Source organism: Protopterus annectens, chromosome 14.part0 (genome assembly GCF_019279795.1).
Source record: "Protopterus annectens isolate FY-2018-M chromosome 14.part0, PAN1.0, whole genome shotgun sequence".
Taxonomy (NCBI): Eukaryota; Metazoa; Chordata; order Ceratodontiformes; family Protopteridae; genus Protopterus; species Protopterus annectens.
Window position 1 is genome coordinate 647,849,766 of NC_056748.1, and position 72,089 is coordinate 647,921,854.

A 72,089-nucleotide genomic window follows, 5' to 3' on the forward strand; every position below is an offset into this window, starting at 1 on the left:
GTCTAGCAATTATTTTTTGAATACATTTTCAAGTATTTTGGAAAAGTGTGATAAGATTACTATAGGTCTAAAGTTAATAATGTCTGTTGAATTTCCTCCTTTGTGCACAGAGATATGATAAGATTACTATAGGTCTAAAGTTAATAATGTCTGTTGAATTTCCTCCTTTGTGCACAGAGATAATGTGTGAATTTTTCCAGAGAGAGGGAATGTGGATTTCATGAATTGACCTATTTATAAGGACTGAGACAGAATAGGCAATGCTATTCACTGCTATTTTGAGGTACTCACTTGGAAGGTCATCAGCTGAAGCAGAGCATGGTTTGAGTTTTTTAAGAGTAGTTTTATATAAGATGTGAGCACAGGTTTGAAGGTGAAAGTGGATATGGTGTTACATGGCTGTTGGGCAGAGTTGGAATTAGATTGTGGGAAATCCTTGGTTACAGTTGCTATACTATTTATGAAATAAGAGTTGAATTGTATTGCAGTTTTCAATGGTGAGTTATTGGGAGAAGGGTTAGGATTGAATTTATGACCGAGATGTAAGATTTCTTTAATGGCTGCCCAGAAATTTTTAGGACTCTGTTCACTATTATTTTCAAAGTTATTATAGTATAGTTTTGTTGTCTTCATTTATTTGCTTTTTAGTATGATTGCAAAGCATTCTGAAGTTTTCAAGATTTTGTGAGGTTTTATATTTTTGCCATTCATTCCATACTTCTTTCTCTGTCTTACATTAGCATTCTACTCTTTTTGGATAGTCAAATTGCATTATTTGTTTTTAGTCTTTTCCTTCTAGAAGGTGCAAGGCTATTTAGAATATTCAGGAAATTTGTACCAAATTCATTTACAGCATTATCTAAGAGGATGATTTTTAGGAAGTTCCAGTTAATAGATGATAGGGTAGTAATGAACATTTCCGGGTTAAACTTGGAAAGGTCGTGTGTTGTTTTATAAACATGCTGTTTAATTGGATGTGGGAGATGTCAGGTCTGTTTTTTTTATTTCTCCAAGTCTTTTTTGTGTTTCTAATACCATGATGGGAATAGACCCCATTCCTAAGTCAAAGTATGATTAAAGTTTATGAAATTAGAATTTTTTATGTTAGCTAGAAGTGCTTTTCGTAGCACCCGTAATGTGTCCAGAAATGACTCCTTCTGTAATTCATATGGAGTTACATGTATCTGGAATATATCTAAGTATGACTGTAAATTCATTTTTATAAGACCTATTCCTCCTAATACTATTGGAACTGTTTGGGTATCCTTATTCCACATTGCCCTCATTTCTGCCTACAAATCCTGATATTTTATGACTTTGTGTCTCTCTGTGCATAAGACACTGTAGTCATGAGGTGTAGCAATTTCAATGATCAGTGCTACTTTTGCCTTCTCTTCATGGCTATTATATCTGGTTTTCTTACATCTATTTTTGAACTGTCAGTAATGGATGATCCCATGTGATATAAACTTCATCATTTACTATAATGCTTTGTGGCTCATGTTTCCAGTGTTTCTGAGCTACTTCAATATTATAATGTTTGCACAACCCCGATGCAACAGTCTTGCCACATTATTAGGCCTTTCAGTATACAGTCCTTCTGCCATTAGATTATATAGATTTGGAGATGATCATGGAGACAGTCAGATATTGTACCTCTGGTGGTATATTTGCTAGCAACTAATAGGGAATTTATTGTTTTGTTGTAATGTGCGGGGCTATTAATTAGTTGTATGAAATCATGCAAGTTCATGCTAGATGTAGAGGAGTTAGTGTTTATGTCCAAACAATTGACATTTGCATAACCTAGTAGTATGTTATCAAGTAGAGTTGTTATGCATACGCAGTGTAGGATATCCTGTAGTATAGCTGTATTGTTGCCAGGTGGGATGTAAAAGAAAATAATACATATTTGTTTATAAGTGTTTATTTTCAGGACAGTAATAAGAAGCTCTGCTGAACTGAATTTTGATACTGGTTTATTATAAGGAGAAATGTGGTAGCTGTTGGGAAATATTAAAGCAATAACACCACATTTCCTGTTTATATGGTCATTACGGATGGTATTATAGCCAGGAGGTATAATTTCAGAGCCAGTTTTGTTGGGATTAAGCCAAGTTTTAGTTACAGGGAGAATATCAGGTTTATGTCGGATAATCCAGGCATGTAGTTCAGCAGCTTTATTTCTTATGCTTCTAACATTTATGTCCACAAAAATTAGATTACCAGGGTTGGAGGTTGACCATTGCGGGGTCAGAGTAGTGAGTGGAAGACAATTGTCCTGATGTGCATCATGACTGATGAGGGCAGGATTAGGGTGAATGTCTCCTCCTAGAAGTATTTTAATATATTGGGGAATTACTGACACTTGTTTTTTGGGGCAGTAGTTTCTACTTTTTGGTTTGAGTTGAAATGGAGTTAAGTCAGTCTACATTTGGAGTACAGTTGAGGGGCATCATTAAATAGGTTGGGTATGATGTATGTAGAGTATAGTGAGGAGGTACAAATAGGTGCTTGGAACAGTGTTGGAGAGATGTTGAGAGCTATTATGCAGTCATGACAGGATGAGAGATGGCCCAGTAAGAGATGAAGAAGAATAGAGGAGAAGCTGAGGTATATCGTAATTAAGTAATGGGATCTGTATTTTCTTGATGGCAGGTAGTGAGATAGTAGGGATCAAGAAGCTGCAGGGCAGTAGGATATTTAGCAGTGATGGAGTCTGAAAGTTAATGTTAGGAGCAGAGTATAACTGAAGGAAGAGTTAGGTTGTCCTGGTAGCTTCTATGGAATGTAAGGAGAAGGAACAGAGGAGCTTAGAAGGCTAGAGTATAAGGATATAGTTTAAACAGGAAGTAGTGAGGGCTTATTTGGGAAAAGTAGAAGATACATTATAGAATAGATAGGTACTGTTGGGGAGGGGTGTAAATATGAATGAATACAGTGCAAAACAATCTGGGTTAGAGAAAAATAGTTGGGATTGGTGCTAAAAGGTTACATGGAAGTTGGGAATTAGGTAAAAAGAAACAGGAGTGTTTATATGATAGTACGTTTGTCTGGATAGTTAGGTAATAAGAGTCACAAGTGTAATGCGTATGTGGGAAGTATAGTAGTAGAGTAAGAGGGGGTGGTTGGGAATTGAGGGTAGAGTTAAGAAATATCACAAATAACTGCATCAAAAGTCAATTACTGCTTAGTAGCAAAATGACATTTTTCCACAAAGTTATTATGTACCACTGTTTACAGTAATATTAATGGCAGTGTCTTTGGGTTTATCAGGACAAGAAGCTAATTCCAGTATTGTTTTAGCATACCTTAAAATATATATCTTTGTATTATGCTGTTTTAATTCTGATAGGAATTCCACTTCCAAGTGGTATATAATCAGGCAATTACTGATAATTGCAACCACAACACAAAAAAAAAACAAGCACAAAGAGATTATTGCAGAAAAACACCAGGCCAGATATCCAAAACTTATTTTATTCTCTAGCACTTTAGCTCAACAGTCTTCAAGAAGTAAAACAGTACATACAAACTGCACCATAAATACTCTTACACATGCTCATTATTCAGTTAACAATTAAATAATTAATTACTCACTCTGTCACTTTAAATTAAATTAAAAACCTCCAATTACATTCAGCATTGGAGGTTTTAATTTAATGTGACAGAGTAAGTGGTTAATTGTTTGTTTAATTGAATAATGAGTATGTGAGAGCATTTATGGTGCAGTTTTTTATGTACTGTTTTATTCCTTGAAGGCTGTTGAGCTGAAGGGCTAGAGGATAAAATCATTTTTGGATATCTGGCCTCTTGGTTTTTCTGCAATTACTGATAATTGCTAGATTCACAACTCTTCAACCAGCCAACAGATTCTGAATGGACTGATGTGTAAAGAATGCCAGTAATTTCACATTTAATGGTAGCTGGTAATCTAGGCTATGACAAGCTAATGATATTGATGCCTGTCAGATATTTGGCTACAGCACAAGTCCTGAAATTTTTATAGCTATTTAGCACTGGTACAGAGCAAGCCGTGCAACTAGTTTGTTTGTTGCATTTGTGATACACACTTTTTGCAGGTGTTACATATTCATCTTGAATAACCAATGCTTAGTGATCCCATAGTGAAGATGTTGTTTAGTAAAGATAGCTATTCTAGCTGCATAAAGATAACTGCTGGTTCAGCTGGTTGATCACATTCGCAGTGAAATGTATTGATACCATTATGGGTATTTTCGAAGTGCTTAGATCACAACGGTTTACACAGAAATGAATCAGTGAGAGATTATGTACTGAGATGCCAATGTCATTAATAAAATTGTAAGAGGAGAGTAGAATATAAAGTGGTAAAGCCCAAGACTGCAAACGAAACTTGTCATAGAGATGCTAAAAGGAAAACAGTTTTCTTTTTTCAAGATTCATTTGCACCAAGGTCTCTGTTGATCCTCACAACACTTTCTGCTTACAGATGCTCAGTTGTAGATGATTCCTCAAGGAAGAGATGCTTCCATGTACATATTGTAAACTAGAACATTTGTTTACTTTCTTAAAAGCCTGATTTGTACATGATAATGTATGTTGATTCATTGGTGTGCTGGGGAGAAGAGACCAGATTATAGCTAAATGTGTCTCCAGATAAAAAAAGACAGAGTTTACCTGCCCAGTATGGTAGACAATCTAGTACTGATAGCTCATACTGTAAGGAAAATGCTTCCCAGATCACTTAGTACCAAAACTCAATGCTTTACTAATGAGTATAATACAACGTTAGCAAGTCTCCTCTGTTTCCCATCCCAACAGACATGTGAAATGTTTTAATTAACTTCTTCAAACCCACGTTGTTGGAAGAACTGGATAGGTTTGCCACAGCATAGAATACCTTGGGGGAGAAACCCATTTTAATAATATTAACCCTACTCAAGAGATGGAAGTGAAGTATTTTTAAAATATGTAACACAAACACCAGTGGAATAAAACAATGCCAGGAGTTATAAAAAAACATTTATTCACCCATAAAATTAAAAAGGTAAGCACTTTTACATCTGCTTCACCAGACTTTTTACTTCTCTTTTTTATTTTTAAAATATGGCAGTTTACATGAAGATGCTGCCAGGCAGGGTATTGATAGCTAATGCCTTAAAGATGAAAAATCAACGACCTAAATCACAAAAACTATGCAGATCATTTCAAAGGTCCCGGGTCTATATTATAATAGTGAAATTCCCTTTAAGCGAACACGAAAACACCAACACGTATTGTGTGAAACACAAATATGCCGTATGTACTAAACCTCGAAAAATACAAAAAGTCGAATCCCCATAGTCGGCCAACTCCACCTCCCACTACATACTGCCTACCCAAACAAAATAAATAAACCACATACATACACTAACCAAAACCCTACTTCTAACCCTAAAGTAAAGCACCAAAACCCTATGTCTAACCCTACACTAAACCTTACATACATTACTATCTATGCACTTACCTTAACCCACACCCTAACCCTAAGGTCCGTAACTATTGCACACTTACCCTACAGTGATATACCAAAACAAAACAAATAATCCACACACATACATTTAACAAAACCCTAATTCTAACCCTACACTAAACCTTACATACATTACTATCTATGCACTTACCTTAACCCGCACCCTAACCCTAAGGTCCATAACTATCGCACACTTACCTTACAGAGCTGTACCGCAGATGGGCCAACCATGACACTTTGACTTTTTGAATTTCTCGGTTTAGTACGTTCGACATAATCAGGGTTCGCGCAATATGTGTTTCGCGTTTGCTTAAAAGGATTTTCGCTATTATAATATAGACCCAAATGTCCCCACCACCACCACCACCACAACCAGTATTACACAGGCTACTAAGAGGCAACCTCTGCCTCACATATGCTGCTTCAACAGACCCTATCCTGTAAGAATTCGCAAATCCAGTGGTAGCATGGACAAACACTTAAGCAATCTCGAGCTCTTTTGCAATATAAATGGAACATGTTGGAGCGATAGATGTACCACAGAGAATACTTCTTTGAACCCATCTTCCACTCCAGATAAAATGAACACTTACCCTACAAAATACATTTATTAAAATGTAATTTGGATGAATGAGTAGGAAACTACAAATTCACCCTGATGTAGCATCCATGTCCATCATGGATAGGGGCCACACTTCTTGTCATCCTCAGAAACCAATAGCCTTGTTAAATACCCATGAACCTTTTAGTACCTTCTATAAATAGTCTTATGAAATAAAATCAAGAGCCTTTTCAAAATGGCCATACTTCTGTGATTTCCATATTTAGAATAAATAAACTATTTTGGTGCATTATGCATGGGGTTTTGTCCTCCTACAGATATTAAAATAGAAATTAGCTTCATTTGGCATATTTTGTAATTCAGATGACTTATTTTATAGCTACACATTTTATGTATATTGCATTATAGGATATATTCCCTAAAGTGTATGTCCTGTTGATCTGTTGTTAGGATGTAATTAAAGACTATTCCTATTCTTGTCCATTTTCAAGATTATTGCAATTTGCAGCTTTTGCACTGCAGTAAGCCAACATGTTATAGAAGTTAAATATAGCTGCTACTTAAGGTCAAAGTCATGTAAGGAAGTATATTTCAGTCTGCATATACATTTGGTATGGTTGTTTCAAGATTTCTCTTTTTAAGGAATGTGCAATTGGACAGATGTGATATAACCAGTTAAAATAATGCATCTATAACTAAGATGTTGTTCCCAGGCACAAAACAAAGATGGAATGCCCCCCCCTATGGCATGGAAGCTGTATACATCCATGCCCACCAAAACAATGCATTTAAATCCACTGCACACCTGAGTCAATAGCAACACAATGGTGTTTTCTCAACATATAAAGTATACACAGCAGTCAAACAAAAGCCATCTTGTTCTTTGTTTAATGGAAAACAACAGAAACAATGACAGGGACAGCAAACAAAGTGATGTGTGCAAGCTATCACATCACAAATCAGCAGTATGTAATTAATTCAATTTAAATTACTTCAAGTTGTTTATTGACCAGAAAATAAGAGTGTACTCTATTCCCAAAAGTCTTCTGCTGTTAACATGAATAAGCAAAATATTGGTGTAGTTCCTGACACTATGGTTGAGACAGCATTTATAAGAGATAGCTTACCATCCATGTTACACTGCTGCATTTACAAATGCAAACTTATTTTCATACATTTGAATGCTACTGACCATATGATAAATGCATTTGCCACAATTTAAAAAAAAAAGCAAAAAAAAATCACTGGGCCATTTCTCATCTGGACTCAAGATTTCTAGATATTTTCTGATGTATATTATATTACGTCCCCTGAATTCTTCAAGTCAGTAATGAAGAAAAGAATCCCAACCTAGAAACTGAACATCAAGCCAGCAAAAGTCAGCAACTGTCAGAAAATATTTTTGCCATGTGTGCATGGCTCTTCTTGCATCTAAACTGCAAAGTGCTTGTAACAAAACTGTTAATTTTCAGGCCTTGACTATTTGTCTGAAACCATAAGTACTGGTAGTAAATGAAGCATAATTGCAGCTCTATAGTAGAAACACCAGTCCCGGTTAAAATATCTGGACTGATAAGAAGGCAGGAGGTATTAGCTATATTTGTGCACCATTCCTTCTCAGTTTTTGTTATAGGTGTGCAGCTACCAACTTCCTTGCTAATGAACCACATGGAGTACATTCTGCCTATGTATATAAGCTGAAAACCTCACTGTGTGACATGTGCACCTAAAACTGAACAAGGCAGTAAGTTTGCTAGGAAACATGCTTGCAGAGTTTGAGAGATGCTGCAACAGGGAACTGGTGTGCCTTGGACACTTTGGTATATATTGGCAAAAGTTTTAATACCGGTAATCGTACCTCTCAACTGTACAGATTTTTGTAGAATGCCTAGATTTTTGCCTTATATTTTTGGTCTGTTTTTCATAAAATTGTGTTTTTTCTGACAAATCATTGGCTAATCATTAAAGATTGAAGTCAGAAAATAATGACAGACATTTATTTTTGGTCTGTTTTTCATAAAATTGTGTTTTTTCTGACAAATCATTGGCTAATCATTAAAGATTGAAGTCAGAAAATAATGACAGACATTTGTCCTTCAGACTTCATACCCTTCAGAAAATTCATGCTAACACAAAACCTGTTATTCTGTCAACTTTCTAAGTTTGTAAGAGCAATACTTAAAAAGTGTCCCTATTTTGGGGCCTTTAACCCCCAATTATTTATGGCTTTGTCCATATTTCTTACTCTAAGAGGTTGAGAGGTATGCCCGGTATAGCATAGATAACTGAATGACTCAGTGTTACCCTGTCTATTATCACATCCCCAAAAACATGACAGTAACAAAAATATGCAGGAACTATCAGACTAGATAGTTACCAAGAACTCTGGTATAATTTTAGATTTTATGGCATCCTAAAAATAACCAACATTATCATCTGCCTGCTTTTGTTGTATGGAAGTTAAACCACATAGGCCATAAAGACTTCTCAAAAATGATCAGATGTCAAAATAAAAGATCTCTTTATCTGGTAGAGAAGGACAGAAAAGTTTATTAGTAGACTGCATTATACCAAAGAGCCAACTCAATAATTCAGTTAAGCTTTTTAGCAGCATATCCCTTAATAGGTTAAACTGGTATGGTTCTGTTTGCATGGTTCAATAATCTAAAAGCACTAATTAAAGAAAGCGAAAGATTACAGAGTACTTGCCAAGCAGATGGTCTGCATAATGATAATAATCTCTGGCAATGTCGAACGAATAAATGCCGCATGGAAATAAGACGGGTAGACAACATTACTAATTTGCCCTGCAAAGATATGCACAAACAAAGCAGTGAAATTATGCAATTGCCAGTAAAATGATAGGTAGTAAACATCATGTCAGTAACAACTATTTCTTAGTTGGTACATACTTTGATATTAATTGATACATAACTCTTGTTTGTGAAATTGTACGTTATTTGTAAGCAGCACTAACAAGATGAGTATTTTCAACATTTATCTCAGTAACCCTGCTAAAGTAAAAAAAATGCTCTTAGAAACAAAACTCCACAGTGCCACTTCTATGAATGAATTTCCAGCAGCCTAAAGCAGACGGCCAAGTCTTTTCACCACACATACACTGGCACTTACAGGAGGATGTGGCACAGATCAGTGGAAAAGAATAAGCCAGCCTGATTTTCAAACACAGCCCTTTAAAACATTATGGTTTAAATGATTACATGTTGTTGTTCTGTTACTAATTAACCAGATTATATTGTGATGAATGTGCAATATTACTCCAAGCAGTACCTCATACTTGTGACTAGCAGCGGTACCAAAGATGCTATTGCTTGTGAAGAATAAAGTTTGTTCCTATCTGAAGAGTAGTGTGGATATTACCCTGTGCCAAGTCTTGCCCTATGTACAGCTTGAAGACAGATGGCACAGCTGCTCTTTGCTACCTCCTAGAATTGACAAAGCCCTCTGATCAGAACTACGTGGCAATGTCTTGAAGACTGGCATATCCACAAAAATATCTAGACAAATCTCAAACAGGAAAAATAATAAAGCTGTCATGCCAGCTACTTAGAATTCATGAAGTTTAACTTCAAAGTCAAACAGGATTTTATGACACATAATAAAAATCTCTATAATAAAAAGTAGTAAACTACTGCACCCCAGTTATTTAGATTCCATGAAGTTTAACTCTGTGACATCCAAAAGGATTTTATGGCAACTCTAATTAAGACGTTGCAAATGTCCATTATCTCCCCATGCTCTGCCTCAGTCAATGCACTCTGGCTGAATTCTTTAATTTTATTGTGACTGTAAAGAAATACATCTTCAGTTGTAGTTCAACTTTCTTTCAGGAATCTATAATATTCTGTTATACATATCAAAATGCAGGTGTAATGAGATTTTTACAGTTCAAGTGAAGAGCAAGCCACACAAATTTCATTTTTAGAGTCAAATCTAACAGGTGTTCTTTTTAATTTTGTATTTCTGCAGCCATGTGACAAAGAGAACAACAGAAAATGAATGGATCAGTACTCCATTAGAAGTATTGCTCTTCACAAAAGCAAAAAAATATTTATATACTTCCTGAAAGGGGAGGGGCTATGCTGTTTTATAACACAGCCTATTGACAGGAAACCCTCCCGAGACTATTAAAAAAGTTACACTTTGCCTAAATTGTTACCGGGATTAATAGATTGGGTTTTATTTCACAGTTCTCTGTAATTTGCAGCACCTAAAAGTAGAAATGTTGTATGTGTTAATATTCAGCATATACCATTTGCAGTGTTTGATGAAAGTCATGTATATGATCCCACTAACTTAGCAGTGCTACTTTCATATACATGAAAAAGTACAGTCTGTAAGTGTGAAAGAACAGTGCAGGTTATAAAATAGGTCAGCAAAAATCTAGAACCTTTTGGGAAGAAAACATTGTGTAGACATATATTGTTTTTATATTTTAAGTCTGATAATTGAAGTCAAACTGTCACCACAACTGTGTTGTGAATTTTCATGGCAGATGCAGAGATGTTAATGAAAATATGAACATTAATGCAGGAATGAAATAGATAACTTGGCAAACGGTAGTAAAATAGGAACTCTACTACTTTTAACTCTGACTGACATTTGCTAAGAAGGAAGTGGCTGAAAGCTATTATCCTCTGAGGGCTGTTCAATGACCCATATAAAATGAATTAAGTTCCTAATGAACAGGTGTTTGCATCAGAAATGTACTGATGCATGCAGAATAAGATGTATGTTTGTTGGCAGCATTATACAGATGCCCAAGGATTTAATGCTCAACAGCTCTGCACTATCCACTCAGGTAAACAGTAATCTCTTAATGGAAAGGTGGTACGGCAAAGGAAGAATAACTGCATTAGAAGTCCCTCTGCTCTACCTGCCAAATGAATAATAGATGAAATAGCTCAAACTGGTATGACTGCAGTTACATCTTTGCACATTTAATTCACAAACTGAGCAAGTAGCTTAGAAAAAGAACAAATGAACAACTACATCAAGAAAATGTCTGCGTGGATAGTCCTCCTGAAGGAAAGCCTCAATGTCATTAAATAAGAAAAGCATAAAACATATGAGAGTCTTTCTAAATTAAGACCAAAGCATAGCCTCCTAAAATTGTAAGCATTATACAGCATTATTGCTAACCAGCTGTCTGTATAAACATTCTACTCCCACTGACTAATTTTAACAAACCTCACTTTCACTATAATTGCATTGCTTTTGGAAGAACAGTTTCTTCATTTGGTTGTGGATTTTACATACAAGCAAGCTGCTAATAGAGTAACATTCACAACCCACTGTGCTTGCTTACATATGTGTCCAATAACTGGTAAGAACTAGAGCACAGCCTTCTACAGAATTCCTGATTTTCCCCAATTCAGGGTTTGGGGGGTTAACTAGACTAAATGTGTTAAGTTACTCCATTTCTATACATCCATCCCATCAGTCTTGAAGATCCTTACGTGTCCTGATGCACCTCAGAATCTTACACAGTACACTTCTGAGTATGATCACAGTCTTGAATTTATTAAACTAATCCACATTTACCTCCGATCTGTAGCCAAGTTAGAACTCCAACCTTTGAAGGTCCTTTCATTCTTTACCTTGATTCCCATTATAATGTCCAATATCCTCTGTCATATCTGTTTTTCCACTACTAATCTCCCACATGGACATACACTCTTTGCACAGTAACGTAAATTTGAACTAATACTTTGTTTCTTATAAACATAAGACTTCTTCCATTGCCCTGCTCTGGACTGTTACTATTGGTATTGTATATTTCTACAGTATTGGTTACAAGTAGTCATTAAATTCCAGAATTCACACAACCAGCTACTATACAATGGCTACAATATCTTACACTTTCCACCAAATTATATAATATTGCTGTCCTGTACACTTACCCCCCCCCCCGACATTTCTCAATGCCTTTTTCTTTTCTTTTTTTATTTAGTTATAACTGTCACCCATATTTTATCCAACAAAACTTTGATTAAATAATGTACACATGGATGTTGTCCACATCCCATGATCCAGGATCCTACTTTTTTTACTGTTGAAAGAAGACTGATACATATTTATTCATCCATGAGAGATCTCTGAGTATACAAAAATGATTTCCTTGCCATTGCTACCAGTTTCAGTATCTCAGATGTATTACTTGGCATTATTCACCGATATAGCTAGTCTGCCTTTCTGTAGGAAGGAAAAAGTGACCACTAAAGGGCCAGTGGGATGAGTTGTTATCTGCTAAGGGAAAGCTCAGCATTTCTTTGCTTTCATTCTTTTGAATCTCTTTCTGTTTACACATAGCATAGTACTCCTGTCTGTTTCTCTTCCTCTCTCTGTCTCTCAGAATGCTCTAGCATTGGTTCTGGTAGGGGTTTGGGTCAAGAGGTGCTTACAGTACTTTTAAGCAGCTTCAGACAAAGAATGTGCCTCAGAAAGCATCCCCCTTTAAGAGCTGATTGAATCTTTCATTAGCTTTGTCTGTGAATGTTGTCCATTGTAAAGATATACAGTTTTGTTGTGACTTTCCATACACGAGTACTAATTTTGTTGAAATTGATATGCTATTAGAAAATATGTAAGTAACACAAAAGCTCACACACAAGTAGACACATTTTCCTGCGCTTTTTATTTAATATTTTTCCTTTTATAAATGTTTGATGCTGGAGTGATTCTCATTTTATGGTGATGAGTGAACACTAGATTTACATTTCTTGCTATAGATGCTGTATCTTGGTGACTTAGTACAATATATGATAGGTTTTTCACTAGTTTTCTTATTTTCTGCTGTGTTTACATCTGCTACTTCACTGTTATCCACAAAAAAATGCTACTGTATTATCTTTCAGCATCATTCTGATATTTTACAATAAATCATGAGTGACTGTGTCGCGGTTTGATAATTTTTATTGTTTTATGTCACACGGTGCCATTCAGACTACTGCTACCATTGCAATGTACAAGTGCTGATAAGAGTTAAGTGACACAGCAGCTACATCATTGTAGTTGGTTGGTAGTATGTGCTGCTACCACACAAAATAAATTAAACTTCAGTTCAGCAGCTGACCGTTGTCTGTCTCTGTGTACAGCTATTGTACAGTTCTTTATAAAGTGTATATTATTGATACCTGTCATATAGTATGATGACAGTTTGTACTTTCATTACGGATGAATCCACATTTGTTGGCCTGTGCTGCTGTGAATGCAGTTTGACTCAGGGCAAATGTTAATCATAAGGGCCCCACTATCTGTTTATAAGCTGTGATACACAGATTAAAGAAAGTAATTCTACAAAGGCTCTAGCATTCATGCTCTTGCTGGTCATAGAATACTGTTGTGCTACTATTTTACTGCAACTCAGTGCTATAAAAAAGCTATTCTGTACTCGAGCACCAAGTATAGCACCTTGTCCATATCATCATATCATCATAAATTTTTCTTAGAAAGGTATGACTAGTAGCCATCCATACCGCTGCCCAGCCATTTTTGAAAGTGAATTGTCATGGTCTGGCACTTGACAACAACAAGCTGAGCAGGGTAGATCAGACATCTGTTTCCTAGCAACACTCTCCAACTGCTCCTCCTGTGGAGCCCTTAGACATAGCTAAGTAAGGTGAGGGATACAACTCCTCTCATGTATGCCGTGCCATTAATGATCTATGCCTGGTAGTCTTCCCGTGGAAAGCACAAAGAGAGCATGTGCCCTCCCCAAGGTGTCCTTTAAGTGAGCTATGCCTTGTAGTCCTCCTGTAGGAAACAGAGGGCTGTGCCAGCTATGCCAGCCCCAGGGCATCCCCTAAGTGAGCTATGCCTTGTAGTCCTCCTGTAGGAAACACTTAGAGAGCATATGTCAGCCCCAAGGCATACCCTAAGTGAGGTATGCATGGTACACTACATGTAGAAAACAGGGACCATGTGCCAGCCATAAGGCATTATCTAAGAGAGCTATGCATGGTACTCCTTCTGTAGGAAACAGAGAGCATATGCCTGCCCCAGGGCACCATCTAATTAACTTATGATTTGTTAGTCACCCTGTTGGAAGCACTAAGGAGGCACATCTATGTCCTGTTAGTGAGCTACTCTGTGAAAAGCACTTAAGGTCAGATCCGCAATGTGCCCTAAACATCTCAACACTCTACACTGAACTCCTACTGGATGGCGATGATCCTCATTCTGTTCTGCAGTGTGTTACCATCTTCCCAGTGAAACAACCTATTTTCAGTCACTTGTATCCATGATCCCATGTTTTCAGCTATTACCCAAAGCTTGTGACAATAGCTGAAAGGGTAGACAAAGACTGAGTGGTTATTTTACAGTTTCATCCTTTGAACCAGCTTTCACTCCACCACCACAGTCTGGTACAATGACTCCCGCATTACTCTTACTCTACCTACCTACCTACTGCTCAGCTTCCTGATCCTGTCAGTCTTTACTGTGAACAAGATGCCAGGACACTTAAACTCTTTCATTTCTGTCTTTTCTGCTCTTGTCTACCATCATGCCCTGAGAATGACACTTCAAAAATCCATGTCAATTCTGACCCACCATAAAATATACAACTGTACACTCTATATTCCTTGCCACCTCAGTGTAATTATTGTAATGTACTGCCAATACTATGATAAAATGCGTGTAATATAGCCATTGCCATGGACAGGAATGCACATCCCTTTAATGCAAATTAATAAAGTGTCTGTCCTATATGTAGCCATTGCTGGTATACAATCCCTAGCAATATGGTCAGGCATTGTTTTGTGCCTATAGATCACACAGTCACAATATCCTCTGAGCCAGGTATTAGCAGCAGTTCAACACAGTGTTCAGTTATGACATCAAGCATGCATTGCCTTTGTGATCAAAATATGCTATCCATTGGCGAGCTTGCATTACCAACACCCAAGCATGATTTACTACTAAAATAAGCATTACTCTCTCGCAGTTCTCAGTGCACAGTAACAAAAACTAGATCATTCATAATTAGTGCTCTGTTTGTATTTGTTAAATGGAATTGTCTGACTTAGCCATAACACATAGCATAGTCCAGGGAGAGAGTTGCTCCAAGACAATCACCTCAGAGAACATTCAGTTTAAGTATAATAGAATAAACTTCCAAATATATAATTCTGTCATATGAGAAAGTAGAGATAAATGCATATAGGGACTAATATTCAACCCAATCAATTGTATCATGATAATGAATCATAGAGAAGTATTGCAAGTATTAGATAAGGCTGACAATACTACATTGTGATTGGATATGGTAATAAAGAAACCGAGAAACTAAAAAAAATATTAAACTCACACATTCAGATTATATTGTTTACTTGGTGCACTTAAATCAGCTAATCTGTGATTATTATGCACAGACATAACACTGCAAGATATTAGGCTTACAGTGTGTCAGATGCTCTGTAAGAAAAAACGTACTTTTCAATTTACTTGTCTCATACCTGTGAAGCAACTTATCCAGGCATGTATTGATCTAAAACAAACTGTTCACAGACATGCTTCAGACGGGACCAAAATCCAGCACATTCATAATTAATTCAAAGCATTAGGACAGGCTAACACCCGAGTAACAGAAAGACAGACTTAGTGTAATCCAAGCAGGCCAGCAGACTGACTGTCTGTACTCCAAAGATGAAGTTACACAGAATGCATACAATACAGAGGCCTTGATAAAGTTTTCTATATGGGGAAGGGAATACCATATCTGAGCTGTATATTAATGCTGATTTAGCAGCTGCTGAATAAGGCAGAGATCAAACATAATGCATCTGGCCATACTCAATGAATATGCAAGACTTTGGCATCATTTCCACTAAGAAAGCTCTTCTGATATAGTTCAAAGGATATCAAGGAGATATAAGGAGGGATGGCATTTTGATGTAGATTTGTAGAGCTGCACAGTGTATAAATAAATCACTACTTTTTCTCTGAAGGACTGATATCAAGTTCATCTGTTATGGTGGTGTTTTGGGAAGGCAGAGTTTCGGATATCAGTGGGTAAGATTTTAGCATCACATATCAGCTATGTAGATTTGCGTGAAAGTGGATTATTCATGCCAAAATCAGATTATCTGCTTAATGGAGCATTAGCGATTGAGAGTTACAGTGAATATGCCAATATGCATTCATCTTATATTAGAGGCAATAATGTAATTCCAAATTCACAATGCATCTGCGCGCTAGAAATACAATTGCCTAAGTAATGTTGACCATGCATTCCCTTAGTTGTATGAATAACTGAAATAGAAACAGAACCTGTTGTGTGTCTGCTATCAGGCATCAGCAGCTATACACAATATATGTATTTGTGCATTGTTTTTTTCCCTGTACAGTGCAAAGTTTGATTTACCCTTTCTGCACTGTCTGAGAACTTCCTTGTTTTGCCATCTGACATGAACAGGTCATGCTGGAGAGATAGATACATTTTCCAGAGACTGCCACTTCTCTGGAACAAGCTTCCAATTCACGTGAAATAGAGTACCTTCCTCACCCTCTTCAAATGCAACCCAGATCAATAGATGGGTGACAGCAAATTCACTTCTAGGGTGGGCTCCTGTCCCTCTTGGACAAAGGAAGTCATTATTAACTACCATAGACATTTACCTCTGTGAACTTCACTCACCTAACCACTAACAATTGTAACAACTCAGGATAAATATGGTTAGGCTTGTAAGGGCTCTAGGGCCATTAGGCTAGTAACCAGCTATGAATCTGATTAATGTACTAGTTTGGTGGGGAGGTGATATCCATTTAGAGTATATCAGAGTCTGTTCTGGTGCTCTCTTACAGCACTGCCATTGATTGCTGTTCTCAAAAGAAAGTGAACTGCCAAAATAAAAGTGGAGTAGAAGGGGTGAGGATAGGGTAGACAATGGACTTCTGATATCTATATTCATTTTTAGTGGGGGATGTCAATGGCAGGCTTCACTTTTACAGGAATTTTCTGATTTTGGAAAGCATTTTATTAGCTGCTTGACTACTTTGCTTTTGCCAAGCTGTGCTCTACTTTCCACTCATTGACTGGTGCTGTAGCAAAAGGGCTCTGAACAAGACAAAGAAAAGATTACTTGAGCAATATCATCAGTGTTTGCAGTCTGAGTACTATCATCAGTGTTTCTGGAGTGAGCATTGTAATTAGTGTTTGCAGTGTGACTGATGTCATCAGTGTCTGAAGAGTGAGCACTGTGCATCAGTGTCTGCAGTACTAGTGCTGTTCATCAGTGCTTGTGGTGCCAACTTTATCATCAGTGTCTGCAGCATGACAGCTATTCATCAGTGTTTGCAGTGTGAGTGCTGTTATCAGTGTTGATGGTGTGAGCTGTGTCATCAGTGTCTGTGGCATGAGTGCTGTTCAACAATGTCTGTGAAGTGAGTGTTATTCATCAGTGTTTGTGGTGAGTATTCTCATTGGTGTTTGCAGTGTGAGTGCTGTCATCAATGTTTGTGCATGAGCTTTGTCATTTGTGTTTGTGGCATGAACACCATCATCAGTGATAATGGTGGGAGTACTGTCATCAATGTTTACTGTCAGAGCACTGTCATCAATGTTTACAGTGGGAGCACTGTAGTTAGTGCTTGTGGTGTGAGCTCTGTCATCAATGATTGTGGTGTAAGAATTATAATCAGTATCTGCCATGTGAACACTATCAGTGTTTGCAGTGTGACCTCTGTCATCAGTGTTTGTGGTGTGACCTCTGTCATCAGCTGTGGGAATACTGTCATCAGTGTATACTGTGTCAGCGCTGTCATCAGTGTTTACAGTGGGAGTGCTGTCATCAGTGTTTGTGGTGTAAGAACTATCAGTATCTGCCATGTGAACACTGTCATTGGTGTTTGTGGATTGAGTGTTGTCATCTGTGTGTGCAGTGTGATCACTGTCATCAGTGTTTGCAGTGTGAGTGCTGTCATCAGTATTTACAGTGGGTATGCTGTCATCAGTGGTTATGGTGAGAATGTTGTCATAAGTGTTTGTGGTGTGAGCTCTGTTATCAGTGTCTGCAGAGTGAGCATTGTTCATCAGTGTTTGCAGTGTGAGTGCTGTCATGAGTGTTTGTGGTGTGAGCACTGTCATCAATGATTGTGGTGTAAAAACTATAATCAGTATCTGCTGTATGAACACTGTTATCAGTGTTTGCAGTGTGATCTCTGTTGTCAGTGTTTTCACAGTGACATCTGTCATCGGTATCTGCTGTGGGAACACTGTCTTCAGTCTTTACTGTGTTAGCGCTGTCATTAGTGTTTACAATGGGAGTGCTGTCATCAGTGTTTACAGTGGGAGTGCTGTCATCAGTGTTTCTGGTGTAAGAACTATCAGTATCTGCCATGTGAGCATTGTCATTGGTGTTTGCGGATTGAGTGTTGTCATCTGTGTGAGCAGTGTGAGCTATGTCAATGATGTTTGTAGTGTGAGTGCTCTCATTCGTATTTACAGTGGGTGTGCTATCATCAGTGTTTATGGTGAGAATGTTGTTATAAGTGTTTGTGGTGTGAGCTCTGTCATCAGTGTCTGCAGAGTAAGCATTGTTCGTCAGTGTTTGCGGTGTGACCGCTGTCATCAGTGATTGCGGTGTAAGAACTATCATCAGTATTTGCCATGTGAACATTGCCATCAGTGTTTGCAATGTGAGCTCTGTCACCGGTGTTTGTGGTGTGAGTGCTGCCATCAATGTTTGCAGTGTGAGAGTTGTCATCACTGCTTGCAGCATGAGTGCTGTCATCAGTGTTTGCGGGGTGAGCTCTGTCATCAGTGTCTGCAGAGTGAGCACTGTTCATCAGTGTTTGTGGTGTGAATGCTGTCATGAGTGTTTGCAGTGTTAGCTGTCTCACCAGTGTTTGTGGTCTGAGCACTGCCATCTGTGTTTGCAGTGTGAGCATTATTCATCAGTGCCATTGCATGAGTGCTGTTCATCAGTGTATGCGGTGTGAGCCCTGTCATCAGGGTTTGCAGTGTGAGCTCTGTCATCAATGTCGGTGGTATGAGTGCTGTTCATTAGTGTCTGTGGCATGAGTGCTGTTCATCACTGTCTGTTGCGTGAGCACTGTTCATCAGTGTTTATAGTGTGAGTGCTGTCATCGGTGTTTGCAGTGTGAGTGCTCTCATCGGTGTTTGAGATGCGAGTATTGTTATTGGTGTTTGTGGTGTGATTACTCTCATCTGCGTTTGTGGCATGAGATCTGTCATTGGTGTTTGTGGCATGAGCATTGTCATCAGTGATTATGGTGAAGGTGCTGTCGTGACTGATTACAGTGTGAACACTGTCAGTGTTTGCAGTGTGAGCTCTGTCATCAGTGTTTTTATGTATGAGCACTGTCATTAGTCCTTGTGGTGTAAGAACTGCCATCAGCATCTGCCATGTGAATACTGTGATCAGTGTTTGCTGTGTGAGCTCTGTTATCAATGTCTGCAGAGTGAGCACTATTCATCAGTGTCTATGGAGTAAGCTGTGTTGTCAGTGTCTGCTGAATGAGCACTGTTCATTAGTGTTTGCGATGTGAGCACTGTCATCAGTGATTATGGTGTAAGAACTGTCACCAATATCTGCCATGAGAACACTTTCATCAGTGTTTGCAGTGTGAGTGCTGTCATCAGTGTTTGTGGTGCGAGCCCTGTCAGTGTTTGCAGTGTGAACTGTGGCATCAATGTTTGCGGAGTGAGCACTGTCACCAGTGTTTGCGGAGTGAGCATTCTTCATCAGTGTTAGGTGTGAGTTCTGTCATCAGTGATTCTGGTGTAAGAACTGTCATCAGTATCTACCATGTGAATACTGTCATCGGTGTTTGCAGTGTGAGCTCTATTATCAGTGTTTGCGAAGTGAGCACTGTCATCAGTGTGTGTGTAGTGTGAACTCTGTCATCAGTGTCTGACATGTGAGCGCTGTTAGGAGTGCTTGTGGTGTGCACCTGTAGGTGTTGGAGAACAGATAGTTGTGTTCTGTGTTTATGAAGTTCATGAGCTTTGCTAGATGCATTATATTACAAGATGTATTGTTTAGATGATCAAACACCTAAACATTGAACTTGTAATATCGAACCTAAAAACAGCGAATGGCACAGGGAAAGACATCCATTGGCCACGAAAATAAAAAAAATAACTACACTCAAACTAAACTCTGCCCCCCACACACCTAAACATTCAAACTTGTAATATAGACCCTTATAAGGAGATATGCATTTATATCCAATATGGCATGGAAGAAGGTACATCTAAAATAAGCATGTTTCAATACGGACCAAGTACTTCAATGTATATAGCTAATACCCTTAGTAGGCCATGCTTCCCAGAGTGAAAAGAAGATTTGGTAGAGAAAAGTTTGAAAGCTCTGTGCATTATTTCACTACTGTATACTATCAATTGAGAAGCTAGATGTGCTAAAAATAATGCAATTTCTGTTGGATGCAGTTATGAATAGTTATGAATAGGTCACCAGCCAATACTGCTAGTTCATTATAATATATTTATTTATTTATGTTAGAATTTGATAACTGGGTAGGTGAGATTCTCCATAAACTCTTTTCAGTCATGACCTGGGAAATAATAATAATGACAATACTTAAAACCAGTACTATGAATGAAGTTTAAACTCAAGTAAAAAATACAGAAATGCAATTCAGGAAGTAACTACATTAGAAAAGAGGTATGGAAGAATTAAAAATTAAAAGAAGAAATTCACAATACATAAAACTATTAAGATTTAACCATTTCACATTTCAGAATTTCCATGCACAAAATATACAAATATATATACGCATTATATTGTAGTATGAAGGAATACATGCTGCTACTAGCTGCACTTGCAATTAGCCAGTGTTTCTAAAGCAGGTGCATTTAGCTTCTTTAAACAGGTGTTGGTTGAGATGTGTTTTTTTTAATGTGTTTGGAGTTTCTAGGTTTTTTTATGTCTGTACTTAACTGTAGGTAAATATACTTTTCCTACCATGATGAGCTTTCAAATGCATGAGGCTTAATGTTAAGAGGTGGCACAGAGTTATCTTTGCCGCTCAGATATACTGCATTGTGCCATACGAAATCCAATGCTGGACTTCAAACTAATCACCCTAAGATGCCTGACCAGAATGGGCAGATGGCTCAGAGATGTGAAATCTGCAATATGTCTAGAAATCAGAAAAAAAAGAGAAATGATACTACATGAAATATCAGATCTTCCGAGGATAGCAGTAGCAGTGTATGTATTTCAATATATATATGTCACTGTTTTCTATGTTTTGATTGTAATTCATAATTCCCAGAAGTAGCACACACAGGTATGTGACACTACAAGTCATAACATTATTGTGATAGTGAAATAAGTCTTCGCTGGACCTACCAGCTATGGTAATATCAGACAGTGATAATAAATATATAGCAAAGCCAAGCTCAAACAATTACATTAATAAATATATACTATAGATTATTAAATGCATATTTAAGATTGCTTCATTATATAGTTATTTAATTTTCTGTCAGTCTTGTACTTATGCAGAACTGTGGACAAGCAGAATGTGTGGTCAAAATAAAAACATATGACAGCTCTGAAATTTCATATTACTATCTTTCAGTTATGGTATAACAATATGTATGGCAAAGTCTGTACTAACACTGCATAGTCAAACTATGGAACTCTAACCCAAATTCAATCAAAACTATATCTAGCTTCCACGTATTTAAGTCCTCTCAAAGAATGTCTTAGTACCTCATGGCACTCAGGGCTATGCTCATACACCTCACTTAAGTCCTCTCAAAAAATGTCTTACTAACTCATCGCACTCAGGGCAATGCCTATACACCTCACCTGTATCAACAAATCTTTCACATTCATAGCAACTGCTCATCATAACTATCTTTATTTTTCAATATCGGGTCTATCTTAAAATCGCAAAGAGGAGCTACATCAAACGATGATTCAGCGACTTATAAAGATCGAAGTCTGAAAATAGTGAAGGCTCAGGCCAGCGATTTTTTTCCCAGGGAAAAAAAATCTCTTGGCCTGAGCCGTAGCATTGCCCTTTACCCCACAGACTTGGTATATTTAGTTAGGGGGGTGTGGGGGCCATAGCCCCCATGTTGGGTCGTGTGGTCGAAGCCCCCCACTTAGTTATGTTTTAAATAGTGTGTGCGTGTGTTTGGTACTAGCAATTTCTTTCCCAGGGAAAGAAATCGCTATTTTGACCATTCGTGGTTTAGTGCATTCGGTCTTTATGTGTCGCTGAAGAGGTGTTTGATGTAACACCTCTTCATGATTTTAATATAGACCCTTCAAAACCTGCCTTCTCCCCATTCATGGGAGTGGGGAGGCTTATATCTTTTTTATAACCTTTTTTATTTCATAGCATAATAGACTATACTTCTAATACTTTTATATATACTGATTGTCATATTTAATTGACATTTTTATTACATCACTGATATCTCTTCATGCTTTATTGTACCCTATGATCTCCATTGTCAAATTGTATGTATATATGCTTTTTCTTCTTAAATTACATCTATACTACTGTTTTTTCATGTTATCTAACTAGCTGGAGCTTTTATCCCCAGGCTTCTGCTGAAAATGGGTACTTATAACCTATCTGGACTTTACCGGTAAACAAATTCAGTAAACAAATAAAATATACCTCTCAACTCTCCAGATGTTTGCAGAATGTCCAGATTTTAACCTCATAATTTTGGTCTCTTCCTCATAACATTTGTGGTTTTCTAACAACTCATTGAGGACTGAAGTCACTAAATAAGGACATACATTTGAGTTTCAGACTTCTTATCCTTCAAAAAAATGCATGCTAATATAAAAACTGTTATCCTAGCAGCTTTCTTAGTTTGTAAGCATAATATTTAAAATCTGTTCCTGATTTTGGGCCTTTGTCCCCAGATTATTTTGCCTTTGTCCAGATTTCTCACACTTAGAGGTTGAGATGTATGATGGAATATAAAAATATGTTTGTAATCTATAGGTTTATTAGTCCCACCAAATAAAAATGATACAATTGAGCTACTGAAAGGGAGGCACTGTAGGCAGAATTTTTAATATTAACTCCTCCAAGTCTTTCTAATACCATGATGGACCCCATTCCTAAGTCAAAGTACAACTGAAGTTCATAAAATTAGTGTTATTTCAATCTTTGATGTCAGCCAAAAGTGCTCTTCGCAGCACCCGCAATAATGACTGCTTCTGCAATTCGTATGGGGTTACATGGATTGATGACATATCTAAATACAATTGTAGATTCTTTTTTATTAAATGGATCGGTAACATATATAAATACAATTGTAGATGCCCTTTTATAAGGGTCTATATTAGAACACTGAACATTCAAAATGTCGAGTGTTCTAATATCGAACCCTAGCAATCGAAAATACAAAACATAGAACATTCGGAACAGCAACTTTTTTCCCTAGGGAAAAAATTTGCTGTTCCAAAACACATACACACAACACAAGCACACCATACAAACAGCAATCCACACACATGCACCTAAACTCTCACACCTAACCCTACACTAAACTATACATACACCATTAACTATCCACTTACCTTAACCCAAACCCTAACCCTAAGGTCTGTCACTATCACACAGCCCCCTCACCCGCGCCCTGACCATAACTCACCTACCCTGCCCTAACCCTCACATCCACACAATCGCACACTTACCTGACCCACACCCTAACCTTAACTCACCTAACTCGCCCTAACCCACATGTCCACACAATCGTACACTTACCTGAACCCGACCTGTAACTTTCCAACAGAGTGCTGAAAATACCAAAGCAACATAAACGGACAACCGAATTCTTTCCCTAGGAAAAATTTTGGTTTTCTGTTTCTTCGATATTTTCAGCGTTCGCTGAAAACGGGTCGATATTATAACACTCGACGTTTCAAATGTTCAGTGTTCTAATATAGACCCTTTTATAGGTTCATAGGTTCATACTAGGCTATCTGCCCTAGGGCATTTATAAGCCTAGCCAGAATGTGTTTGGCTTTCGCCACCCATTTTAAATTTATTTTGCTGTGCCCTTTTTCAAGGTTAGTATACTGTGCCTCTGTCTAACAGTGACACAGAAGTGATACCCGGGGTAAACCTACGATCTCCCATCCACTCATCAGGATTCCTCTTGAAGAGAGTCAATGAGGGACTCTGCCTAACCTGGACTGGGATTTTATTCCAGAGTGAAGGGAGCCTCTGGGTTATGAATCTGTCCCTCCAGCATGTCCTATTTATTTCAGTGCTGAGGTTCAAGTCTCTTGAGCGCGTAGCTCGATGGGATTTGGATTTTCTGAGGTGCAGCATGTCCATTAATTCCGGGTTGGACATGGCTTTATACGTCAGGCATAGATCACCTCTGAACAGGCGGTATGCCACTGAGTAGAGCTGGAGTTTCTTTAACCGGGCAGTATATGGCATCTGTTTGAGCCCTTTGATCCTCTTAGTGAGGTTCTTTTGGGGTCTTTCCAGTTGCTGCAGGTGTCTGGTAAGGTACATCCCAAAAGGGGCATTGTACTCAATTATGGGCCTGATGAGGGATGAGTAAAGAGGCACGATGACCTCCCCTGATCTAGATGTGAATCCCTTCATGATTAGGTGGGCTATATAAAATGTTTTTCTAACCACTTTGGCCACGTGGTTGTCAAATGAGAGATTGCTATCAACTTGGATCCCCAGGTCCCTAATTACTTCTTCTGTACTTAATGGATTACCACCTATGTGGTAATTTGTGGGCACTTTGTTTTTGCCAAAGGGGATGATTATACACTTTTTGGCATTTAGCTTGAGGCCATGGCTCTGGCCCCAGTTGTCTGTTTCTCTGAGGCCCTTTTGGAGGATGCTTGTGTCGGCTGGAGAGTCGATTATGGCGCCCAGTTTGCAGTCATCTGCGAACTTGGTCAGCCACAGTCCTTCCGTGTTGGCCTGTACCGCCATGAAATATATACCCATAAGACCCATTGCTCCTATTACTATTGGAACTGTCTGAGTATCTTTCTTCCACATTGTTGTCATTTTTGCCTACAGATCCTGATATTTTATGACTTTGTGTCTCTCTGTATGCAAGACACTGTAGTCACTGGGTGTAGCAATTTCAATGATCAATGCTACTTTTGTCTTCTTTTCTTGGACCACTATATCCGGCTTTCTAGCATCTATCTTTTGAACTGTTGGGAATGGGTAATCCCTTTGTGATATAAACTTCATCATTTTCCATGATGCTTTGTGGCTCATGTTTCCAGTGCTTTTCAGCCACTTCAATATCACAATGTGTGCACAAACCCCAGTGCAACAGTCCTGCCACATTATTATGCCTTCCAGTATACCGTCATAGGTTCATAGGTGTGTACTAGGCTAATGGCCCTGGAGCCTATATAAGCCAAGCCCAAGAAAATTCCCTGGCATCATGCCACCCAAAGTTAGTTCCCAGTGCCCCTATCAAGCAAAGCCACTGAAGTGATCCCTGGGGTGAACTTCCTATTGCCCATCCACTCGTCAAGATTTCTCTTAAAGAGGGCCAGTGAAGTGCTCTGCTTGACGTGAATGGAAAGTTTGTTCCAGAGTATGGGAAGTTTCTGGTTTAGGATCTGTTTCTGTTTATTGTGGTAATGAGGTTTAGGTTCCTGGAGCACGTAGCATGGAGGGATTTGGATCTCTTTAGGTGTAGCATATCTAGCAGCTCTGAGTCAGATGTGGCTTTGTAGGTCAAGCACAGATCGCCTCTAAGTAGGCGATAAGAGACAGAGTATAGCTGGAATTTTTTGAGTCTGTCCATATAGGGCATGTGTCTAAGGTCTAAGATCCTCTTAGGGAGATATTTTTGTGACCTTTCCAGTTGTTGTAGGTGTCTAGTGAGATACACACCAAATAGGGCATTGTAGTCTATAACAGGTCTAATGAGGGATGAGTAGAGAGGGATTATGACCTCTTTCTTCCTGGATGAGAAACCTTTTGTAATGAGATGTGCCACATAGAAGGACTTTGACTACAGTAGCAACGTGGATATCAAAGGAGAGGTTGCTGTCAACCTGTGTCCCCAGGTCTCTTATCACACCTTCAGATTTTAGAGGACTACCGCCTATGTGGTAGTTCATGGGCACCAAATTTTTCCCAAAGGGAATGACAGTGCACTTTTTGGCATTGAGCTTAAGGCCATGGTCCTGGCACCAGTCACTGGTGTCAGTGAGGCCTTTTTGTAGAATGTCTACATCAGTTGGTGAATCAATAATGGCTCTCAGTTTGAAATCATCTGCAAACTTGGTCAGCCAGAGTCCCTTTGTGTTGGCATGAACTTCAGAGAAGAATATGCCAAACAGGAGAGGACCTAGGACCGATCCCTGTGGGACACCACTTGTAACTGGTCGGTAGTCAGATTTGGAGTCCGCTACTTTCACAGAGTGGGTTCTGTCAGTGAGCCAGATGGCAACCCATCTTATGACAAAGGGATTTATGCCTAGTTTAGTGAGTTTATTTATGACTCCTGAGTGAGGGATGGTGTTGAAGGCCTTGGAAAGATCTAGGTAGGCTGTGTGAACTACCTTGCCCTCATCCACAGCTCTTTTGACAGACTATCAGGTTGAGCAGGCATGATCTAACTTCACAAACTCAAATTGTGTGGAGTCAAGAGTTTGGAGATTCCCTATGTCCTTATTTATAAGGTCTATAATGATCTGATCCATAGCCTTACATATCAGACTCGTCAGGCTAACGGGGTGGTAGTTCACAGGGTCTGTAGTTGCTCCCCCTTTGTGGAGAAGGATGACCATAGCAGTGTGCCATTTGGTGGGAACAAAGCCTGAAATGAGGCTGTGATTGAACAGGGTACTCAGGTGTAGTGCCAGTTCCCTTTGTAATTCATGTAGAACACAGCCAGGGATATTATCAGGTCCCATGGAAGCTGTATTCTTGGCTTTGGAAAGTGCAGTTTTTACCTGTATAGCCATGATAATAGGGACTTGGCATTCCTCAGGTATTGTGATAGGCCCTTTAGGGGGGTGAAAGGGGGGGGTAAAGTTCACGCTGAACCTGTCGGCCAGTATGTTGGTAATATCAGTCCTTATGCTTTTAGTATGTCACAACCAGCAACAAGTTCTGCGACTGTTTCCAGTTTGGTTTTACAAAACCTACAGTTGTCTGTTTCTCCCACATGTTCAATGGACTTTGTAAACCAGGGTGTACGTAGCCCACTATCTTGGGCTGCCAACATTAACCTTTCATCTCCTGGTTTAAATTTGCCTCTCTTTAATCATTCCTGCATTCATTCCTGATCAACATGAGGTTCTTCCAGAAGTTTTCTATACTTGCAACTATATTTATGCTTTTTTCCACATTTCTTACCTTCTCATCTGGCGCTTCACCTTATATTCTTTCTTTTGTTTTTTGGCACATTCAGTTTCTGCCTGATTTTTATCTACTTCTGGTTTGATCTCTATTACTACTTGATGTTGATATGCTTCTGCTAAAATAAGCAGAGAAGTCATCTTAGATTTATTCTCCTCTTGTTTCAAAACTTTCACAACATTTGGGTCTTGTGAGGTCAGCAGATGTGTGGAGTCCCACAATTGCAGATCTATACATGTAATCATTTTCAAGGAGGCACATCCCTCCTTTGGAAAGAGGAATATATAGTCTTGGTATACACTGATTTTTTATAAATCATTTGGTGAGCATGAAGCATTCTTCTTGTTTTCCTATCTAATCTATCCAACATGTTTTGGGGCCAATCAATCACTCCAAAACTGTAAGTAAGGACAGGAAGAGCAAATTGGTTTGGATTTTGTTCCTAGATGTCAACGCTGTTTTCAGAATTAATTTAAGTCCTCTAAAGTATTCCTTACTAAGTTTTATTCATATTTGTTCATGTTTTATTGTTGATCCTTCATCAATTCCAAAATATTTATGCACTCCCTCTTGCTCAAGTTCTTTTATATCACATTCTTGTCCCAAACTGATGTTTTCCTGCTGCTGCAGTTTTTCTGCTTTAAAGGTTGCTTTTGCACACTTATCAAGACCAAATGACAATCTTATATCATCTGAAAAAGTTTTGACAACCTGCAGTTGTGCTTTCAGTTTCTCATCTGATGAGCTATATAGCTTTAAATCATCGACAAAGAGAAGATGAGGTCTTTACACTTTGTTGTTTTTTAGGAGCCAAATTGTAGCCATGGACTAAGCTGTTAAGTAAACAGCTTAATGGGTTAATGGCAAGGCAGAATAGCAACGGTGACAGAAAGCCACCCTAGAATATCCCCGTTTTAATTTTTATCCCTGGGATAATAATCTGTCCTTTATCATGGCTTAATTGCAAAGTGGTCTGCCACTGTTTCATGGTCGCTGTAATGTAGTCGATCAGTGTAGGGTGTATCTTATACATTTATAAACACTCTTATCCATGAACGTGGGATATTATCAAATGCTTTTTTATAGTCAATCCATGCCATACTTAAATTCTTCCCCTTTTTGCAGTTCTCCAATACTTTATTTAACAACAAATTATCCTTTGTTCCACATCACTTTTTTTATTGCCCTTTTTGTTCTACTGCCATAATTGAGTTTTCTTCTAAATGACTATAAACTCTGTCAGCATCAGTTTCCATGTATAGTTTATATGTCGCTGGAAGGCAAGTTATTGGTCTATAATTTTTAGGGTAGCGTGCAGGTTCATTCTCAAGTAGGAGCATTGTTTTACCTGTTGTTAGTTAGGTCGGTTCAGGGTGTGCATATAAATAGTTCTTACTCATGGCTAAATCTTCATCAAAGGTGTTAATACTTTTAACCAAAAATTCGGTACTGCATCCGGGCCTGGGTTTTTTTATTTATTTATTTTACATTTGTTAACTGGGAAAGTCCAACTGGACACAGATCCATTTTCAGCGGAGGCCTGGGGAGAAAAGCTCCAAGAACATTACATACAAGAAAATTTTACATACATACACAGCTCTAGACATTTAATAAACACATAGCAATGTCCAACTTTCAATACCATAATGTGCAGTTTTACAATTTATTAAGAAAAATAAAGAACATAGGTTAATAATATTAGGCATTAAGAAGTATTTTTTTATAGTAATGGTTAATTACTATAATATAATGGTTAATTAATTGGGGTTTTCCAATTAGAGGCTTTTCTTAACTTTATTTCAATCTCTCTGGCTGTTACTTCATCCCATTTCATATCCTGCACCATTAAACTTCTTATTCTTTTTTTTTTTTTTTTTACTTTTTCTATCCATTTAGCATCTTTGATATGTTCCACAGGATCTTCATAGATAGATACTTCTCCCTCCAAAATGTATCTATTTCCTCTTTTCTTGATGGTCTTTCAATTCCTTTTACCTTTTTTCCCAATTCTCTATAAAACTTTTTGGGTCATCAATAAATTGCTTATTTTGTACTTTTCCTTTATATTTATCCGTGTATCTTCTAAGTTTTTCCACCTCTGGTGAAATTGTTAGTTTATTTGCAGTAGTGCATGATAGATCCTAGTCTGTTGTAATACTGTGCATTGCTTTTATTACAATAAAACTTTAAAGATTAATCTTAAGAATAAGTAAGAGAATGTGTGAAGAAATTGCTCTTAAAGTCCATTAAAGTAATGTACTTGCCACAGTGGTTTGTTAAGCCAAACAACAGAGATCATACTATGAGAAAGAAATAGAAAGAATCGATTAAGAAATCTGATATGGAAGAAGTTCAGACATCTAACCATCAGTATTCCCAGGTCGTATCTCAAACTCTGAGTTAAATAAATTAACACCACATTTTCAATGTGAAAATGTTTTCCCAAAGTCATTTCAAGATTTGGACAGTCAGAAAGCTGTCCAGCATGATCCTAATGCTAGTGTGGATGTTCAGCTAGTTACAACTCCAAACAATGTCATAGATTAAGATCAACACACTGTGAAAGAGTATTATAGGTATGAAATTATATAATATGGGTACTGTATACACACACACACACACACACGTGTGTGTGTGTGTGTGTGTGTGTGTGTGTGTGTGTGTGTGTGTGTGTGTGTGTGTGTATATATATATATATATATATATATATATATATATATATATATATATATATATATATATATATATATATATATATATATATATATATATATATATATATATAATATGATTTATCTTTGGTTGGTTGACAAACATGAACATCAACATCTGAAAGGTAAACCACACTACTTCAACAATGGAAAAGTTAATGACCTACTACACGTGCTGAGAAGGAGCTTCAGAACATGCAAACATAATAAAAAAAAACACAAAAAACTATTTTTGCAGGGGCATATTAAATATACTAATTCTGAGATCACACAATCTCTGGGGAAGGGGAATATTACCTTACCCAGAGATTGCTGATCTCGTAGACCTGTCAACTATCTGCAGAGTCAACTAAATGCAGTTGATTATACTGATGTTGACCAAATTTCCTGTCAACCAACTTAACCAATACATACACACACACACACACACACACACACACACATATATATATATATATATATATATATATATATATATATGTGTGTGCGTGTGTGTGTGTATATATATATATATATATATATATATATATATATATATATATATATATATATATATGTAGACACATGCACAAACACACAGAATCTATGTAAATATTGAAGCAAGTATTTTCTATAAACAGTGCATTACTGTTTCAGCTCTTATTGTACTGTTGTAACTTGTGGATCATATAACACAGTACAGGTGTACATTTTTTGATCTGTGTAGTTATACCTGTCAGCCTCTGAGTATTAAAAATAACAACACTAGCCCTTAAAAATCCTACAGAGGTTCAGAAAAATGATAGATAATCTTCATATAGCCTTAGTTATTTATTTAATAAGATATGTTCCCAGAACCAAGTCTGACTTTATGTGCAAATCCATAAATCCATCAGGAAAAAGGTTAAATCTGAGGGTTAAAAATCATAGTGCTATAAATAAATCATAGCAGGTTAGAGGTATGTGTGGATTTAATTGTAACTTGTAAACATTATTGCATCTTTCTTTTAAAAAAAAGGTATATATAGCTTATTTGATCTTATGTATTAACTATAGTGATGGTACTATAGCTAAACTTTAGGGTGATGCAGCAGTACTTGGATCTGTGCGCCACATGATGACATCATCAGTACAGGCCTGTGAAGACTGTTGAATGTAAATCATGTCTAATAGTGCTTCATCAGATCTTCTAAACTATTGTAGGTTTTAATGTGTACGTATACCACAGTCTTTACTAGACTGGGCAAATGTGAGGGTTTTGAAAATGTGTCTTATCAGCTAAGGGAAAAGACAAAAGTTTGCCAATGGCAGAGTAATAGTATTGTGCAACTTGAACAGTGATAGGAAACTACTCTGCTCAGTTTGTTGAGCTACAGTAATGCTCATGGTGAGATGCAGGAACAGAAAGTATCAGCTCCAGTTAACTAATATGAAGCTCATTTTAAGTAAATATTGCTGATGTTTTGGTTCCTGATTTTAGGAATTCTTGTTAATCATAGTTGCTTACTAAAAATATCAGATTCATATGACTGTAATGCATCAGGGTATGTGGTGTTTATGCTGTCAATGGTTAATTCTTATTCCTAGTATTAAAGTCAGAATATCCAATCGCTATGCCCAAAAGTCTTGATACAGTATTAATATAAATGACAAAAGGACACTGATGGTTGAGCTGACTAAAGCTTGCATCAGTGCAGATGATGCTGGTATTGGCATGTGTACACCTTTACAAGATGGGCTGCACTGCGCTAATGTAGCACAAAGGCTTGTCATTGTGAGTGGATCTAAGCAGGATTAGTTGCCATGATTTGTAGAACAGGTGTTTATCAGTGCTAAATACTGGCACAAGTGTGAATAGACATCTGTGTGAATGTCCCATCACTGGAGCCAAACAGGCTTATCAGTGCTGAATACTATTACAGGTACAAATTGGCATCTGTGGGACTGGCTCCAATGATGAGGCACAAGGTCTTGTCAGTGTGAATGGACATTTGTGAGACTGGCTGCCAAATGTTAGTGCTGAACATTAGCACATGTGTGCATGGAACTTCTCAGGACTGGCTGTTATGAAATGCTACAGTGGTTTGCTGCAGTACTGCTTTGTAAATGAAATTGGCCATCTTTGTCATATCGACTTTTTGAAATACATGACTGTGGCCAAATATAAGGCTGTGTGATGTAGTGTGGCAAAGATTTTATCTACTGCAATCAAAAATTCATTGTTAGAAGACTAAAGTTTGTTTTATCAAGCAAACAATTTATATGCACCCAAATCCCATACAAAGCCTCTGCTATATAATAAAATGATGCAAGAATGTGACAGAAGCCTTGTTGCGGTAATTATATTATTCCTGCTGAATTACAATTTAAGTTCCTTGATATTTAATATGATGAAAAACTAAAACTGAGACAAAAGCATATATGTTTATATGACCCAAATTTTTTTTCTCTGCTTGACACAATGAATGAGAACTTCCTGTTGTCATTATTTGTATGACCATTCTAACAACTGTTAATACCTCCTTGTGGAATTAGCTAGGAATAATCTTGTTTCACTCAATCACCATTCAGTTACTCAAAATTAAAGATTTAAATCATGTAAGGTTGCAAGCTTAAAACAAAATCAATCTCAGTGTTGCAAGAAAAAAAAAATTCTCATTTCACATATCAGTGGTTATAGAAAGACGTATGTGTAGTTAGCTTCCATGTCAACTGTTTTATTTTTTCCCATTGAAAGGATGGTCCAGTCACCCCATTTCCTCTTCGGGAGTGGTGGGGGTTTTCTAAAAGTGCCTGATAGGTTTTGTAACAAATAAAGAAGAATATTGTTTCTAGATTTGGTAAGAGGATTCACCAGTGTTTTGGTTATTATTTAGTTGCCAGATTATAACCATTTTACTGTCTTGTTTTGTTTTTCTTTCCTTGTGTAAGGCTATAACTTTTCTATTCCATCTATGTTATTCATGTTTCATAACTTTTATTTAGTTTATTCTTTGTTAATTTAAGTATATTTTTTCTGTGAAAAAATACAACTGGTGGGAAAAAAACTAATGCAGAGCAATTGCTTAAGCAATGACACCAAAAAGCATTGCATATCATATCAAATGCAATGTAATCTGAACATTTTTACATTTACATCCATTGCATTTGTGTAGCAACAGAAGACAATGGGCTTGTCTAGTCTGCTTTTGTAAGTGCCTTAATATTTCACTTTCTTCCTTGTCCTTTTTGACCTGTCCCATGCCCTCTTTAATATGTCTACAGATTTATTCCACACCACCCATTTTGGTAATCTCTTCCATATCTCAACAGTCCTCTCTATCATAAAGTACTTTTAGAGATCCCTTAAGTAGCTAAAGCTTACAATCTGCTGCATATACTTCCCCCTTCCACCTCTGGCCTTCCTATTCAGAATGATCACTTCACATCTCCCCTAATGGCTCACGATTGTAAGTCCAAGACAGAATGAGCTTTAAACCTCACGACTGAACTATGTACCTGTTGTGTGTGTGTGTGTGTGTGTGTGTGTGTGTGTGTGTGTGTGTGTGTGTGTGTGTCTGTATGGGCACTCCAGGTGAAATTCATGTGCAAGTGTCTACAAGAACACAGCTAAGCTCTTTGCTAGCTCTACATTTATTTATTTATTTATTTATTTATTATTTATTGACATTTGTTGACCAGGAAAGTCCACTGGGTCAGAGACCCATTTTCAGTGAAGGCCCGGGGAGAAAAGCTCCACAAGAAATAAAATACAGAAATAACATTACATATGGGTGTTTAGAGAGATCATTAAGCACATGCACAGAGGTTAAATACAATGTTTCAAAAAGATGTCAAATACAATACAATACAAAAAAAGCAAAATTAAAGAACAGTATTGCAAAGTTCAAAGCACAATACAATAAATACAAATTAGATACAGTAATACAAGAGTTAAAAATTTGTGTTAGTAGAGGAGAGTGTTTCAATGTTTAAATGGAGTGGAGATTTGATGAGTATGGTGTAGTGTCTGAGGTGGTTTGGTCGTGGTTAGGCAGGAACAGATAGGAATACTGAGATAGTGGTCTTTTGGTGCAATTTTAAAAATGTAATGATAAAACTGATATGTTAGACAGGTGTGAGCTGTACATAGTAGAGGTTTCAGTTCAATGTCATTGTACCTGACTACAAGAAATGGCTCTGCCAGGAGTTGCACTAATATGTCCATACCCATGGACAGATGCACTGCTGCTGCCTGAATGTGACTGATGTGAGCAGAGCTCATACAGCAGATAAGTATGCCCAGGACCAAGACCCCATGGCCTGCCTCATCTGTGTATGGGCACCGCAACCAGTGGACCATGATCAGGCACGGCCATGTCAGATAACATTAGATGATGTGCCTGACCTACACCCATGTGGATGCCATCCTTCTCCCAGCAGACAATTTATCACAAGCACCACCCTTACAATGTGTCCTTCATCTGATCCATTGACTTGGCAACATGGTGGAGGCAGTCATGCATGTCAGTCTGTGCCACATCTATAACCCTATGCATTTCTTCAGAGGCCCTACTGGAATATGTCTACACCTCCATGATGGCCCTAAACATATATCAAGTGGCATGGAAAGACACACCTGGATCAGATAGAGGTTAGACAGAAGGTCTCCTCCAAGCACCCTCCTGTGTAGCACCTTTCCCACACTTTGGCTACAGCCAGCATCAACAGGCACTGAAACTACAGTAACCACACTACCCTGACTGAATGTCTCACCCTTCACCTGTCCAAATGGGTTGGCGAAGGCCTACTGGCTGTATTCAAAGGACTTACAGGGGAAGGCTGAATGTCAACTTTGGTATCAGATACAACCTCTGCACCCCTTGACTGTGCCTCTATTTGGCCATCATCATCGCAGTCTGTCGATACCTTTGACATCAGGTGGTAAGAGTCCTACACTACCACTGTCAGGATCACCTGTGATAATAAGCAACAAACACAGGAAAGAAAATAATAGCTAGATTTCTAAAGTTCAGTATATGCTAACAAACTAACAGTGGTGCCACTATTACAGACAGTACAGCTATATACTAACACCCACATCACACATATGGCTAAAATAAATATTTCTATGAACTGCTCATCAGTACTGAAATAAAAATGTTTGACTTACCATGTGCAGATGGCACCACAGTTCCTAGGGAGGATAGTCCTGGAAAAAGTTAAGCAAAAGGTAAGGACAACATTATCACAATTAACACTAACACAAGGGTTAAAAATGTTTTGGCCATTTATATGTCCATTAGCAATACAATTAACAGAAACTTGGATGACACGTCCACCCAACGCCCATGTGTAATGAACCAGAATGTGCTGTTAACTATATAAATCTTTATAACTACCCCCCCAAAGAAATTGGTAAACAAACTTAAGTATTGCTGTCAATATTTTACTATACAAGAAAAATTTCACAATTGACATAGTTAAGCCTACATGAAAGCTCCTTTTGGGACATATTTGTCCTCCCTGAAACAGCAGCACCAATATGAATCACATACTATTGTGCACTTTCCACTGAGATCTATGGATCCCTGATAGTGGACAATTTGGTGTCAATGGTGGCTATGTACCAGGCCCCCCCGGTGGCCATCTGTCCATGGGCCACTACAGCTGCCCTCCTCCAGGTTGATGAAATCATGCCAGTGGCCTTATGATGCAGATGATCATATGTCTTGTTGCAGCTCCCAACAGCATTGACATTTTCTGCTATCTGCTGCCTAATTTGCATTCTTCCAGACATATCCCTATGGCCTCTCTCAAGCAGAAAGCCACCATGTTGTATAATGCCTGGATAATGACATCATTCTCAGGGTCACTGAATGGGGGTTTGTGGGAACTGAGACACTTGGGTGCCATAGTCCTGGGCGACATAAAACACAAAAGAAGGATAATACACATCATACCTCTCAACTGTCCAGATTTTCACAGAATGTCCAGATTTTTGTCTCTTATTTTTGATCAGTTCCTCATAAAATGTGTGGCTTTCTGGAAAATTATTGAGGATTGAAGTCACTAAATAATACTAAATAATGACAGACAGCTTGAGTTTCAGACTTCATATCCTTCAGAAAATATATAATTATGCCAAATCTATCAGTTTGTCAACTTTCTAAGTTTATAGGAGCAGTATTTAAAACCTGTCCCTATCTTTGGGGCTTTGTACCCCCATTTTTCCTTGCCTTGTCCATTTTTTTGTGATGTGAGGTTAAAAGGTATGATATACACAAATATTACATAAATAAAAGTCATGTTTAGATATAACACATAAGGAAGTAGTTTTTCAATATTCCCCACTGAAGAAAAAACATTGAAATATATTTAAATATAAAAAAGGATTTATGTGGTTTTAACATATAACAGTCACGCACAAAGCAAGGTTTGGATCCAAAACAAGGAGAGTAACAACAGCAAAGCAAACTTCTGTACAAACAATTTTCTATGTGCCAACACAGACATGGAATTTGGCTCCCCATCCCCAAAACAAAAAGTAAATCACATTTTGCTACCAAACAAAGGAATTAGAGCTTTCAGTGAATTGTTATACGTGCTATAAAAGAAACTGTCCATCAAACGTGTGCACATTTACTACAGAACATTCATTTTGATGCAATTGGCAGTCATTGTATCTGTGGCCAGCACTCCTCTAGAGGTGTCTCTGGGCCATCCTAGAAGGCTAATACCCCTTTGTCATTGACAATATAGGACATTTACATTTCACTGAAATAACAACAGAAGAGTTTAAAGAGAAACAGTTGTAACATTAACACTTGTGATGAAAGTTAATAAGGCTGTGCATCTGAGAAAGTACATGTCCTGACCAAAATGCCTATACCATCAGTAAACTTCTAATAAGTGCATACAAATAAAAGTAGCATTTGTTAATGCATGTATAAAAATATTTTTCTAAGTGATAGCTGAGTATTTCCAGTATATAATCAAAAAATGCAATCATACCTTATCAAGATCAATGGTCTTCTGTGCAGACAAATCCAAAGTAATAGCAAATCTTCTTCTGTGTTATCCATATAAACAAGTCTCCTCACCTTCAGGTTCTCTAGCTGCACAGTTACCTTATTATAGTGTAAATTCAGGGCTATGAGTACAGTGAAGATGCAAATAATGTGTGAACTCATTAGAATTGCTGAATCTGAAATTCTTGGCTCTGTGAAGCAGACATGAACACAGTGCAGGCACTCATTCAATGTTTGTTGCTAATGGATTGCAACTGTGAATGATTACGGGTAGGGAGAAGAAAAACACAATAGCAATTCAGACTCCCTTACTTCCAGTGGGTGTTTCAGTCAGGTTATATTTACAAAGTGTAGAAGTAATTGTATCAGTGTTTTAAATGCAAGTAAGCAGCATACATTTCAGTTTCTGTTCAGTAACATCTAACCTTCCCTGCATTTACTGAAAACTATATATTATTGCCATTTAATATTCTCTGACATTTTAAGGACAATGATACAAAAAGCCTTACAAACTGCATGTCTCAGATTACTGCTCAGATAAAAGAATGAACACCATACAGAGATAAAACAGAGCTGCATTTCTGCAAACAATAGTCAGACATGATTGCAAGATCACTCATTGCACTAAATCGGAAATTAATACATGTACAAACAAATTAGAAGTGTAAAAGTGCCATATGTCCTGTTGATATTGTGGATGATTTCAGAACAGCTTGCATGCACAGTGATTTTCATTCTCTGCTACAAAGCTGTTTCTGTAGCAAACAGGGATAAGACACCCTTACACTGTGTTTTGAAGGTTCATTGGTGTGAGAGTTCAAATCCAGACTTGTGTAAAAATATTTAATGTATTAACATCTATAAAATAAACAACATTACAAACTATATTTCTTTTCTTTTTTTATTAATGCCAGTATTTGTGCTGTGTGCGGCTTCATGCAAACATAGGAAACAGATAAATACAATAAATGTCATGTAATGTACTTCTTTGATAACCAATACATCAACTACACCTGTGAATCACCTGTGTGTGTAACACATCTGCTAAACACATTGATCCACACAGCATATAATATCTGTACATCTGGGTTCAAGTCCCACTTTTGTCTTTTAAGGATGAAACCTAATAAAAACTGCTCACAAGGCTAAAACAAGTTTAGCTTTGCTTGTCTTATTTTCACAATGCTTATCATCATGCAAATCTGCACTAATGGCCCACACAGGAAGCAGATAAAACACCTGCAGGCAGGAAGCAGATCTTCTAAATTTTAAAAGAATATGTTGTTGCTCAACCCCACTAAGCAACATTGCACGGCAGTTAGCAAGCTTCCCTAACACCTGCAGGCCTAGAACACCTGCAGAGAGGAAGCAGACAGTAGACAATTTCAAAATGGATACACTGTATTAAGTGTGTTGTTCATTATGCAAACATGCAAAGTGGAGTTGCATGGTGGTGAATACACAGACGTTAATAAAGAATAGGGAAATATCCAACTGTTATTTAACTATTCCTATAGCAGCAGGTGTAAGTATAGATCTGTAATACAGATGGTTCTGGTTTCTAATACAGGAAGTTCAACATATTTTTACTTTTGTTACAGTTCTTTTTACATTACTGAATAGGAAAATATCAAACTGTTTTTTTACTATTCCTGTGGCAACAGGTGTAAGTGTATGGCTACAATACAGATGGTCCCAGGTTCTATTACAGGAAATTCCAGACATTTTTACTATTGCTTCATTTCATTTTATATTAAATATCACTTATAAAAATTTAAACATAACTATAAATAGCAATGACTATGTATAGCAGTGCAGCTCATATGAGTTATACATATGAGGGATAAGACACCATTACTGTGTTTTGAAGGTTCAAATGTAAGACTGAGGGTATACTGTAAACTATGTTTCTGTAAGTATAATTGTGTTATCTGGACTTGAATGGCCTTCACACTTCAATGAGACACATACACACAATTGTATAAACAAGGACCTTGTCAGGTCATACACATATATGGTTAACATGTCAATCTGTCATGTGTATTTACAAATAATTCATGACTATGTCTGAGATGGGCTACTTCTGTGGCAAATATAGAAAATCACCACTGTGGGAGAAAAGTTTTGTCTCGTGTATTTTCTATATAGTTGTAACAAAGTAAGCATGCATATCCTAACTGTAAAAGCAAGCATGCATGCTTTAGTCTGTAGCGCAAACCAACTGTAGGAGTCAAGTGTAAGACTGTAGTCAGACATTGTGGGTTCAAATACCTAGAATGTAGTCAGACATTGTGGATTCAAATATCACAAGTAACATGTATAAATTAGCGCAATCCTTTAGAAATATTTGCATATATTAATTTCTACACAAGTGACATAAATACCATGCTTTTAACTTAATCTGTATAACTGGACCAAGCCTATGTGTAATATCTGCACTTGCCAGGATTACTTTGAGCAGTCTTTAATTATAGTTTGTAGATGTTAAGAAGTATACCTAAATGTAAAATTTCATAAAAAATAACTGTTACTAATGCATTGGATGTGACATATGATGGTACTAATTTTCTCTCACTCCAACCCTTATCTCTTTTTTCTATGTGTCACCAAAATGTTTCTCTGTTATCTGTTTGTAACAAATTACAAAATGATTTACAGCACAGGGAGGCAGGCCCACCCCAATGGCTCAGCCTGCCCTGGTGCACCCCTTTGGTACTGATGCTCAGCACATATGGGAACCAACCTGGCAGTACAGCCTCTGCTGTCCCTACACTACCTCTCACCTCAGGTAGAACTACCCTGGCAGCTGGTGCTGTGGTACCCTCTGTGAGTACTGGTGGATGTGGGGATTTTATCACCCACCAAAGATGCCAGAGTTGGTGTGTAGGGTCATGCACAGCACCACTGGTGTATTCCTATGCAGGATGGAGAGCCTGGTCTCCCTCAAGGTCCTTAAGAAGAGGAGATGTCAAGCACTCCAGCAGCCAATGGAGTAAGGGCATGGTAATGACAGTCCTGTGGGTGAGGACTAGTTTCTTACTGTCCCCATGTTTGATGGGCATGGGCTTCTGCTGTCCCACTCTCTAACCCAAATCATGGCACCCTCAACTTTTCATGTCCATCACCATCCCTGTGTCTTGTCTTATTTGTCCTGTTTGTTTGCATCTGCTTCCTCACCTACCCTACTTACCTGACCCAAAAATACCAGTGTCCCTCACCCAACATTCCTCTGTAAAAGTAAAAAAATGTCCACCTGTCCCACAAAAAAAGTGTCTCATACATTGCTCTCCACTTTGCTCATGTGTCTTCTTCAGACATTTGATTTGATCCAATTGGCTATACAACATGATTGCATTGTTTTCACACCTCTTTGTTGAGGTGACAGTCCAAATTCAGCTAATATTCTGTACATATGTTGATTTTACACTGTTGAAGAAGTGGATAGCTATGGATCTTTCCTACCTCCGTCCTGTGCATTCCTAGATTGCTTTCCCTTTTCTTCTTTCCCCTGCTTGCCCCAATTTTACCACTTTCCTATCTACCCCATTTTAAGACCTTTAATCTTGTCAAAAAATAGAATCACACTAAACACACATATGTAACAAAAAAGCAATGGAGTCCTTCACATTTTGGCCTCTATGTTTGTGTAGAGTTTGGCATTGTGCACCAATGCCAAGTGATGGTAAACAACTCTTCTTTGGGGTGGTTACCTCTGTGCAATGCTGCTTAAACATGCTGCACTAAGGTACCACACAATAACACACAGTGAACATAATATAAAGAATATTCTTTGTTGCATTATCAGTACTTATTTATAACTATTCCATACACCTGGATTTGAACCCTATATCATCTGGGCTCCACAACAAAAGTGTCAATGCATTTACACCTGCTGCCAAAGAGTCAGCTAAGCAGCAGGTGTGTTTATACACTCAGTACTCAGAATTCTCAGAATTTTATCAGTGAGGCTCACTTTGGCTTGTTGCTTAACTATGTGCAAACAAGGAAAGCAATATATATGTGCATCTCGCATGCACAAACACTTTCCTATTGATAGCACAAACCAGCTGCTCAGCAGTGAGCTATGCAAAGTGGACAATAGCATGTATTACTTTTGTTTACTGTCCATTTAGTCCTCTTGCTATGAAAGTGCATGTGAAACCACAAACAAAAGGAAGTCACTGTTTAAGAAAATAATACATATTTACAATGCAGCCATCTGTCACCCCTCCCCCCATGCACCACAAACTTGGTCTCTCAGTACTTGTTCACAAATATAGCAACTACACTACAGAAATGAACAAATGCTTTCTTATATACCATGCACATCTTTATAATGACAATACACATTAAGATTTCCCAATACTTGTACTAATGTAGACAGCTGTTTGTATATAGTTTGTAACACTGCCTCTTAAAGTATACCTGCACACTGAAAATACAACAGCAGATACTACGCACTGCACACTCATCAATCTGGTAACATGCAGAACTTTAATATCTTGAGAGATGCACATGCCTAGCTATCCATGTCATGCAGGCCTCCCAACATTTTCTCTCTTACATCCAGTGCTGATGTCATCCACTTCAAATTGTCCTGCAAACTTGACTTCACTAGTCTGTGTACTTGGGTAAGGATTCTAATCTCACTGCGGTCAACTAGGATGTGTGTGTTGGTCTGTCTAGTCAAAGGAGTATAAGTGTGTATCCTGCAATTACCACTCCAATCCCATGGAGTACTAATATGTTGACAGCTGCACATGCCTACACACCCATTTCATGCAGGCCTCCCAACCTCTTTTCTCTCTAAAATCCAACGCTGATGTCATCCACTATAAATTGTCCTGCAGACTTGTAAAAGTCAGATTTGTGCCATGTTACTTGTGTAAAGTACTGAATTTTCTAGTCTGTGTACTTAGGCAGGGGTTCTGTTCTCACTGCAGTCAACTGGGGTGTGGGTGTCTGTGTGTATTTGTGAACTTGCTTGACATTAGAAAGAGTATTTTAATATCAGCATATGGGACACTTCTATTACCATCTTCATCTCACCAGACACTGCTGATGTCATCAGCTATAAAGTAGTATTCTACACTCTCTAAGTCAGACTTGTGCTGTGGCACTTGCATTAAATACAGAGGTATCTAGTCAGTGTACTTAGGTAGGGGTTCTGTTCTCTTTGCAGTCAACTGGTGTGTTTGCATACATGTGTGTGTGTGTGTGTGTGTGTGTGTGTGTGTGTGTGTGTGTGTGTGTGTGTGTGTGTGTGTGTGCGTTGTGTCTGTGTGTATGTGCATGTGTGTGTGTGTGTGTGTGTGTGTGTGTGTGTGTGTGTGTGTGTGTGTGTGTGTGTGTGCATTGTGTCTGTGTGTCTGTGCATGTGCATGTGTGTGTGTGTTTGTGCACTTGCTTGATATTAGGGAGAGAATTTTACACCACCATGTGGGACACTGCTATTACTATTCTCCTCTCACCAGACTCTTTTGATGTCAACAGCTATAGCTGATTGGTGGATGTGCAGCATTTCCATCAGGGCAGGGTGAGAGACCGGCCTGTAGGCCAGGCACACATCACCTCATCTTATACAATACACATTACAGTGACAGGATTTTCAGTCTATACACATAGTCATGGCATGGCTTGTAGACCCTGTATTTTTTGGTGAGAAACCCCTGTGGTTTCTCCAGCTGCTGCAGGTGTCTGGTGAGGTACATAAAAAAGGGAGCATTATACTCTATTAGTGTTTTGATGAAGGTCGAGTACAGTGGTGTTATCCTCAGAACTGGACATGATGGCCTGACTAATGAGGTGCACTATGTAGGCTTTCCTTACCACTGTGTAAATTTTGTGGTCAAAGTTCAGATTCCTATCTACCTGTGTTCTTAGGTTTTGCACCACTGGGTTTGAGCTTGGAGATGTTGTCAATGCTGTAATTAGTAGGGAATTCCTCTTTGCAGAAGACAAATATAATGACACTTTCTTGTGTTTCTTGTAGACCATGTGGCTTTGACAGCAGTCATTTCTCTGTGTTAGCCCATCCTGTAATATGTTAACATCATTGGTGCACTCAATGATTGCACCCAATATGCAATTATCAGCAAACTTGGTAAGCCAAAGATCGTATATTTTAGCCTAGAATTCCAAGAAATAGATTCCAAACAGTAAAGGCCCCAGAACAGATCCTTGTGGTACGCCACTGGTGACAGCTCTGCTGGTAGAGGCTGATTCACCAACTTTTACAGTATGTGTTCTGTCAGTCACCCAGTTGGCTAAACATCTGGGAGAGTTTCTCAATGATACTTGAGTGTAGGATTGTGTCAAAACCCTTAGCCAGATCAAGATAGGTAGTATGCATCATCTTACCTTCAGCCAGTCTGGTGACTTTGTTGAAGAAGTCTACATTTAATAAGCATGATCTACACTTAAAGCCAAATTGGGTTGGCTCTAGCGTTTGAAGGTCACCTATGTCCTTGCTGTTAAGGTCCATGATGACTCTTTCCATGGCCTTGCAAATGAGACTGTCTAAACTTATAGCTCTATATTTCCCGAGATTGGTTGATGGCTCACCTTTGTGCAAGAGGATTACTGCTGCTGTTTTCTATTCTGCTGGAACAAAGCCAGTTCTCAGGCTATGGTGAAAGAGGATGCTAATCTGGTCTGGTAGGTCCTGTTTTAGATTGCTTAGTAAGTGATGCACACAGTGCATACATAGCTGTTTTACAACATTGATGGCATGGGTTACATTCATGACAGTGTGGATTGTGCCATATACATGCCATGCATACCTGTCAGCTAGCCTGGATAATTCATAATGTCACATACAGGTATAGCAGTGTCCCTCCAGCAGATGTTACAGTGTTAGGACGGTCTGCTTAATTACTTTCATAGACTGCTGACATCTCATAATAATTGTATAAGTGAGTTAGTGCAGAAACATCTATGATCACTTACAATCACATATGTTATGTCAGGTACATGGGATTACTGGTGGTATTATTCTGATATTTTCCATGCTTGTGCATGCTTCTTTTTACTGTTATCTATGAGCCTATAACTATGTGTCCCACTTGGTGGAGACCTCTGCTGATATGACAGTCATATTCACACAACTCATTTTACATAGCTTCACAATATGCAGCTAACCCGCATTGTATATAACATCCCTGATAGATGCCCTCTCCATTGTACATGTCAGGATGCTCATATCACAAAGACATCTTCTCAAGTGTTGTCACCTTGTGTGACAGTCACATAATATACATTTACACTGTGCAGTCTGTACTGTATCATGCTGATGTGTGATTTGTGTTCCTGCTACAACTGTCTTAATTTAAATGTCCTCTCCTGCTGTACACTAAAATGTTTTTCCTGTCCACTTTCCCTGTGATCATTCCTACAATTCATCTGTGTCCCTATTCAATACACACACTTCCCTGACTGTTTACTTTAAATGGCAGTACACGTACTGTTGCAGATCATTTACACAACTTTTGTACAGGATGCCTGAAATGGGATTCCACAATACTCTGCACTATGTACACTATCCTGTAATGTGTTTGGACCATATACATTGCTATATTATTAACAGTGGTAATCATTGTGGCATTCTGTGCAATCCCACAGACCTAGATTGCCTTTAGGTAAACAGGTCTGTATGTTTGCTGCTATCCGTGTTGCTTTACACAGTTTCCTGGCTGGCAACTCTGTTGCTAGCCATAAAAGTACACTTGTTTACGTTTAAACGTAGTGAACAGCATGAATATCCAATTACTGCCGCAGTTCACCTCACAAACAAGTAAACTCTATGCAGGCTTCATGCAAAGCTTACATGGAGTTTACTGAATTCCCAGGAGAGTTATATTTCCTCTTTTGCACATTCAGTCTTGCTACTCCAGGACTGGCACTTGTGAATGGATATTATATGCCAGCATCATCTCCCCCATCATTTCTGATTTCAGGCAAGAGGAGCTATAGCTCTTCTAATCTCTGGTCATATTACTTCAAAAATTTAATGAAATAACTGAAATATTTTAACTACCACTGTTGATATTTTAGAGGAAATAGAACAAGAACCTATGTTAATTAGATATGTCAAAACAAAAAAAAAAAAAGATGTAAGAAAAAAGAACAGGGACGTTAAAGTGTCTTGTATGCTAATATGTGCAGACTCATAACAGGTTCTTCAAAGTATTATTGTTTCAATACAGATTCCTTACTTGCAATTCAGTTTTTGTAATCTATGCCATTGTAGGCAGTGTCTGTGAAGCCTTCTACAGAGGCAAAATTAAGATAAGATTGAGAAAAAATAATTACACAAACATATAAATGTTATAAAGAAAAAGTAAAATTAGTGTTTTCTTTAATCATGCTTCCACTTACAATAAATTTAAAATGTTTGTGTTTCATATGATTGATCTTATTACTGAGGACACAAGAGTGGATGACAGAGAATTACAATGGGATAATAAAACATATTACTGGCAAATACTCACAGATGCCTGTAAATCCCACAGATTAAATTTTAACATTCATTTTAAGAGTCATTTAAAGAAGAAACATTTTAACTTAAAGTCATAAATATATTTATTTGTTTGTAATAATTTAATTGAACATACATGTAAAACATTGCATTTTGCAAAGTGTACGTCTTACTTTTTGTAATTTGAATTTTATAAATTAATTAGATGTCTCCATTGATTCAATCTGAATTCTCTTATATTGTTCCTTTGAGAAGAAAGTGCTTACCAGTAAAGGATTTTTTTAACTCTGTTGGCAAAACTTCTTCCTTTTGTTCATTGTTTTTGGATTATATTTTTGAGGTTGGCCAGTTTTTTTTTTTTTTTTGAAGCATAGTTTCAGTTTTTATAGTCCTATTACTTCCACTTCATCCCATGGGTCTTTCTGGCAGCATCCCTCTGGATTCATTCCAGCAGCCTGCTGTCCTTTTCCTTATAGTCTTCTTGAGCAGTACATAACACTCAAAGTATGGTCTGACAGATGCCCTACCGAGTAGAAGCATTACCTCTTGGCTTCTGGAAGCTGTATCCCTCTGGGTACTCCTTGGTATTTTGGCTTTTGATGCTAGTATACCTGTTACTGTGCTCCTGGTAGGTCTGCCTAAGCTGTGATCAACATCTCTAGATCCTTTTCCTTATCTGTTACTGGCAGTTCTACTACTACCAGCTGATGCTATACATTATGGTTGTTGTGGTCTGAGTGTAATGCTTTGCATTTGTTTGTATCAAAACTCAACTAGCACATTTCTTCCCCCCTTGTTCAGCCTTTACAAATCTTTTACTAGATACTTCTCCCAATTCTTCACTGCTGTACCTGTTTTTGTGCCATCAGTGACCAGGTTAACTGTATTCTCTTTTTTCTCAGATTTGTTCAAGACAAATTACTTGAAGAGTGCTGGTCTCGGAGCAGTTCCTTTCAATAATCCACTAATCAATTTCAGAATTCCTGACATTGTCCTTCTCACCACAACCCTCTGTATTCTACCATTCAGTGATGCAGCCAACCAGTCCCTCAGTTTCTATCCAATCACAAAACATTTCTTGTTTTTTTTTTTTTTCCTGTAAGCTTCCTGCATGGATCTAGTCAAAGGTGTTGATGAAGTTCAGGTAGACTATTGTCTGCTAGTACAACACTACCAAGTTCATTTGCAACCCTGTCATAAATCTAGAACACATTCTGGTTTTGAACCCATGTTAGTTGCTATTCTGGGCACTAATATCCTTTAAAAGATTTACTATGAAAATGTTGAAACACAAATCTTGAAAATCAAAATCTTGAAAGCATAAGATCAAAATCCTACAGTGCTGAAGACCATAATATGGAACTCCAGAACTTGCACCTCTGCAGGACCCATGATAGTACACGTTCCTGGGTTTATATTATATTCTTGAAAGCTGACAATATTGAAGCTGATATTGTCGACACGAGAATAGCGAAAGTGCACATCGAACATGTAAATGGAAATCTCCATAAGGGGAGATTTCTGTTTACTGCAATGTCTTTGAGTTGGTATAGTTAAGTAGCGGGGGTGTGGGGGGTGCAAGGGGACTTGCCCCCCTGCTTAAACCTGTTAGAGTACTTTTTTCTTTTTTTTTTTTGTTGTTTTTATAAGTTCGATGTTTGAAGACATTGACCATATGGTGTTCGATGTTTTCAACCATTGATCTTATAATATAGACCCCTCGTTCCTGGATCCACACCCTCATAAAATCCATGTTAGCATTCATTTGTGGGTCCACACTGGTAGGGAGTTCCAATATTCAAGTTTTTTTTTTTTGTTTTTTTTTTTATTATGGACTTCAGTGTTTTGGTCTTTAGATATTATAGTCTTATGATTTTGATTTTCAAGATTTTATTTCTTAACATTTTCATGGTAAACCCCATTAATAATGTTATTTGCCTTCCCATCAGGATTCTTTGCATGATTTTTCCTGACACTGTTGTTATATTAAAGGTTAGTAGTTTCCTGCAATTCTCCTGTACAGCACTTGTACAAAAGTACCAAAATGACTGTGTTCCAGTCCTCTGCAGTTCTGCACCAGTCACTCATGGGGAGGCTGCAGTACGCCAGTATGCTGGTCAAAATTTTGAGCATCCTGGAAAGAAGATCATCTCAATTGCATCCATTACCTTACCTAAGAACAGACAGTTCCCCTTGAACATCCTCCATCATTAATTATCCTATTGCCTGTGCATTGTGCCCCCCCCCCATCCTTCCCTGAATACTATCCAAAGCTGCACACTCCCCTTGTTTTCATTTCTTAAGACTGAAGCAAAATATTCAATCTGTGAAGTCTGCCAGCCTAGCCAGATAGAATTGTGCAGATAATTCTATCATTTGTAAATATGAATGTTGAACTACAGACTTGTTTTCTTAACTGAAAGAATATGCTGTGAAATGCTGAACTTTAAACAATATAGCAACATTGCCCTCTGCTGTAAAGAAAGCTAAGTCAAGCATTTCTTGTCTGTCCTTTGAAGTTGAAATTATTTCATGCCTGTCCATTTGAAGTTAGAAATTGGAGTCGATGAGTCTGGAGTGAAGCATCCTGCCTATTGTTTTAACTTAAGGAATATTTACTAGAGTTTACATGTGGAATTGTCTTTTATTGATGTAGGTGCAAGATAACAATTATGTAGTTTCTGTTAGCCTGGGAACACTAGGAAAGTGTAAAAGAAATTATGTAATGGTAACAAGGACTGCAATAGCAATTTAAACAGAGAGAATCAGAAGGCATTAAGCATTTTTTGTCTCGGCTATCAAACTCACAAACTTGCGCATATGTAAGTTATCTTAGACTTGTGTTTTCTTTTAGAAATAGCTAGGAACTAGAAATATTAGACTAAGTGTTTTTCTGTGATGTCAGAACTGTACTACTGCATTATTTTAAGTATTTCTCTGTGATTCCTGAACTCTTGCCTAGCACTGTGTAGTAGAAAGTATTGTCGTGTTTTTATTATTTATTATTAAATATTTTAAAACCTTTTAACTGTGGCTGTTTTGTGCAGAGACAAGTTAAGATCTAAGAGTACATTGCATGTATATAAGGATCCTGTACCAAGTCACTCTAATAAGCCTTGACTGTTTAGTCACACTTAACAATTGGATAATAATATTGCACAGTAATAACTGGACACCCTTTTAAGGGCCTTTGAGTAGCTGATAAATATTAGCTGGGTGGTGGCAGGGATTTCTACTGTATAGACTGGGTAAAAGGGGCACAGCTGGAGAACCTGTGCCAGCCTTCCTCAGAAGTGTCAGTGTGGTTGTATAACCTGTTATCTCAAAGTGTGTGTGTCAGCTACTTGGGCAGGGACACAAAGCACTGGCTGGACAGAGAGGGGGCTGGAGATTTTTGCTTGCCCAGCTGGCTGAGATCTGGACCCTATAGCTGTGCCAGTGGGGAGTCTTAATGGGGGGACCTGGAAAGCAAGGGAGGAACCAGCCCTGGACTGACTGTGATCTCTGTGTGCTCTTAAGGGAAATTGCACTTTACTGTGTGTATTTGTTATCCTTTCCTCATATATGAGATGCCCTCTCTGGTGTTAGTGGTGAGCATTAAGGCTCCTTGATTGCTGTGCCAGGTCATGGGCATCACATTTGTGGTGGAAGTGGTTGGGATATCCTCACATTTGTGATTTTGCAGTGGTGGGATATCCACATCACATATTAATTGGTTGGCAAATACTAATTGGCTTGTAGTGGTGTGGGTAGAGTGAATCCTGTAGCTTGCATACAGTGAACTTTGAAGGTGTTTTGTACTCTAAAACAGCCACACAGTGAATACTCAGAGTTGAAATCACAATTGTTTTATTTCTTTTGTTAGCTTAGTTAGTCAGGGTGAGTAGGCAGCATGTCAGCAGAGGAGTATGGAAAGCTGACAAGGAGCAGCTGGCGGACATTTACCAGGCTAGGGGACTGGTACATGGAAAGCTGACTAAGGCAGACCTGATTGCAGCCTTGGTTACAGCTGCATCAGAAAACAGCAACCAGGAGGACAATCAGGCTGGCAGTGGAGATAATACCCTCAGAGAATGGACAGCTCAACCTTTCTGCAGTGGACTTAAAAATCCACCTGGAGCTAAAGAGACTAAAGTTGAGGGCCAGGCATGTGAAATTAGAAGCAGCTGAGAGACTGAGGCATCTAGAGAGTGAGGAGAATGAGAAACTGCTATGCCTAGAAGCTGATGAAAAAGAGAGGCAGAGGCAGCATGAGAAGGAAATGCAGACTCTTTGCCATAGTCATGGAGGTAATAGGGAAGGGAGTAACTGGACCCCAGAAGCACAAAAGGTCAGTACATTTCTTCCGCAGTTTAAAGAGGGGGATCATTTTGATAGTTTCATTCATATGTTTGAGAGGGTATGTAAACAGTATGAAGTTGACAAAGGGCTCTGGCTATGGTTCCTGACCCCCTTAACCCATGGTAAAGTTGTAACTTGTATTATCTAAAATGTCTGACATTGCATGTTTTGATTATACTGTTGTAAAAAATTGTCTATTACAATTTTTTAAGCTAACACCTGAAATGTATAGAAAAAAGTTTTGTGAGCATAGACGCAAGGCAGATGAAAGTGTGTGTGAATATGTTGCTGAATTGAGCACTTATTCCCATAGGTGGGTGAGTGGATGTCAGGTCACCACTTTTGAAGGGCTGGCAGACCTTTTGGTGAGGGAACAAGCCCTTAGCACTTTACCTGAGGACATGAGGATCTGGTTAGCTGACAGAGAATGTGCTACTTCAGATGAGTTGGGGAAGAAGGGAGACCTATACCTAGCAAGCAGGGCAGCCCTGCACAGGAAGGGGACCCCCAGTACTGCTCATGGGTCTAAAGGAACCCATGGTGGGCAGCACAGACTGCCACAAAAGAATCTGCCAGTAGCAGGGGAAGCCACTAGTCCAGGTACACATCCAGGAGCTAGGGTTAAATGTTTTGAATGCAACCAGTGGGGCCATGTGGCATACAGGTGTCCACAGAGGCAAGGTGGGGAACAAAAGGTGAGGGAGCCAGCAAGTGGGAAAGACAAAATGCCAACAGAAGGTTGTCTTGAGACAACAGGGGTACTGAACTACCATCCTGCAGATGTCCTGATAGGGAAGGATTTGGATGAGGCAGTACCATGTGCTTATGCAGTTACATGCAGTAAAGCTAGGAGACAAGCATGTAGGTCTGGTAGCTGAGGGGAGACCCAGACAGACTGCATACTTGCAGCCAGGACTGGTGAGGTGGTTACTTCAGGGAAGGAGCTACTCTGTAGCAGTGAGACTGAATGTAAGCCACAGCTGCTTGGCGGTACTGATGGTCCCTTAGACAGAGTGACCGCAAAGGTAGAGGTGAGTAGTAGTACCCAGGCTGACAGTGAGGTACCACTGTCAGAGGATTCCAGACTTCCTGCAGAAGGGGAGCTGGGAAGGGTTACAAGGAGAGAGTTGAGACAGGCTCAGCTCTCAGACCCTACATTGCAAGGCCTGAGGCAGGTAGCTAGGGAGGCACCTGATTCTCAAGGAAAGGGAGAATCTGTATACTGGGACAAAGGGTTACTATACAGAGAGTGGACCCCTGAGGGAGGCCTAGAAGGTGAGAGAGTACAGCAGTTGGTAGTGCCTATAGCCTACCATCTGGCACTTCTAGCCATAGCCCATGATATTCCCTTTGCAGGTCATATAGACATAAAACATACAAAGAGGCATATTATGCAGAACTTCTATTGGCCTGGAATTTTCAGAGATGTAACAGGGTACTGCAGGACCTGTGAGCAGTGCCAAAAGGTAGGCAAGGCAGGAGACAAGGTGAGAGCTCCTTTGATGCCTTTGCCTGTGATTGAGGAGCCATTTCAGAGAGTAGCTATAGATATTGTGGGTCCTCTGTTTACCCCAAGTTCCACAGGGAAAAAGTATAGCCTAGTGGTAGTGGATTATGCTACATGATATCTTGAGGCAGTGGCTTTGTCCTCCATTGAGGCAGAGAAGGTGTCAAATGCTTTGTTAGAGATTTTCAGCAGGGTAGGTTCCCAAAAGAAATACTGACTGACAGGTGCTAATCTCATGTCAGACCTTCTGGCTTGTCTGTGGAAGTCCTGTGGGGTGAAGCACATGAAGACTACCCACTACTATCCCCAGACTAATGATCTTGTTGAGAGGTTAAACTCTATAATCAAGTCCATGCTACGGGCATTTGCAGATCAGTTTTAGAGGGAGGGGGACAAATATTTGCCTCATCTGTTGTTTGCTTACAGATATGTTCCCAAGGAATCCACAGGTTTTTCACCCTTTGAGTTGCTGTATGGGCATAGGTTGAGGGGACCTCTAGATTTAATTCAAGATGAGTGGGAAGGTGAGTGCAAGTCTCACAAGGATTCTGTTGTGGCATACATCCTAAACCTCAGGACAAGGCTCAGAGAACTCATGAACATGGCCCAGGAGAAACTGGCAGAAGCCCAACAACAGAAAAAGGTGTGGTATGACAGGAATGCTCAAGCTAGAGAGTATGCTGTGGGGCAGCAGGTAATGGTTCTCATTCATGTCAGACACAACAAGCTGAAAGCAGCTTGGGAGGGACCCCACAAGGTGGTAAAGAAGGTAAGTGATGTTAACTACATGGTGGAACTGCTAGGCAGAAGGCTGGGGCACAAATTGTACCTTGTTAACATGATGAAACCTTACCATGATAGGGAGGCCCTTGTGCTGAGCATTTGCACTGGATTGCAGGAGAAGTCTGCAGGAGATCTGGGGACTGATCACCTCAGTGAGGCTAAGGCGAAAACCTCAGTGGAAGGGGTAGCAATGTCCCAGCAGCTATCTCCTACCCAGGTTTGAGAAATCCGAGCAGTGTTGCAGGAATTTGGAGACATGTTCACTGGAAAACCAGGGTGTACCCACCTAGTGCAGCACCAGGTGGATACAGGACCCCAAAGGCCTATTAGGCAGGCCCCTTATAGGGTGCCTAAGAGAGTCAGACAGACTCTGAGGGAAGAGGTAAGGAGATGTTGGAGCTAGGGGTGATTAAAGAGTCCAGAATTCCCTGGGCCTCCCCAGTGGTGCTGGTGCCAAAGAAGGATGGCAGCACCAGGTTCTGTGTGGACTACAGGGAATTAAATAGTCACACAGAGTCAGATGCTTACCCTATGCCTAGGACAGATGAGGCCCTAGAGCAGCAGGGTGGGACTAAGTACCTTACAACCATTGATCTTATCAAGGGTTACTGGCAGGTGCCCTTGACTCCCAGTGCTAGAGAGAAGTCAGCCTTTTTGACTCCTTTTGGCTTGTATGAGTTTACAAAGATGCCCTTTGGGATGAAGAATGCCCCAGCGACTTTCCAGAGGCTGGTAGATCATATCCTAGCAGGAGCAGGATGGTGTGCCCTTGCTTACCTAGATGATATTGCCATCTACAGCCATTCCTGGCCAGAGCACCTTCGCATGTAAGCGAGATGCTGGGCAGACTACAGAGGGCAGGGTTGACCATTAAGCCGAGCAAATGTCAGGTGGGTATGGTGGAGGTCTTTTACTTAGGGCATAGAGTAGGGAGTGGTAAGATAAAGTCAGAACCTGCCAAAGTGGAAACCATTCAGGCATGGCCTGCACCTGTTACTAAAAAGCAGGTGAGGGCATTTTTAGGGACAGCAGGGTATTACAGAATGTTTGTCCCCAGTTATAGTACCATAGCTGCTCCCCTCACAGACCTGACAAAGAAGAACAGGCCAGATAAGGTAATGTGGTCCCCAGCATGTGAGCAGGCATTCCAGAAGCTTAAAGAAGCTTTGGCATGACCCCCTGTGTTAGCCAGTCCAGATTACAGCAAATAATTTGCTGTGCAGGTAGATGCTTCAAACCATGGGGTGGGGGCTGTACTTAGCTAGAATTCTGCAGAGGGAGAAGAGCACCCTGTGGTTTATCTCAGTCATAGGTTACAACCCAGGGAGGAATGTTATGCAGCTGTATAAAAGGAATATCTAGCCATAGTGTGGGCATTGCAGAAATGTCAACCTTATCTGTATGGAAGGAAATTCACTGTTATGACAGAACATAACCCCCTAACATGGTTAAACAGAGCCAGCCAGCAAAATGCCAAGTTGCTAAGATGGAGCCTAGGGTTTCAAGCATATGATATGTCAGTGCAGCACCACAGTGGGAGTAGCAATGCCAATACAGATGGGCTTTCAAGACAGGGAATGGGGTAAGGTACACTCAGATAGACCTGATCCTCTCAAGCAGCGTTTCTCAAGGGTCACTTGAAAAATTAGCTTGAGTTCTCTGGTAGGGGGGGGGGTGAAATGTGAAGGCTGCCTGCCTAATCTGATAGAATTGTGCAGATAATTCTATAATTTGTAAATATGAATGTTGAACTACAGACTTGGTTTCTTAATTGAAAGGATATGCTGTAAAATGTTGAACTTTAAACAATGTAACAACATTGCCCTCTGCTGTAAAGAAAGCTAAGTCAAGCATTTCTTGTCTGTCCTTTGAAGTTGAAATTATTTCATGCCTGTCCCTTTGAAGTTAGAATTTGGAGTCGATGAGTCTGGAGTGAAGCATCCTGCCTATTGTTTTAACGTAAGGAATAATTGCTAGAGTTTACATGTGGAATGTCTTTTATTGATGTAGTTTCCTGCAGGTGCAAGATAACAATTATTTAGTTTCTGTTAGCCTGGGAACACCAGGAAAGTGTAAAAGAAATTATGTAATGGAAACAAGGACTGCACTAGCAATTTAAACAGAGAGAATCAGAAGGCATTAAGCATTTTTGTCTCGACTATCAAACTCACAGCACTGTCTTGCTCATATGCAAGTTATCTTAGACTTGTGTTTTCTTTTAGAAATAGCTAGGAACTAGAAAGATTAGACTAAGTGTTTTTCTGTGATGTCAGAACTGTACTACTGCATTATTTTAAGTATTTCTCTGTGATCTCTGAACTCTTGACTAGCACTGTGTAGTAGAAAGTATTTTCTTGTGTTTTTATTATTTATTATTAAATATTTTAAAACCTTTTAACTGTGGCTGTTTTGTGTAGAGATAAGTTAAGCTCTAAGAGTACATTGCATGTATAATATGAAAACCAAACAGGAAACAGCAATGAATAAAAAAAACACCAGGAGCTGGAGCTGAGATGCAAAATGGTTTATTCTGGTACCTTGGCTAGGAATAGCCTTCAAAGGAATCATTGCATGTATATAAGGATCCTGTACCAAGTCACTCTAATAAGCCTTGACTGTTTAGTCACACTTACCAATTGGATAATAATATTGTAATGTAATACAATAATAATGGGACATCCTTTTAAGGGCCTTTGAGTAGCTGATAAATATTAGCTGGATGGTGGCAGGGATTTCTACCGTATAGTCTGGGTAAAAGGGGCACAGCTGGAGAACCTGTGCCAGCCTTCCCCAGAAGTGTCTGTGTGGTTATATAAACTCTTATCTCAAAGTGTGTGTGTGTCAGCTACTTAGGCAGGGACACAAAGCACTGGTTGGACAGAGAGGGTACTGGAGAGTTTAGTGTGTCAGTGGGGAGTCTTATTGGGAACCTGGAGAGCAAGGGAGTGACCAGCCCCAGACTGACTGTGATCACTGTGTGCTCTTAGGGGAAATTGCACTTTACTGTGTGTATTTGTTATCCTTTCCTCCTATATGAGATGCCCTCTCTGGTGTTAGTGGTGAGGATTGAGGCTCCTTGATTTGTGGGCCAGGGCATTGCCTTACACAGTCCCTCAACTTTTTCTCAGTCTTCTGAGAGCTCTCATCCATCTTTACTCTATTTGGTCAATTATGCCCCTCCCTTTCTCCATTATACCTTAAAAGTACTTGCATCCTTTTTCAATCCCACCTGCTAACTCTCATTATACTTTAGACTCACCATCTTTGTTTTTTTTTTCTAGCTTCCTTGCATTATGCTTCTTTCACTTCCCCATCCTCTCCCCTTCTTCTAATTTTTATGCTATGCTTCTTCCTCACACCCCTTGTCCATAGACCTGATTACCCCATCCTTGACTTATTTCCATACCTTCTTTTGTCCATTTATTATCTAACAGTCTCCTAAATTAATCCCTGACCACCTCTCCAGTACAATATAATTCACTGTTATAAAACACACATCATTTTCTTTCCCTTTCCAGTCTTACCCTTCTCCTTTACTGTAAACCAAGCAAAGGTAAGATCACTTATGGCTAAGAGTGTCTTTACCTGGACATTTATGACACACTCTGCTTTTGTAGGTTCACACCCAGAATTCTGTCCTTTCTGAGCAGTTCCACATCATTTGGCTGAATCCCTCATGCTCCAAGACCTCAATTAACCTCTGCTCCTTCTCTATCCTGCAGCTAGAAATCTCCTATTCTCCTCCTCGCAAATTCTGATCTCCATGACTTATTAGCTTCTTTCTTCTACCCCCATTCCTTTGTTGTCTTTCCTGAAGATGGGCACACTGAATCAGTTTGCTAGCTCTGCTCTTCTCCTACATTATTTTCTGGGCACTTAATCTATCTTTTAACCCTGGTTGAATCCCTGCCACATTCCTGGTTTAATACTCTTCTTCTTCTCTGACCTCACATCTGATGCTGTCCTTTGGGTGAACTTCTATTCCACCCTCATCTCTCTCTCATTCTTCTCTGTGATTACTGAACAGCCTATGTCTAGGCATCTCCATGCCCCCCAGTCATTGACTCACATTTCTGTGATACTAGGAATATCCATTTTTGCATAACTGCTTGCAATTCCCACATCTTCTTATGCAAACTCCTTGCAGTGCAGAAAAAAATACTCTACCATTCTCTGAGTCACACTTGTTTGCTCATCAATGTTTTCCAGAGATGCAGAGGCAGGAAAATACACAGACACACATCACTAGTTTTGTATGTGTGTTTGTGTGTGTGTGTGTGTGTGTGTGTGTGTGTGTGTGTGTGTGTGTGTGTGTGTGTGTGTGTGTGTGTGTGTGTTTTCCCATGTTTAGGCCTTTAGGCCATGTCTACATGGTTATTATATACAGCATCAATCCTCAGTTGGCCTGTGCCAGTAATGTTACTTACATTTACACGGCTCACACATGTAATGCACAAAGCTATATAATGCTCATGAGGTGCAAATCTGTCTTAATTAAGAGTGATGGTACACAACCTAGATATGTCCTAGTCCTGGTGTACTGCTTAATCTGTAAGTGGTCATCTGTACATGCTGTGTGACATACCTAGGTATCTAGTGCATTGCTTAATGTGTGGCAGCACAGCATGCACATGTGTGTTATACCTAGATGCATAGTACATTACTTAGTGTGACGGAGCACAGTATTCAAATGCTATGTACTCTACACAAGAATGTAGCACACTGAATAATGTGTTGGTGCACAGCCTGCACAAGCTATGCACCTACTAAGGCACATAGTGCAACATTTAAAGTTTACGTGTGTAGCCTGCACATTCTTTGTGCCTTACCCATGTGTGTAGTGCATCACTTAACATATGGGTACAAAACTTACAGATGCTGTTAGCCCTACTCAGGTACCTAGTGCATGACTTAAGGTGTGGGTGCATAGCCTGTACATGCTGTATGCCCTATCCAAGCACCTGTCATGTCCCTTAAAATGTGACTGTACAACTTTTACATTCTGTGTACCCTACCCAGGTACCTAGAGTCCTACTTACTGAGCATGTACACAGGCTGCACATGCTATGTGTCCAATCTAGGTACTTATTGCACTGATTATTTTTTGGTGCACAGCCTGCAGTGTTGCATGTTCATCTCAGTCACCTAGTGCACAACTAAATACATGTGAGTGCAGAAGATGTACATGCTGTGTGCCCTACATAGGAATCTGGTGTACTGCTAAATGCATTTGCACAGCCTGGATGTGATGCATGCCCTACCCAGCACCTAGTACCATTGTTTGGTATGCAAGTGCATAGTCCACACATACTACATGTCCTTTCCAGGTACTTAATGTAACCTTTAATATGTTGGTGGACTACATACACACACACACACACACACACACACACACACACACACACACACACATACACACACACACACACACACACACAAAATACATGTAGAACGGTCGGGACAGGCACATAGCAGCACTGTTTAATATATGAGTGCAGAGTCTGCACATTTGGCATGTCCTTCCCAGCTAACTAGTGCACCATTAATATGTGGATGCACAGCGCACACATACTGCATTCTCTACACAGGTATATAGTGCACCCCTTAATGTGTGGATGCACATGCTTCACACTCTACACAAGTAACTACTGCACTGCATATGTGGGTATACAATTTGTACATGCCATGTGCTTTACCTTGGTACCTAGTGCATTACTTAATATCTGGGAGCACAATCTGCATATGCAGTGCACCATAAACAGGTACTTACTGCACTATTTAGTATGCAGTTGCACAGTCTGCACATGCCAAATGCCCTTGCTTAATGTGTGGGTACACATTATACACAAATTGTGTGCCTTACTCAGGCATCTAATGCATCATTTAACATGTGATTGTACAGCCTGTAAATTCTGTGTGCCCTACCATAGTACCTAGTGCACTGCTTACTATGTGATTGTACAGCCTGCACATGCTGTCTACCTTACAGAGAAAAGATAGCTGCGTGCATAAGTTCCAGGATAAAAAAGGGCCCTATCCTGGTAGGTGCACTGGTGCCAGGACTAGAAAAGATGATAGTGTAGAATCCTCAAAACATGGAAACATTACTACAATAGGACCAGGCCAGGCACATGATGAGCATGGCCCCCAGTTGTAGAAGGAAGTAGCAGTCCACAAAAATCACAAAAACTGATAGGTCATAGAAGAGCCATAAAGATGATAGAGTGGACTATTGAGGATAAGAAATAAATTATGTATTGTTACTATTATGCAAAAAGCCCAGAATTTCCAAACACAAGATATACAAAAAGATTAAGAGATAAATTAGAGAGAGAAAAATACTTTGGCAAGAAGAACTGTCAAAAGCTTCAAATAAATATTTGTGGTCATTAATACAACAGATTTTTGAAAAACAGTATATAGACCAAGAAACTTTGATCTGTTTGGAAAAAGAAGCATCTGAGGAAGTGTGAAAATATAAACAAGAAAACCTAGATATTTTTGAAAAGTATAAAAAAGAAATATGGACATGGGAAAGAAAGAGATTTGATTATGCAAAGGCGAAAGCCAGATTAATTAACATAAAAAAGGCAGCCCCAAAGATATTCAAAGAGAAATACAGGCAAAGGCATTCAGTCATAGAAAATTTCACAATAAAAAATAATATCACAAAAAGGGAATGTAGAAAAGCAGATTAGAAAAGAAGAAGTTAAAAAAAAAATAGAAGTTGAAGTTACGGAGTGCCTGCAAAGTGAAGGATTTGATGTTGAAGGTCTAACACAGGTTACATCACAGCATGATGGAATGAGTTCCCAAAGTAAGGAGAAACAGGAAGATCAGGAGACATCTGAAGAAGAAATATGGACATGGGAAAGAAAAAGAGAGTTAATATGGTGTAATATCTATGCAAAGGAGAAAGCAAAACTAATCAATACAGAAAGAGCAGCACCAAAGATATGTGAAGAGCAATACAAGCACATGAATCTGGATATGGAAAACTTTACAATACAAAAACTAAGAAGACAAAGAGGAAAAGTAGAAAAGGAGATCAGTAATGGAGGAGTTAATGAAATAGAAACTGAGGTTATGGAGGACCTCCAAAGTGAAGGATTCAGTGTAGAAAATCTAATTCAGAAAGCACCACAAAAGGCTAGAGCAATGGAACTCCAAATTAAGGGGAAACCAGTAGAATGGGAAGGAATTGGAAAGGTGCCATATGAAGATATTTTGGAGCCTTCCACAGGAAAAGAGCATAAACATTCACTTGATGCTGGAAGGCAAGGGAAGGAAGAGGAAACTGTGGAAACTCTGACAGAGTTAATGTTGAGGAGTGACAGGCCAGTGAGTTCTCATATGATAGAGCAACAGATGGCACAGGATGAAATTGAAGAGAATGTGCCACAGGAAGATGCAATTAAACTTTCTATAAAATGCCTGCCGGAAATGGAAAACAAAACATGTGCCCTCAGTTTAGAAGAAAACGAGCTAACAGAAGAGTTGCTTGACTTAATAGAGATAGGTAGATAGATAGATGTATTAAGATCAATGAAAGAAATAGAGTGCAGAAGGTCGATAAAACCCCAAAAGTCAGAAGTTTGATAAAACAAATGAAAACAATAATTAGGACTGTCCATAGAGATCCAGGTGATATAACAGAAGTAAGCAGGATACATTACTGTGCAGCTAAATTCTTCTTCTTCTTTCGGCTTTTTCCTGGTTAGGGGTCACCACAGCGGATCGCCTGTCCACACATGATTGGCAGGGGAGTTTTACGGTGCCGAGTTGCCAGCCCAGCACCCCACCTTCCACAGAAGGCACACACATGCACACACTCACTCCTAAGGCCAATTTAGAGTGTCCAATCCACCTACAGCATGTCTTTGGGATGTGGGAGGAAACCGGAGCACCCGGAGGAAACCCACGCGACCACAGGGAGGACATGCAGACTCCACACAGAAGGCACCCCAGCCGAGGATCGAACCAGGGAACCTCTTGCTGTGAGGTGGCAATGCTAACTGCTGCACCACCGTGGACTCCCTACTGTGCAGCTAAATTAATAACTTATAAAGTTCTACCACAAGAACACAGGGTAGTGAGGGAGAGAAAGGGGAGACATCGAATACCATCATGCAAGTAACAAATAGAGAAAACTATAAAGCAGCTTAGACAAGAATTGTCACTGTTACAAGAGTATAGAATAGGGAACAGATCAACAAAAATACTTAGAAAGATAGATGTGATATAAACAATGCTCGGTGTTAGAACAGATCCGGATCTATCATCACTGTCGCAAACAACAAACTAAAAATCTCAACACAGGCAGAAAAACTTAGAAGATACACAGATACATATAAAGGAAAAGTACAAAATAAGCAATTTATTGATGACCCAAGAAAGTTTTATAGAGAACTGGGAAACAAGGTAAAAGGAATTGAAAGACCACGAAAAAAAGAAGAAATAAATACATTTTGGAGAAGTATCTATGAAGATCCTGTGGAACATAATAAATATGCTAAATGGATTGAAGAAGTAAAAGAAAGAAGTTTATATGTACAGGATATGAAATGGGATGAAGTAACAGCCAGACAGACTGAAACAAAGTTAAGAAAAGCCTCAAATTGGAAAACCCCAGGCCCAGATGCAGTACCTAACTTCTGTTTAAAAGTATTAACATCTTTGCATGAAGATTTAGTCATGAGTAAGAACTATTTGTATGCGCACCTCAGACACCAACCAGGTTAACAACAGGAAAAACAATGCCCCTTCTTAAGAGTGAACCTGCAAGCTACTCTAAAAATTATAGACCAATAACTTACCTTCCGACGATGTATAAACTATATATTGGAATTGATGCCAACAGAGTCTATAGTCTTTAGAAGAAAACTCAATTATGGCAATAGAACAACAGGACAATAAAAGAACAAAAGATAATTTGCTGTAACTGTAAAAAGAGGAAGAATTTAAGTATGGCATGGATTGACTACAAAAAAAGCATTTGATAGTATCCCACATTCATTGATAAAAGAGTGCTTAAAAATGTATGATACATCCTGCACTGATCAACCACATTACAGTGACCATGAAACAGTGGCAGACCACTTTGCAGTTAAGCCATGATAAAGGACAAATTATTATTCCAGGGATAGAAATTCAAAGCAGGATATTCCAAGGCTGACTCTCTGTCACTGCTGCTATTCTGCCTTGCCCTTAACCCATTAAGCTGTCTACTTAACAGCTTTGGCCATGGCTATAATTTAGCTCCTAGAAAACAACAAAGTGTAAATACTTCTAATCTTCTCTCTGTTGATGATTTGAAACGTATCAAATGAGAAACTGAAAGTACAACTGCAAGTTGTCAAAACTTTTTCAAATGATACAAGACTGTCATTTGCTCTTGATAAATGTGCAAAAGCAGCCTTTAAAGCAGGAAAACTGCAGCACCAAGAAAACATCAATTTCGGTCAAGAATGTGATATAAAAGAAATTGAGCAAGAGGGAGTGTATAAATATTTGGGAACTGATGAAGGATCAATAATAAAACATGAACAAATATGAATAAAACTTAGTAATGAGTACTTTAGAAGACTTAAATTAATCCTAAAAATAGTGTTGACATCTAGGAACAAAATCCAAGCTATAAACCAATTTGTTCTTCCTGTCCTTACAGTTTTGGAGTGACTGACTGACCCCAAAACGTGTTGGATAGATTAGCTAGGAAAACAAAGATGCTTCATGCTCACCAAATGATTTAGAAAAATCAGTGCATACCAAGATTATATATTTCCCATTCTGAAGGAGGGATGGGCCTCCTAGAAATTGATTACACGTACAGATCTGCAATTGTGGGACTCCACACATCTGCTGACCTCACAAGACACAAATGTAGTGAAAGTTTTGAAACATGAGAAGAATAAATCTAAGATGACTTCCCTGCTTAGGCTAGCAGAAGCATATCAACGTCAAGTAGGAATGGAAATCACACCACAAGTGGATAAAAACCAGGCAGCGACCTTATGTGCCAAAAAATGAAAGAAAGAATATAAGGTGAAGGACCAGATGAAGAGGCAAGAAATGTGGAAAATGCATAAATATAGTTGCAAGTACAGAAAACTTCTGGAAGAGCCTCATGTTGATCAAGAACAAACACAGGAATGGTTAAGGAGAGGCAAATTCAAACCAACAGATGAAAGGTTAATATTGGTGGCACAAGATTGTGGGCTACATACACATTGGTTTACTAAGTCCATTGAACATGTGGGAGAAACAAACAAATATAGGTTTTGTAAAACAGAACTGGAAACAGTTTCACACCACGTTGATGAGTGTGACTTACTAATGGCAGAAGGACTGTATACTGAAAGGCATAATAATGTGCAAAGACTATTGCACTTGGGATTGTGAAAACATTATGGTACTGAAGTGGCTGAAAAACAATGGAAATATGAGGCACAAAGCATCATAGAAAATGATGAAGTCTATATCACATGGGATCATCCACTACCAACAGTTCAAAAGATAAAGGCTAGAAAACCAGATGCATTGGTCCAAGAAAAGAAGACAAAAGTAGCATTGATCGTTGAAATTTACACACCCAGTGACTATAGAGCCTTACATACAGAGATGCACAAAGACAAAATATCAAGATTTGCAAGCAGAAACAAGAACAATGTGGAAGAAAGATACCCAGATAGTTCCAATAGTATTAGGAGCAACGGGGCTTATAAAAAAGAGTCTACAATCATCCTTAGATATACTACCAGTACATGTAACTCCATACAAATTGCAGGAGTCATTACTAGGCACATTTCGGGTGCTGCAAAGAGCACTTTTGGCTGACATTAAAGAATGAAACACTAATAATTTCATGAACTTTAATTCTACTTTGACTTAGGAATGAGGTCCATTCTTGTCATGGTATTAAAACCCAAAAGATATGGAGAAATTAAAAAGGAGGCATCTAATCAGCATATGCAGTTTTATGGTCTTTTTCAGTGGGAAGGTGCAGATTTCATTTTTCGTTTTTTGCAGTTTTCCCAGAAGTTGATTTTATCTCTAACCTAAAACTGAATGCAGCTTTATGTATTAGATTAACATACTCATATGCTACACAGTAATACTTTACACTCAAAAGTATTACTAATAACACAAGGATTAATGTCTGACCCACAGACATCTTCAGCTCAGAAATCTTGTGGGAGGAAATATCTGGTATTTAGTATAAAGGTCAGTTCTTGTTGAAAATATTCAAGTGATGTCCTGAGCCCAAGCTTCCCCACCATATTGGAACGTTTGAAAAGGAGCTGTAACAACATCAGCACTCACTGGAACTGAAAACACTGTAAAGCCAGTACTGAGATTTACTTTTTCTAATTTTAATCTAACTCTCTAATGATTTTTTTGTTATAAGATAGAATTGGTCATAGTTAAACTACCTCATCTGCGTTTGTGCTCCCTTGAAATCTCTGGACTAGTAGGAAGAGTAGAAAAATTTGACTGAGCTTCACCCAAGAAAGTAAGTGGGTAAAAATGAACTCCAGCATCTGATAAAGGAATACTACTATCTGTAACAAAAGGCCACAGAGTCTCCGTTTCTATCCATTACAGATTAAGATAGCTCCACAATCCTGACTCTTCTAGGATTATGTTTTTCTGGAGACCTTCTACGAGTCTGTTTAACCTTATGAGGGCCAAAGTGGGACATGTGGTATGACTAATATGACACTGGCCACACCCCCTGATATGACATCACCACAGGAGTGGTGAAGGAGATGCAGTTATGGGTACAGCAGTGTGACGTTTACAGCATACTGAAATCTCACAAACCATTTAAATGATATAGCTTTAACAGTAAAGTGAAGCATTACAGCAAAAACACTACACAGATATAACATTAAGTAAACTAAATAACAACTCTAAAGTCAATTACAATCCACAGCAGACCCCATGAATCCTATGTACCTCCAAACACAGCAATTAAGAAAAATAGAAATAAACATAAACCAGTCACATTAGGGGTACCCCAAGACTCCATTCTTGGACCCCTTCTATTCAATATCTTCACCAACAATCTCAACACAGCTACTTCCCTAGCTACTTTCATACAATGCAGATGACTAAACAGTAATATGTACAGCACACACCCTACAAGAACTACAAGAGAACACAAAAATCATCCTCAGTAGTGGAAACATGGCTTTCCAATGAGCAACTCATACTAAACCCAAATAAAATCAAGCTAATTATCTTCCAACCTACTAAGGCCACTCACTCCTCCCCCCACCCAACTTTTCCATAACTGCTGCAAATAACATAACAATTGAACCCACTGCACAGACCAAACTGCTAAGTGTCATCATTGATCACAACATGAGATTTGACAAACACACATCTCAAAGTATTAAAAAAGTATACAAAAAATTAGTTAATCTATATAAAAAACAAACATTTTCTAACCAACAATACTAAGGTAGCTATGGCTAGAACTCCCCTACTCCCAACACTTCTCTGTGCCTCACCCATACTCACAAACCTCAGAAAATATGACCTAGGTAAACTAGAAAAATGTTTTAACAAAATAGATAAATTTGCCATGGATTCCCAATACAGAACACACCACTGTCTACTACTAAAAAAAAATATCTTGGCTAGAATCTCCACATCTTCTTCACTACAACCAGCTGACAATGACACACAAATTACTTAATCAACCAAGCAAAACACCTATTCTATAAAACCTACTAGAACCTTATTCTAACCTTAGAATATTATGCTCCACCAACAAATCCTTAACAAAAGTTACCAAATCTACAATGTCCCCAGGCAATGCCCTCTACTCTAGTTCTGTTGCCAAAATCTGGATCTCCATACCACTAGAAATCAGAACATTATATTATCTAGCAGTTCAATTTTTCAATACTAACTTCCTAGGCATCCTAAATAACCACACCCCCATAAGACTTACCAGAACCAAAGCCCAATCCTCCACATGGCTACAGAAAAGCACTAGGTCAGTGATGAAAAACAGAGATAAAGCTTGGGATCACTGCCACAAAACCAAAACCCCCTCAGCTAGACAGAAATTCCTAGAATTACGCAATAGAGTCAAAAAGCTAATAAGGCAGGACAAAATCCAATACAACCAGTCTGCCATTAACTCCTCTGAATACATCCCCAAGCAATTCTAGTGCTTCATAAACTCTGTCCTCCACCCAGGTAAAGTCAGTTCCCCTCCACCTAGCATTCTTCATTCCTCAGAAAATATTGCTACCTCATTCAATAAACACTTCACACAAACCATACTATCACTAGCTAGACAACACAACCCTCCTCCCCTCACCTCCACCCCACACCTTCACCTAGTAATCTCTCTACTGCCTTCTCTTTTTCTCCTATTCCTACCTCCAACATAAAATACTTTTAACTAAACTAGCAGCCGACAACCTCCCAAGTGAACACCTACAAATTGCAGTCGATGCCCAAGCCTACCTAGTTTCAATTGTGATTAACCGATCTCTATCAAAACGCTACATCTCTTCACTATGGAAAATATCACACATCATTCCCCTCCACAAAGGTGACCCCTTCACAGAACTCACCCATTACCAGCCCATAGCAATTCTCTCTCCACTCTCCAAAATACTAGAGAGATGCATTCACTCTCAAGTCCTAGACTACCTCCTTACTAACAACCTCCTTTCTAACAGTCAAAAGGCTTCCAGCCAAACCATAGCCACCTTACTCTCTTTTACTAACACTATTCTTCAGCATAAAAACAATGGCTATCTCTCCTCTGCAACTTTCCTAGACCTATCTAAGACATTTGACATGGTCCCACACAAACAACTCATCTCTGTTCTCAATAACCTAGCCTTTTCTTAATCAGTCACCAACTGGTTTCAGAGCTACCTGACTGGCCGCCAGCAATCCGTTGTATGGCAGAATGACATATCTCCCCAACTACCTGTCTCTGTTGGTGTTCCCCAAGAATCCATCCTTGGACCCCTACTCTTCTCCATTTTCACCAATAATCTAGTCACTGCCTCCAAACAAGCCTCTCACATACAGTATGCAGTTGACTCAACCATCATCTGCTCAGCCCAGTCTCTACCCAAACTGCAAAAGTTCACACAGGATGCCTTTTCCTCTGTTGGAACTTGGCTATCTAATGCCCGGTTAATACTCAATCCAAACAAAACTAAACTCCTCATCTTCCAACCCACCAAACATGCACAGACCTAATCTCACTTTAATATCACAGCCAAAGAAAACACCATTATCCACCCAACAGATCACACCAAATTGCTAGGAGTTCAGATAGACAGTAATCTCAAATTTGACATTCACATATCCATGACCATAAAAAAGTCCACAAAAAACTAGGATCCTTATACAGAAATAAGCAATTCCTCACCAAAGCAGCCAGGATTTCAGTTGCAAATTCCCACCTTATCACCACTCTTCTTTACTCCTCTCCAATATATACCAACCTAAGGCAAAGCCATCTAAATAAGCTCAAGACCTGCTACAACAAAATCACCAAGTTCACCACCGGGGCCTCCTACCGTAATCACCACTGTCTCTTACTTGCTGAACTTGGCTGGCTAGAACTCCCTCACCTCCTTCAATGGTACCAACTCTCACTTGCCCACAAACTAGTAAACCATCCTCTAAAAGTCCCATCCCTCCAAAAACTACTCCAGCCCTATTTCACCACCAGACCACTATGATCCAGCAACAAAACTCAATTACAGGTAACCAGAGCCAAGAACTCTGCTGGAGAAGCACTCTTCTCCAGCTCAGTAGCCAAGTTATGGAACCCCCCCCCCCCACACAATAACCTCTGTACCATCATGCACTCACTTCAAAGCTGCACTTAAATCTCACCTAAAAAACACTGGTTATGTCCTTGTAATAACCCTCACCAGCATCTCCTACTCCATCCACCCCACTAACTACCTTCGATTACAGCCAACTCTGATGCTTGTAAGCTTATTATTTATAATACTGCTGTATTTTTTTACTGTAACAATGTTAATAACTGCTATTTAATTCTTAGAATACATGCCATCTTAGATGGCACAGATGTTACGTGACTAAAGTATGTACTATGTTCTTCATCGGGAACTATGATTGTATTAACATTACTTTGTGGAGCTTTTCTCCCCAGGCCTCCACTGAAATAGGACCTGCGTCCAGTCGGAATTTCCCAGTCAACAAATGTAAATAAATTTAAAAAAAGTAAATAAAACATTCTCCACTTAAAAAAATGCTCAAAGACCATCTGACAAACAAATGGCTTTGCTTATGTAATTCTCCAGGATAAAACACACTTCTCCCATTTTTTACTTATAATATCCACAGTTATTACACTTCCTTCCTATTACTCTAAGAATTAATTGATCATCTCTGAATTCACTGTTTACCATCACTCTATTATGTTTCTAAGCAAATATTACCAACACATTCATAACTCCATCTGTTTAGTATAGCAACCCCTATAGGGAAAACATTCTTCTAGTCTGTTCATGTATACCCGTATTTTCTTAGTGTTGTTCTCCCTTACATTATTTCTAGCTGTACTTGGAACCTTCAGCTTGACATAATTATACATCTCTTCTGCTCATCTCAGCATATAACTAACTTTTCTGTTTTCCGCTTATAACTACCTCCTATAGCCACTCCCATCCTATGACACTTTAAACCTGAAAAGTTACTATTACGTCTATTTATAGCCTACTCAAATTGCTATACACCTATTGTTATGTTTGTATACACTAATTTTTTTTTTTATTTTCTCTCCTTTAAATATTGTTATATGACTTTAATTACTTATAAACCAACTTGATTGTAAAAGCTTTCTCATGTAAATTTTTTTGTTTAATTTATATCTTGGTGCTTTTTTCCTCAGGCCTCCACTGAAAATGGGCTCATACACAGTCGGACTTTCCTGGCAAACAAATGTAAAATAAAATAAAATAAAACAAAAACCAATAGTACTAATTTACCCAGCACAGTGATGCAATAAAGAACAGGTCCAACAGTACCATAGCCATTTTCTCACTTTAGTCAAAACAGTACATTTTAAACTTATTGAAGACACCATTAGAAATAAAATACACACATTTCCATTTATAAATGCAAACTATCTTGAAACAGCAATGACAACAATAAAAACAAACTATCTTGAAACAGCCATGACAACAGTTACCTAGCAGAATACTAAATGCACTACATTTACCTATGAACATGTCCCCTCAAAAAATAAAGTTATACACACACAGGCTTTTGCTTTTAAAAGTAGCTCTTGCAAGTTATCACTAAACAACCACTATGAAAATACCCAAAGCAGTAGAGCTCATCTTCTTGAAGATGGCATTAAAACACAAATTACACACATTTCCACCCAAAAGGTGCAAACTTCTCCAAAACATTTCCACATGTAAATGCAAAGTACACTGAAACAACTACAATTAACATTAGAAAAATATAAAATACACTATATCCGTGAAGACTGAATAAAAAAAAAATCTATACACACATTTTAAACTTTAAAAATCAGTGCTTCCAAATTATCAGAAAACAACCACAACTACAGATTGTTTATGTATATATGCATATATAAATACTATTACTACTTGCAAATCTCAAAATAACCACTACATAGATTTAAGAACTGTATGGTGCACCCCAGTTACCCCTAAACCGTAAAAAGTTAAAAACTGAAATAAAACACAATATTCCCACTTTCTAAAAAACTAGAGCCATAAAATACTATCTGTGCTTACTTACCACCACAATCACAGCCTTTTCTGGGTTGGCTGGCTTCCCTGCTGGAGAGGCTGGCTGCCTGGCTGGATTCCCTGCTGAAGTGGCTGACTGTCTGGCTGGCTGGGTGCTGGATTAGCAAGCTGACTGGCTGGCTGGCTGGCAGGCTGCTGGAGTGGCTAGCTGGGTGTCTCTGGTTGCTGGAGTGGCTATCTTGCTACCTGGATGTCAAGCTATGGGTCTTGCTTTGGCTTATGAACTGTCTGGTTGGTTCTTGCTGTTAGGAAAGAAAAAGACAAATCTCAGTCTTGGTATTAGCAGCTGTAGAGGTGCTAATAAAAAGCTGATCTACAGCCATGATTTTAATTATCAGAAGGAGTATAACAAACAGCACTGGGTATCATACTTCTCCCCAATCAAAAAATAAATAAAAAGATGTGCTGATGATATGTATTAGTAGGGGGCACCACAGATCACAAAAGTAAATGCTGATGACTTTCACAAGGGATGACATTTATCTTTAAAGTGATATGTCATACTTTTTTTTAAGTGCTCTGGTTTGGTTTTGCATGCATTACGACACAAGTATTGCTTACTATTGTGGTCATTGTTATATATGTTTGTTTTTTTTTTGGGGGGGGTTATTTCTTTCCTAGCTGAAACTGTTAAGACAGAGCTGTCACTGGCATTCTGAAACTTATTTTTCTGAGAAACTGTTTCCCCAACATGATGTCATGTTAACTAAAGAGTGCTTGAGAAGAGCTGGAAGTATTGAAGCGTGGCAGGCTTTTTTGGAGGCTTGCTCTTATTTTTCTGAGATTCAGCTGTGACAGAATAAGAACATTCAGTTTTATACCCCAATCAGTGTTGCACTGGTTATTCTACTATGTTACACAACAGTACTTTTCAAGGAGTTACCATTAAGTTTGTGCAGTGGTGAAATAGGTTGCATCTCTGTATTTTAGTGCCATTATCTTCATGCATTTTTGAACACGGCATGAATGGTCTGTTTTGTTTTTGTGGAAACAGTTATTCAACCAGTTATGGACAGGTGACTGATAAGAAAATGCACAGAGTAGTAGCAAGTAAAATTGGAGATGAGCAGTTTGGATTTAGATCAGGATGGAACACAACTGGCTTGATGTTTGCAGTGAGACAGATACTTGAGAAGAAGATAGAGAGGAGGAAATAGTCCAACTTGATATTTATAGACTTGGAGAAAGCATATGACAAGGTCCCAAGAAAGCTGACCTGGCAGTACTGCAGTGGTTTAAAGTCCCAGAATCATTGGTAGAATTAGTGCAGGCTATGTACAAGGACCCTATGACTCAAGTATGAACAGTGTTCGGTCTCATAGAGGGGTTCACAATGAGAGTTTTTCTGCACCAGGGTTGGGAGGGTGGCTTAATGGCTAAAGTGTTTGCCTTACAAACACAAGGTGCAGGGTTTGAGTCTCACAAGGGATAATTGGCTAGGCTTAAAATGGCTCGCAAGGGCAGTTAGCTTAGTACTAAACTATGAACCTATGAACTCTGAGCCCACTGCTGTTTCTACTGGTGATGGACTACATGAGCAAACAGGTTGGAGGGGGAAGACAATGTGGCATTACAGGCAGAGCCTGAGCAAGAACTTCATAGGTTTTTATGGTCATGGGAGGTTACTTGTCCTGAGGGCTCATCTGCCTAACTGCACTGAATAAAGGACTGATACAGAATGAATTGTCTCCAGGCTTCTTTGTTTGACCAAACCTAACCTGTTAGAAAATTCTCTAGCAAGTAACTTTGCTCCCTAGTGGCTGGACAAGAAGAATACCTTTGCTTCACCACAGAAGCTAACATGGCACCAGTAAGTAGAACTGTGCAAAAGAAAAGGGTTCAGCAGTGATACTTCATCTGAGATGTGAAACGCCCCCACGGCCCTTACAGGTAACGCTAGGATTTTTAGCTTTACTTTTTGATCGTTACCTCCTATGCCCATAAACAAGGAGGTTGCCGGCACGTTAGTTATTAACATCCTTATGAGAGCATGGTATTTTGGCTTATTGAAACAGGAAGTAGGGATTAAATCTGCTTTAAAGCCAACTATTGCTGTATATTATAATAAACTAATTGTGATCAATATTATAGTGCAAAAGCCAGTTACTTGCTAAATAAGTTAGCTCATCAGTTTGCTATATTGTAGTACTGCTTAGCTAAAGATGTTTTTGCTGTAATGCTGCTTGTATTGTTTTTGTATTTGCATTGTTTGCTCTAGTGCTGTTTCTACTGCTGCTATCCTTGTTCTTTTTAATTTCAAGCACTTCTTCTCGTCTGATAAGGTCTCTTCTATTTCTTACTTTTTTGTTTTCTGTAAGACAGTGCCAAACAGGCTCCAGTTATACATCTTCACGTATCTCCCCTCACAGCCAAGTAAAGTTACAAAGCCTTACAGAGTTTCTATCAGCTGAAATAAGGCACAAAATGTGGAAAGATGTACCTTTATCCAGGTTTTGTCTGCGTGCTTAAAAATGGCTGCTCAATAAGGCCATTGCCACAGTTAGTGTCTTGGCCCTGAAGTTAGCATGTCTGTTGCTAACAGAGACAATAAGATAATAAATTACAATTGCAGTCTAAGCCCCTGCTTCCATGAGGTTCATATATGTTTGTTTCCATCTGCACAAGGTGGCCAATCTCCACATGCACTACTTAGTGTCCCACATGAATTTTTATTTTGCGTGACCATACTTGGGTATTATTATTAACTGCCACGGAATATCTGTTTAATTTAAGTTGCCCTTGTCTTTATCTGAAAAACAAACATTTTCATCCATCCTATCCACACTCTCTTTCTTTAGGCATGACATACTCACTAGAAATCACTCTCTCCTTCTTCCTAATCCTCTCCTATCTAACTTCCCATCACTTATGCATTCTGTCACATCTTTCAGTCCCCTCATCCTGTACCTCATTAACAAAACCAGTAAACTCCCACCTGACCTCACCACACATATCTCCCATCTTATTCCCTCTCCCAACTGTAGACTTAAAGTATAATATATAAACCTTCACAACCCAATAACCAACAAACTCAGCCTGAAACCAAAACACAAATTAAAATGTCAGACAA